General features: G+C 38.5%; 2 protein-coding genes and 1 pseudogene across 3 annotated transcripts; 1 reads left to right on the forward strand and 2 right to left on the reverse strand.

Annotated features, from left to right (window-relative positions):
- Positions 1-5: 5 nt before the first annotated feature.
- LOC146469818 (uncharacterized) lies at positions 6-814 on the reverse strand (the record flags this gene model as incomplete). The annotated part of the gene is made up of 1 exon (XM_085122793.1): positions 6-814. A coding segment is annotated over exon 1 (439 nt), but the record flags the coding sequence as incomplete, so codon positions are not given.
- A 4359-nt stretch (positions 815-5173) lies between these two features.
- On the forward strand, positions 5174-9863 carry LOC146469819 (dynein light chain roadblock-type 2 pseudogene; annotated as a pseudogene).
- Positions 9611-58044, reverse strand: LOC146469820 (disco-interacting protein 2 homolog A-like). Of its 2 annotated transcripts, none has more exons than XM_085122794.1 (42): positions 57954-58044; positions 52070-52177; positions 49883-49948; positions 46371-46427; positions 44045-44185; positions 42667-42960; positions 40919-40971; positions 39798-39858; positions 38988-39061; positions 38611-38734; positions 38122-38216; positions 37713-37823; positions 37040-37163; positions 36385-36488; positions 33453-33555; positions 32833-32897; positions 32261-32354; positions 31683-31802; positions 30466-30580; positions 30036-30175; positions 29378-29514; positions 28657-28746; positions 27800-27927; positions 25669-25753; positions 25244-25294; positions 24853-24900; positions 24212-24344; positions 23489-23601; positions 22746-22826; positions 22007-22130; positions 21531-21572; positions 20400-20701; positions 19607-19737; positions 17501-17592; positions 16511-16587; positions 16137-16307; positions 15966-16027; positions 14975-15032; positions 13675-13749; positions 13078-13258; positions 12443-12566; positions 9611-11392 (listed from the first exon to the last, which is right to left on the reverse strand). In XM_085122794.1, exons 1-42 carry the CDS (start codon positions 58027-58029, stop codon positions 11140-11142), a joined length of 4683 nt encoding a protein of 1560 aa, XP_084978920.1. In that variant the 5' UTR covers positions 58030-58044; the 3' UTR covers positions 9611-11139. The 2 variants fall into 2 exon arrangements, with proteins under 2 accessions (XP_084978920.1, XP_084978921.1); XM_085122795.1 differs by lacking the exon at positions 57954-58044 and adding an exon at positions 53413-53523.
- Positions 58045-64708: the final 6664 nt, after the last annotated feature.

A 64708-nucleotide genomic window follows, 5' to 3' on the forward strand; every position in this document is an offset into this window, starting at 1 on the left:
CAGGCAATTCTCCGAGTGAAACTGCGCTTTGTTTTGAAATTCTTGAAAGGATGGCAGCTCTTGGTTTGGGCCGAGGTTAAGCGTGGAAGTTTTGATGTACCTTGCGACCAAATCGAGCTGATTTAATCGGTGACAAGAATCTTGGATTTCCCGTTCTAGCGGGACTGAAGCGTCTTCGTTACCGCTAGAGTCTCCATATCCAAGCGACAACTTAATTCGCATTGCTTTCACCATGAAATAGAACGCTCGCATGTTCATGTTGTTTTGGAGGAAAGCGTTATTAGAAGATGCATTGCCTTTCGACGCTGGCATCAAATCTCTCACAGGCAAATCGATGAGTTTCATTGGGATTAAAACCGTACTATCCATGAGATCCACAGTTTGCAAAAAATGTTCCATCACAGCGAGGAAGGAGTGCTCGACAGAATTCAAACGCCTCTCCATTTCATTTGTTGTCAAATTCGCTGCGATGTAGCTCAATCTGACAGGTGCAAGACGGAAAGTTTTCTCGCTGTTCTCCGCTCAGGAAAGTCGTTTGACGTATAGACCCTTATCTTCCTTCTTTGCTTGCCTGAACGTAATGTTCAAAAATTGCTTTCACATTAAGCCTATATTTTCTTTGTTTTCGACGATATTTTGTGTGAACGTGACATCTCACTTGTGGCGTGAGGATGGTGGCCTTATGGCTGTACACGTGCTGTGCATGCAGACGCCATCATTGGCTCCACCACTCATTTCGTATGCCAACAAAATCTCGCCCGATTTGCGGTCGATTGGCGATCAACTTTCAGCGTTTTTGTTTCTCTGGTATTTTCCTCGCTAACCACCCGAATATCTATTAAAATCCACAAGATTTAATCGCGAAAAAATACAAAAAAATGGATGTTGTTTATTAGTGATTTTCCACGATTGTTATTGACAATGCGTGAAAGACAGACTGGTGCTCGGTCGTGATTGGTTTATAAGACAACAGTGGGGGGCGTTGGCAAGGCGTGAAGGTGGCGTGTTCTGTCACGCCATAACACCTGGTATGAGGAAATCGATTTCAACCGATATTTGACATTTTTTACCGGTAGCGCTTATACCTGAAATTTGATTTTTTTTTTCTAATTTGCTTTGCTGGGGAAGCGTTTTCTTCAGTGGACAGGACAAAACTTGGGAAAATTTGTGAACTCACAGCACTAAAAAAAGTTTCGCAATTGTTTTCATCGTTTCGTTGTCACCTGAGATTTTTGCACGTTCAGCGGCTGGGAAGAGGCGGAAGGTCTCTTTGTCGCGGTCAATATAACAGCTCGATCGAATAAAAGTAAAGCATTTCCCATTTGCTTTAGCAGCAAATACCTCTTCATCAAGATTGAAATGAATATTTGGTCTTAGACGAACATGTCCAGTTTTGAATTATAAATCACCGGCCGTTTCATGTTCACGTTCAACTTTTAAAATAATCTTGAGCTTTATATTAGTTGAGTCACCTATTTGCATAAATACAGACCTTCAAACTCGACAAAAAACACTTCTTTCGTGGAGGTAGGAGAAAAATAAAATTTTATGTTGTGTATTTCAAAATCGTCTAACTTAATTAAGCTTATTGCCAAACGCACAAACCGTATCCGAGCTTGCTTATACATCACTTTGTTATGCAGATTTTTTTGTGTATCAACGAGATTAGCATCGCATTATTCCGGGTATTTATTGTGGGCTTGGATTCATGAGACTGATTTAAAATTTTAATTAAGTTGTGAAATAGCTGATTGAAATTGCACCATCTTTGAGGTCTTTGAGAAGACACAATGCCATTAAGATTAGAACTCTTGTGAAATTTCACGTGGCAATGGCATTACTTCGCCTCGTCTCGGTCCAGTTTATGAACAAATCGAGTAACAAATTTCAAAGTACACTGAATAGGAATAAGCAAAATTTACTAAGAATAATAAACGAGGTTAAAATCTAGAGTTTGCTTACAGCACTCGGCAGTGGCGAAACAAGACTTCAAAACGAACTCGATTTGGAGCTTGTTTTTATATCTATATAACTGAGACTAATTTTTGGCGTTTTTCATGTCAGTTGAAGAAAGATAACTCAGCTTCAATCCACTTAGCTTCGCGTCTTGTAAGCTTTCTTGGCACTCATTCAAGGTTAAAAAGGCGTGATACTTCGGTATTTTGGCGTTGTGGTTAATGACTGATTACCCCGCAGGCTATAACCGGTTTATGTCACGCGGACTAAAAAAAAACACGACATGTAGCTACTTGCGTCTTCTTCCTCTACTCTATCTCTTTCTCCCTTCCTCCCCTTTACCGACTGTTACTTGTCATGGTATTGAAAGTCTTTTTCGTTTCTTGATCTGTAACAATTTATTTGTCCATGAAAACAGATCAAAACTGAAATAACATAAAGCAACTGATGGGGGAGGGGGGGGGGGGGAGTCAGAACAACTGCATCTCTTTGATTTAATGTGGTTGGTTCGAGATATGTTGAAAGGTTCTAATCCTTTTTTTATACTTTCTACTCTTGTAATCCCCGCCATTTTATATATACTCCAGCTTGCAAAATATATAATATAGACGGCAAACTGATCCAAACGGCGCAGGTGACGAAAAATAAAGCAAACTGACTGGGATAACTGAAATATATTCAGTAACTAGAAATAATTTGCTGATCCAGGTCTACAAGAGATTCGGCATCAGTCATCGGTTTATCACTGTGGTCTTTCATCTTTTAGTTGTATCTGGAAAATGTGCCCCTTCAGGAATGGACCTCCCGGTATACCAAATAATCTAAAACAAAAAGCCTTGATCTTTTTTTAGATTATTTGCTTTACAATGTTTTTGCTGATTAGATCCTTCACTACAGGATCCGGTACTTTTATTTTGTCGCGGTGGTCCTCGCAAACACAGTTTATCACTGGTTTCTACTCCCGGTATAGTCCATTATAGGACAAGGGGGGGGGGGGGGAACACCCCCTCCCCTCCCATTCAAGTTGTTTTGGTGTTCGTATGAACTGGTGAAACGTTTATCAGATAAATAATTACCGCGGTCCTTAGGTATAAGTTTGTTTTCTTCCACAATGTGGCATGTGATTGAAGAAAACGCCTCAGTGACTATGCCTGAAAAGTGGACTCCGGCCAAGACTATTTAGACAAAAATAAGAATAAAAAATAGAACAAAAAGTAGATCGGGAAGATTAGTGATTGTATTAGCTGTTAAGTCCACCATGATTGAGTACATTCTGTAAAAGGATTGCAAAGTTCATCGAATGTTATGAGTGAGTCCGAACCAAAGATTTGCAAATTAAAGTTTCAAGGGTCGGCATAGACATTCTCAAAGGTCAGCGAAAAACTGGCACGTGCTGCTATTTCTAAGCAGTGTACTTCAGCCGTTTTGGATGTCCCGGAAGTATTTATTTTTTATTGCTCTTAGGTTTAGAATTCGGCCCTTTTGAAACAAAGCGGCTTCTTCCCCGTGATCTGAAAACCGCGGAAATGAGTCTTTTAGAACCGCCCATCGAGGATATTTTTAGGAAATTTACATAGAAATTCTAGAACATAGAAATACCTGAATTAGTCAGTCCTTCACCCAGTGGTCCCGTGGAAAGGAAGGGGTGTGTGGGGGAGCTTTACTCCCACCCACATGAACGCTTAGGACAATTTTGTAAGGGCCGATTTTGAAAGGTGCCAGAGCGTGGAGTATCTAGTCGGCAAAAAATTTAGAAAATGCAGCTAGTAAGGCGAATTGTACAGTTGTTGAATTAAAATCTGCAAGACCGTGTGCAAAATATAGACTGCAGGCCAGACTAATCCCGACGGCAGAGGTGGCCACAAATTTACAAAATGGCTAGAATAACTGATATATATTAATAACAAATTACCCCGGTATTTCGGTTTGCAACACAAACCTTCCTCGGAAACTGAACGAAAAAAAAAATAAATAAGTAACATTTTAAATATAAAATACGTGGCAGTGATTGGTTGATTTTCTTTCGTCTTTTAGTTGTGTCTATGCCATATGTAGTCTTGCTGTAACAGACAATGGATGTGCACCCCACCAAGAGGGTTTGGATTTTTAAAACTTGACAAACTGATAGGCGGTCTTGTAGACGGATATATTGGAAATTTGTAGCCTATTTTCCACTACAATTTCAAGTTTTTCTTCAATCGAACTTGTACTGAACCTTACTCTTCTATTAGCCTGCAGAACAGGCGTTTTTTTTTTTTCAGGCGAGCGCGAGGCGCGAGCCTGGGGGCGCGAGTCACGCGCGCATAACTCGCGCTCCGCGCTCGCCTCGTCCTTGCTTCCGTTCGCCTGTTCAAAGTACTAGCTAGTAATGTACCCAGTCGGGTACAGAACTGAGTTTTGGTCGTCGAGTTTCTCTAGGAAAGAGATAAAAACTTGGATGACCATGAAGTGTTTTTCTGATACTATGAGTTCAAGTTCAAGATTCAAGTTTTATTAAGTTTTTCAAACGTTACTTACAAATGAACACCGCCTGCAAATAGCGAGCTAATCTAGGCAGGCGGTGTTAAGGACATATACATAAACGAATTACTATTTGAAGGCGTTAAAAAAGTCAGTTTTGAATACATTATTTGTCAAAAGAGTAAAAAGTAATGTAGAGTGAAGAAAAAAAATTATGATTTATGATTGAATTATAATTAAGATGACTTTTTTATATCAGAAATAAGAGCGCTCCTAAGAGTCTACTATGGCTTCGTGTTTTCATGACCATTTTCCATTAATTTAATAGTGTAATCTTTCCACAACAAGCATCGATTGCGAACGGGCCATTGTTCTAAAGCCGCCGTTACACGTTGAAACTTTTAGCTGAAACTTGTGTGCAACGGCGAACGAGACCAGTTTCACGAAGTGGTGTTACACGGTGAAACTCTTGTTTTTTCACCACTGCGACCGTTGCGAGCCGTTGCAGAAGTAGAAAGCGGTTCTACTTTTCGTGAAACTTGTCTCGCAACGGAAGTTCGAAAAAGTTTCACGAAACCGACCATGTTACACGGTGCAACGCCTGCTGAAACTTGTTTCGCAACGCCGTTGCACACAAGTTTCAGCTAAAAGTTTCAACGTGTAACGGCGGCTTAAGATAGCCAATAATCCCAGCGTTCTTTTGTCTCAAATTGGACGTAACATGAACAATTATTAACCCGCAAACAACATTCTACGAATGTCACAACAGGTAGGTCATCGATTAGACCCCATATTTCGGCGTTTATAGGACGTGAACTTATAAAGAAATATTGGCTTGCGACAAGAGTAAATACTTTGAGCAGGTTTATTCCACCGTTTCAAGAATCATTTGGCAAGGATTTCATTTTTTAGCTTTTATCAGAGGAAAGCGACCCAGTACAGTGTTTGCGCGTAAGTGTGTTTAAACTTTGGCCTATGCTGATTAATTCCGTTCATTCATAACAAACCACCGATCTATGTTTTGAGTCATGATATATAATTCCGAGTCCGGGCAACGCATTTCGTCTCAGTTCAAGTTTTCACTGCAAGAGATTTCGGTTTTGCTGGTTTTAACTCTTCGCCCGTATAGCAGTATCAGTTGTCCTTGTCTTGTTTAATACTCAGTCTACAGTGACAACGCCAATGTCAATATTTTCATGAAATTTTATAATGGTCACCATACATGCAATAAATCCCTGCTATTTATAGCGGTTAACTCTGTAATTATATCTTAAACGTCGTGAAAAGAGGATCGTGAATCGACATTCATATATTATAATCCATTTCATGGAAAAGGATATTGAAAGGCGATTGACACTACTGACTATATATATGTACTAGTGTAAGTTACGTTGAAAAATTCAAAATGCATCCTATATTTGACGAAGAGGCGGTTTTGGTCTCAGTCTGCATTTTATACCCAGGCTGCAGTCTGCATTTTATACTGACCGATAATCCATTTTAAAAATATTGGCTTAAATCACAGGAATCTCAATTAAATTCACGACATGCCACGGTCGTCACAAAAATTCAATTTATTCGTAGTAGACCATACGGCAATCGTTTTCCACATATTGTAGTTCCCATATAAAGGAAATGATTTTCGCAACGTGGTTGTGTAGTTTGGAAACTGATGGGTTAACATTAGCCGAATTTAACCATAGTGTAGTTTGCGTGACAGGCGTTCGAGAGGAATCGAGCCCTCGCGCGCGCGTGGCTTGCCTTCGCGCGTGGGACTGCACTGATCCTCCTCTTTTCTTCAATTCTACCAGTGTAATAATCAAATAGGGCTATGGACATTTAGCCTGCGCGCAGAAATATCATTTTTCAAAGGAAATAGGGGACTTCTGCTTGCAGGCTAGTGAACAGCCTCCTTCATAGAGGGAAGAGGATGAAATATCGGCGTGTTTAGCGAGCGATACTGGTTCTGGGCCCATTTCTCGAAAGTCCGGTAACTTACAGGGCCCGATAAGTGTCTATGGAGATAAATGTTTCTTAACAGAGGTCAATTTTTGTCAACTTTGAATAATAAATTTTAAAATCTTATAATTATATGAAAACATTGGTTAAGTACCATGTCTGTTGTAATCATTGTGTAATCGGCGAAAAAGACATTTAAAAATATACTTATCGGGCTGGGACCTTCGAGAAACGGGCCCCTGGACGGGGAAGAAGGGACATTGGGCAACCACTACTAAGGATTCCGATCACAGGCTAACATAAGTTTCAACCTGCAGAAGAGGTTAGGGGTAATTTTATTCAAATAAAAAGGGATAAAACTTAGATAACATATTTTTTGTAAATGTTTTTAGGGTCTCTAGTAAAAGCCGCCGACAAACACCCAAAAATTTCGAAGAGTACCTTCTCGGAATGGCATGAATGAGGAAGCAAATACCGAAACACTTGAGAGGACTCGATAGCACCGAAACGTGATGCAAGTCATTTTCTTTCAAATCCTTATTTCTTGTCGTGAATGTGCCTCCTGTAAAACTGAACTGAAACGGAAAACTTTAAGCATTAACCTGATTGACCTGCGGAGTTTCAGAGTAATGTTACCATACCTCCGGAGCTGGTCACGTCACTAGCGCGAACTTACGTCACAGAGTCACGCTACATTTCACATTGATAACGCACGCTAACTCGTGCTGGAACTAAAAAAAATTACCTCAAAGGAGTGTTGGGAACTTGTACAGAGGAGTAGTGTTTATAACGTCTTTGAGAAATCATTTTTCTAAAATTAATTTCGTTATTTGACGAGTCAGAAACATTAATTTTATTTCCCGCCATAGTGTACGGCTTACGCGCGATGATACCGCAGGCTTTAAGCGCTTCGTGCCTCTTTGGCTCGCGCTCCGTGTGACCGCCATGATAAGGGTCTCCCTCCGCGGATTCTAACTACTAAACGCGCAAGATGAGAAACATATGTCATTTTAATAAGATGACAGTATTTAGTTTTCCTCTTTTTAGGGAAAATATTGTAAAGGGAAAGTGACGGAACCTCCCCCGCAAGGAGAAGTGGAAGATACTCTAAAACGCATCCACTCACACCCAGGTGTCCTCGGTCTTCTGGTCCTTAACCCACAAGGCATTGCGATCAAGTCGACGATGGACAATGCGACAACGCAAATTTACGCGACCAACTTTCAGCACTTGACATACATGGCACGGAGTTGCGTTCGAGATCTTGATCCTCTGAATGATTTGAAGTTTCTTCGAGTACGATCTCGCAAATACGAGATTATGGTAGCGCCATCGGGGGAGTACACCTTGATTGTCATTCAAAACCCAAACCAGAAAGAGGTTTGAAACACTGTTGGTACCTCGTTGCATATTGGCTGACAAATTAAAGCTTTGCTGGTAGATATTATGGAACATTATTGGCGAACATACTGGATCGTAATAGGTCAGTTAAAACCTATTGAAGCAATATTGATACAATCGATTATCAACATAAAGAATTATTGATAAACATATTGGAACAGTATTGGCGAACATGTTGGAGCATATTATCGAAAGATTATTCCTGGTAATGGTAAATATATTGGAAAATTATTGACGAACAACTGAATCATAATAGGTTAGTTGAACTCATCGAAGCAACTGATTTTGACGAACAATTGACGATCATATCAAAACATGAACGATTATTAACCCAAAACATTATTGGTAAAGATATATTGGAGAACTGTTGGCGAACATGTTGGAGCATATTATTGAACCGTCATTCCTGATACTGATAAATATACTGGAACATTATTGGCAAACATGTTGGAGTGTATCGTTGAAAAAATGTTTTTTGAGCAAATCGTTACATAGTCGGCTAGCAAACTAAGTTAAACGCTCAAATACTGTTAAACGTACTGGAACATAATTGTTTAACATACCGGGGAATAATTGCCCTCATGAATTTTATCGGAGAACATCTCTCTGAAGACGAGCTCTAAATGCTGGAACAGTGTAAAAGAAACATGTGGAACATCATTAACACAGTACTGTCTAGAAAACTCGATCATCTCAAGTAAACGTACTAAAAATAGGGAACAGTGATCAAAATGAAACGTCAGTGATAAACATTCCATATTATTTTTTAAATTAAGATTTTAAAAGAAATATTATTACAAAGGTTATAAATTAGAAATTTAATATAAGCAAAGGTGAGTTAAATAGTTATAAACAAATATGGAACGTTTGCGCTTTCATTGCTAAAAAAACTGATTTATTGCTGTAATATTTGGAGAATTAAAATACCTGTTACTCCACACTCGTGTATTTCGGTTTATACATGGGGCATACCGCTGATGCTAAAACTCTCGAGACAGCAGTGGATTCATCCAATTTTCTTCAAATATTTGCTAGAGTGCTAGGAAGTGAATATGAATGTATGGAACAATACGAGCAAAAATATTCCTGTATTTGTAGGCGCCGCCCATAGATAACCCGAGTTTCTCAAGAGTGCGCACTTCTTTTTGCAAAGGATGAAATTTCACGAAACTTAATGTTCTGCTCACAACATTATCGGAGGGAATTTTGTGTTTGAAAATTGTTTGGGTTTGAAAACAAAAACAGCCAACCTCGTTCGCTAGGTCTTTCACCTCCCCAGCTTGTAACAGCAAGCTAACAGGTTATGCACGGGTGGGGCCTACAGTACTATTTGAAGGAGTTTAGCTGACAAGTCCCCAGTCGTCTATCATAATCTCGTACCGTCGAATGGAGACTAGGACGGCAACCTAACGAAGGGAACTTCCCGTCTTTTTCGAAGTTTTCGAAGATCATCACAAGCAGATTGCAGCAAGGAAGCAGAGGAGCAAATTCGGAGGCAACGATAAGTGAGTGTGCGGATGAGATTTATTCTGTACTTGCGCTTCAGGGATTCTAGCATATGAGATTCTGGAGGGCCTTGTATTAGTTTGCGGGACTTACGTGGAGAATTTTAGGGTATAAAACTGGCGGTAGTTACTCTCGGAGATATCAAAATTCCAGTACAAATATCCCTGTATCAGTAGGCACCACCCATAGGCACTACTGACGCAAAGGGCGCTGGAAGACCAAACACAACTGCACGCCTATAACACGGTTTCACAAGCAAGTGGTTATAAACAGCCTGAAAATCAAGTAGTCCTCGAAGATACGTAAAGCAGTATACATTTACAAACGATTACTATTCACGTCTTTATTATTTACACATAAAAATATAATAAGCAACTGCTCATTGCCTTTTTACATAATACTTAACAAATCTGACAACTAATTCTGTTCTGTGGGGCACAATATTCTACGAATAACCGGTAGATAAGTGCTGTATTACACGAGCTGTAAAAGATACAACCGACGCAAAATTGAAAAAAAAAGTGATCTAACGTTTTACTTTACGTATCCATTGAAACCGTCATTAATTAATATTTATAGTCTGAAAAATAAGACTACATAATTCATGCACGATTGGCCTTAAACCAAATTGTAAATAACGCGAAACGACTAAGTCAAGTACTAATTCAAATTGCCGCCCGCACAGTCAATAAGATACTTATTTCCCTGTGCGGAAGGTAGTCCAAAAATGCTTAATGTTTGCTATGAAACATGCTCGACTTGCAAGTGATGTAAGTCACGCAACGTCTCCGTAGAGTATTGCGTGACTTATCAACCACAGCTTAGGAGGAGCCTAACTTCTACCAAGGAAAAACGTTTACAAAAATGTACGCAGTTTTTGTTTTACCATCAACAAGAGACGATTACATTAAAGCTGATTCTACTGGGGATTCTGAGAACTACCACACGCCCCCAACCCCTCGGTCCCCCTCCCGGTACATGAGCCAATTTGGCGCGTAATGAATATATTTTACCTAGTAGTATTTTGCTGTAAAATAGGTTATATTTTGTGCACTGGCCTTATCTTGGATATCAGGCTTTATGTCGTTTTGGTTTCAAAAAGCAGAGGATTTCACGGGGCATGAAAAATCACACATTTTTGTGAAATAATATTTAACTGCACTCACAACAATAATACCTAAGGGTAACCCCCTCCCCTCCCCCACTACGCCTGCTGTATTTGCCTCTTTATTTCAAGTCATGAAGAGGACAACTCGCAATCAGCGTGAAACCTAAACAGTTCATGAGTAGATTCACTACGATGGATTCAGCAAAAATGGCAAAGATTTCACCTAGCAGTTAAGCACTTATTCAGGCTTTGAAAAACTCAAGACGTTTTCCTGTTTTTTTTTTCCAGACTTTATCGTCATTTTCCATACTTTTTCAAGAATTCCTGACGCTGTCCGAATCCTTTTCACAGAGATTGCCTACCTCAGTTTGACTAATTTATGGCGGGCGGGCTAAACCACTGTACGCACTCCGCCCCGCGAAAGTCACACTATTTTACTTGTCATACTTACTTGAGTTGGAAAGAAATCTCACGAACCTTCAAATTTTGGAAAAACGTAGCATTGTAAAACACTTCAGAACACGCTTTTTAACTTTGTCTTAAATTTTAAATATCACGCTGACCGCGAATTGTCTAATGATTGTTTCACTACTACTGTAGCTAAAGGTGTCTCGACACGAAATCGGGTGACTCACCAGGATCTCGCTATGAAATAGAACCTTCAGACAACTCGGAGTTTAGCCTAATATTTAGAAGTCTTAAAAAAAACAAGGCAATCAAGTAAGTGAAGGCTTAAACCAACGAACTACCTACATATTATAAGCTACGTAAATAGGGTCTAATTGATCCGCCAGGAATCCGTCCCTCAAGTGCATCCGTTGTTTCTCTCCACGGGAATTGATGGGTACCACGCCGGGGTCTACCACCACTACCACCCCCACGATCAAATGCTGCTCATCCAGCACGGATGACGTCACAAGTGGAACAACGTCAAGAGCTTCGCTTTCGTCCGCGTCAAGTTCGACCACTACCACCAGAAGGTTGGTCCACGTAAAGACCGCACTAGGGAGGGGAAGGGAAAGAACACAGTGTTAAGACCATTGAGAAGATCGCAGCGACGAGGGGACAGGAGAGAGAGGAGTTAAAGATCCACGCCCGGATGTCATCAGCGTAAGTTTACTTTAGAATGTTCAGTCCCCTGTTTTCTCGCGTAAACGCCGAATTTGAAAGAGCGAAGTCTTGGAAGAGCACAAGAGTACCGTGGGAGTGGAGCACGTTATCTACTCTACTCCCCAACTCCCTCAGTAGTTTTGTACCCTCACCATTCTTCGCTCTGCATGCTTTTAATTTACAAATGGCAAATCAATCAACCTGGCGACTAAACTTACCAACACGAGAGAAAATAGGGTATTACGAAAGAGCTAAGTTTAATATATGTACGATTTTTTCTCAATTTTTACGTTTAAGTTTCACTTATTCCAAATTTGAACCAAAATTAGAATCGAAAAAATGCTCTTGAATCTGAGAAACAAGAAGCTCGGTTAACATGTTCGGTAATATATTGTGATTGTTGAACGCCTTGAAAACAGTCAGCCATTGGTGAGCCTCGTTCAACCGATCACCGAAATTACAATACAAAATAATAATAATAAAAAAAAAAATGAAAATGAATGCTTGAAATGGAAGCCGTCTTATTTTCCTGAAATCCGCGTTTAGGATGATGCTTCTTAATACAAAGATTTTTTTTGCGCGGTTTATGACAACGAGGGAAAAGCAGATCTTAGCAAGGGCTATTGAAATCCGAAAAATAAATTGGGGAAACCACGCATTTTCAAGAGATGACAAAGCAACAATAATTCTAAGAAGCTTTAAACTACAAAACAATGTAAATATTGTTTTGGGTTCCAACAACCCTTGCTAAGATCTACTTTTCTCACATAGGCATATATCACGCTTAAAGTACCTTTGTATTGGTAGGCACCGCACTTAAGAAACCTGAGTGTTCCGGACCATTCGGCGATGCACAGAACGCAACATAGTCTCGTAAAATACGGGTTTGTTGAACATGAAATTTAATTCCTGTAAAGATTAGTTAAGAGTGAAATATCTTACCTCTCACATATTGACCTGTGACACCTCGTCACTGAGTTTTCAATGTCTACTGGGTGATAACGCATACCACGTAACACCATAGTCTCCTCTAGAGGACCAACCACGAATAACGCGTCATGTCGTGCTGTCAAGGAAAGGAAAACAATAATCAATATTTTAGGTAAGCGTTTATTAGATAAGAGGCACCGACGCTACAACATTTGTCCCACTTTTCTTCGTCAGAAGGCGCACTTCATGTATGACGTCACAGGACATTGCGACATGAATTACATGCACAGTAAGGATGCGCGAAAAACAGGTAGCGTCAACGTCCTTGGGCAAAAATTAGAGTTTGATTCCTGCCGCAAAGCAGTCCTAAGTGCAAAGACGCAAACAAACACCACAACAGATAAAACAAACAAAACTCAAACAAGCAAACAGGAGTGTTACTTGCAAAATGATTTGGTACAGACCTTTTTCATAAATGGGCGGCCGATTTCTTACACTTTCAATAAGCCCTACTAACATCATTTTAGAGTAAAAATTGAATTTTGTACATGCTAACCAGGCTAGTAAGGCTAATTTTCATGAAAGCAAAATAATTTTTTTATTGCCCGCCATTTATGAAAAAGGTCTATTACCAGAAGCAAACGTACCTCCGTCGGTTTGGGTAAAATCTGTTCTCTTGATGAATCCCAGACACCCCGTTCGGGCGTACTGTACTCCCATCTCCCCCGAGGGACCTGTGGTGAGTCTAGCGTTAAACCTGTCCTCAGTCTGAGTATCCTCGCCTGTCATGAAATACCCGCTACCATTGTGCGGGCTACTGACCCAGATCTGCAGAATATAAATAACATCGCATTAGCTCCGATCCCCGCACAGAACGTCACAATTTCAACGCGTTAACCCTTTAACCCCTAATATCAAAGAGTAAATTCTCCTATCTTGTCCCCATACTGTTCTTATACAATTACTGGGGAGAAGTTAGAAATCTAGAAAATTCACCTTCGGTGATCTTTTCCTTAATTCTCACGACCTCAGGGGTTAAAAAAGCATCGAAATTTCAACGAGAAATTTGATGCTTATCATTGTTAGGGCTTTTCATGCTTATTTCCCTGGCACTAAACTTGGTCCTGATTTTAAGTGCCAATTCTCTAATTCTTCTCTGTCATTTTGTTACAGCAGTTTCTTCACAACTACAAAGACATTTTCCTTCGTCTGAGATTTTCGTCCTTTTCGTGACAATAACGTACCTCTCCCAGATGTGAGTCTGCGCACATTCCTTTTGTTTCTGGATTGGCGATCACAACTTTCACACCTGGCAAAATCTGTTCACAGAAAAACAACGAATAATGATTGACACAAAAGACATTCTCATGGAAAACGTTATTATGCTCATGTAAGTGATGTTAATTGCTGAGCCTGTTAATGAAACATCCTTGTATGAGTGAACTTCTTGATGCACTCAATTACAAAAACGTTGACACCTAAAAGCATAAACCGTGAACAATGAGACCCAATGGCTTTATGGGTATAAGTGCACTAAAGTTATTTGCATAATATTCTATTCTCGTGCGACGGTTGATGACCAAAATTAGTTGCACGTGATGAATGATGGAAACTGTTGAAGCAAGTTGGCCAACAAGGACCAATTTGAGTGATACACAATTCGCTTTTTGCCTAAGTTCAAAACAGGCAATGAACTTAAGCAATATTTGGTAGAAAATTATTCGGAAGAATTAAGTCATCACTGTATTTTTTATTGCAAAGAAGGAGAATGGTAAATTATTGATTATGGAAATTAGGTTATTGTTCAAACACTACCAACAAATCTGTTGGGTCTCATCGTTCACGATTTATGCTTTTTAGGTGTCAACGTTTTTGCAACCGAGTGTATATCCAGCAAAACCTCGTACCTTCTTTCCACTACTATAGTTTTTTTCCACTGCTTGTTGTGGATATATCGAGAAAGGGCCACGTGTGACCATTTAAAATAAAGCACTCAAGTAGTAAGGACATGTTTACTATGCTGCGCAATTTCAATCTACGAATGATTCTGTGGATTAAATCCTAAGGTGTTACAATTCAGATGACAGCTACTGAGTAGTACTTCCATAATATTCTCCCCACCCACCCCCACGCAGGGGTTTATGATTCCGTGTATGAAATCATAAAGAGCGGCCTTTGAAAAGAAGCTACTGAACAATACTTTCCAATTGCACTAATATTATGGTTTTGAACGACTGATGAATAGTGAAACCAAGCAACCATGCGGCCTTCGCAACTGGCGACACATAGAAATAGAGAGATTAGAATTACGTTTACGGTAAACGGCAGAAATCAACATAGCTTCTTAGTGAAATTGAGTAGTTTTGTGTTAGCATCAAAGGCCAGAATTATTTTGCACTATTCTCATCTGTGTACCAATTTTTTTCAAGAAAACATAAACGCGAATCTCACGTTCACCGTTTGCTGTAAACGCGATTCTAAATCTCTCTGATATTTCGAGTAAAGAGAATATTCTCGCGGGAGTGGGCTAGCATGCACCCATACCTTGCCGGATTCCAAAAGACAAAGGCTGTTTGGACTTCCACGCTCCACAAGCGTCACTCTGTAATAAAACGAGTTCCATAAAATTATTGATATGTTTTAATCTTAGAACTCCGGCTTAAAGCCTGGTTTTCACCTGGACAAAAGCATAAGCATACACGCCCCTTAAGCAAGTGGAAACACCTGCAACGTAAGCATAAATATAAGCACACGATGCTTATATCGCAGTTTTCCCTAAGTACAACCACAAGGCAGTCAAACGCTCCGTCCGCCATCTTGCTCAACATCGAGGAGAGCTGGTATCGAGAATTCCGTCAAGAAATGGTTTTCCGAGCGTGCGTCTGTTCTTATGCTTACGTAGCTAGTGTTCTCACTTGCTTGTCTTTATGCTCATGCTTAAACGGGACTAAAAGATGGTAGGTCTGCACGTTTCTATCTTTAAAGAAAGCACAGCCACAATTTGCTCCCTTTGTATTATACATGTAATTTGTTCACAGAAGGTGACGCAAAAGTTACAAGTTAACATAACAACTCAAGACGTAGCACAACTCTATCTTGATTACTACATCTTTCTCTTCCACACTAGCTATTTGCTATTTTCTTTCATAAATATCATTATTGGTTCTCTGAGTCGCTAAGAGGTTTGGAGGAGCATGTTTTTGGAAGTTTTCAGCATTTTATCTTTATACTCTGTTCGAAGTTTTATAAGCAATACAAAAATGTCTCCATATGGTTTTAATGCGTGGCCCTATCAATCTTCAAGGATTTTTTTTTATGATGTTAGGATATTTATGAAGAAAAAAGGAGGGAGGGGATGAGCAATTGAGGTGATTGAAAATTAAAATTTGAGGTTAATAATTAATACAACATTTTTATCCATCACTTATTTTGTTTCTAAGCCACATGCTACTTCATAAAAATTCAACCAGAATGTCCCGTTAACATTGGGGGAAAAAATCTCACAATTAGATACAAAACTGTAATTTAATTTCACCTGTCGTTTCGCAGCGCTCTCGTATCCACGTAGACACTGGATGCCTCTGGAGTGGATGCACCCTAAAGTATAAACAGAAGATGTGTTGTGAGAAACACGATTGCGTATCTCTTAAACGTCTGCAACTGCTAAAGAGACATTGTCAATGGACGGAAAGGAGATCAGTTTAACCTGTGTGCAAATGGCGACGTTGGCTCTACACCCAAATGAAGTACTGACAGCGCGAGGCGATAGACCCAAGCCAGAGAACAGAGTCGAGAATGCTGTGGTGAGGTTTATTCTGGGCCTCTCTTCAGCCACTACCACACAGTTCCGGACACAAGTTAGGTTCACGCCCTTAGCCTGCAACAAAACAAAGACGAACAGAAATGTAAGATGGCGGAGAGTAAAGGAAACCTGAAAACTGACTGAATGAATTCGAACGCCTGGCTCACAAACCGTCAAATTAGCCTTAACCAAGATGGGAAATGTTTGTGGTATCTACTGCTTTCTCTGAAGCTCGTAGAAGTGTCACAAAGGAAGTACTCAGACTATACCCATCATACCTTGAGAGCAGGTATTGACTGTCCCAGGCCCTTGGTACATAAATCCATCACGGGGTAAGAACAGAACGTGTCACGAACTGGGAACGAAAAGCACAAGCAATTTATTACGTAATGTAGCCATGACTTTTTCTACAACATGTAATGAAATAAAATTAACTTGAACGTACTAAAAAATATATGTCGCTGGTGCATGCTTTCTGTCTTGTTTGGCGTGGAACAAGAACGGTTCTATTTAACAATTAGATTATGAGCTCGAGATTTCTATCGCGTGATAGTTGATGAGGGCGAAGCCCGAATCAACTATCACGCATAGAAATCGAGAGCGAATAATCTAATTGTTTTAGTATAAATCTACTAGTCGTTCAAAACTAAACAAGTAAATTATCTATTTCCTCATCGCAGACACTTCGAAAACGCAAAGAAGCGGGCGCCATTTTGTTGAAAATCGCTACTCACTATCTATCACAGAATAGATAGCGAGTAGCGTAGCCAATCAGAGAACGGCATTCGTGATAGAACACTAGTTGATTTATACTAATAGAGATTATACTAATAGAGATTCGCGTTTACGGTAAACGGCAAACGTAAGATTCGCGTTTGTGTTTGCTTGGAAAAATGAGAATATGCTGAGAATAGTGCAAAACCTTTAATGCGAATGTAAAATTTACTACTTGATTTACTGCGAAACTGAAAACAGCGAGCGGCAAATGAAGGATAAACATGGTCACGTGGTCATTTCTGCCGTTTGCCTTAAACGTATTGCACAAATCGGTTTTGTTTGTTTGTTTGTTTTCTCGAAAATCGTCGTTTAATAAACTCAATCTCCAGTAGAATTCTACCTAAGTTGATTTAATTTCTTTTCTCTTGTTCTGAAAATATTGCTTGTAACTACTGATCGCCTCGACCAGCTCTTGCTTACTGCGGGCACTGCATATTTCTTGAAAAATTAATGTCAAAATCAATAAACTGAAACTGAAGAATAACGTTCACCTTTATATTGACCAACTACTGATAACCACAAGGCAGGATTAGTCTCCAGATCCCCCGGGGGTATAAGAATTGTGTGATGGCCTGAGTAAACACTGAAACGAGAAAAAAAAGAAAATGGTGAATACAAGAGAATACAAAAAAAAATAAAGGAAAACCAAAGATACCTTGTGAGAAGATTGAAGGTAGTTTTCCCTTATTTGGGACCTTGATGAGCTAAGACGATCACGGCAAGGAGAACGACACAAAACGATACATTTAACCCTTAACCCCAGTATCAAAATGCACATTATAATAATTTCATCGGGCATTGCGGCGTATTTTGCGGGTTAAAATGAAGAATTCAGCGGGCTAAAATATATTTTAGCCCGCTGCTCCGAGCCAATAAGAAAGAAGAAAATAACGTACGTAGCCAGCCAATCAGAACTGGAAGCCATTCAACTGTTCGCGCCGTTTTCTTGCTTGTTTGACTGGAAGCGCTACCATTCACAAAGAAATTGTTTTGAACTACAAAATCGATGGAAGAGCTAACGAAGAAGCAAATTCTCAGTCGTGTGAGCTAGAGGACTTTAATACAGAAACTCGTGGGCGATGGTGGAAATTATGCCTGTAGTAGCTCCACGGCCGGAGGCGAGGTGAATGTAATTTGTCGTCTTTGAGTGAAACCCGCTCAGTTTAAGCAATTGCACAATTAGTTTAATTTTAACAGTCGTAGGTGACTATTTCTTCGCTGTTTTCAAATTTCTGTTATTTTCATTATGAAAACTTCGAAGCAAAGATTCTTTTTACAAATTTTGCGGTGTTCTGCCAAAGTTTTAAGTTTTTGTGACAACGAAAGCTTTTGTACAATAAAATGCCGACGCGATTCCGGCAGCGTTCACAGAAGATATCGCGATCGTTTACTGTACTGTCTTTGATTCCGTTTGGTGAATGCCCTCTGAAATTATTATAATAGCAATAGAGTTGATGTTCTTGGGCGTAAATATGTTTTTGGCCCTTCTCAGAACTCATTTTAGCCCTCGCCTACGGCTCGGGCTAAAATGAGCCTGAGTCGGGCCAAAAACATATTTACGCCCACGAACATCAACTCTATTGTTATATTCTACTCACTGAACTCAATACGTTCCTTATGCTATTAGTTGGATGAAATTGCTTTAACATCAAGGCATTTCATATTATTTCCGAACAAGGTTGACGAAGTAGCAAGATAGAAACGAGAAATTCGATGCTCGTCATTGTTGCAGTTTAAAGGGGTTTATTAACAAAACAACGCCACTGTACGTAAGTACTAAATTATGATTCATTAATTTGCCGTTCAGTCTGCAAAAGAACCAAGTGAACTGCAGAGTGACAAATTTACAAATATATACATGAATAACGAAAGGACACAAAGACGAATTGTTCATTCTCTTTCTCACCAGGAAAGCGCTTCCTGCCAATTCAGTTTCTGGATAGTTCGGCTATATTGTACAAGTTTAACAGTTCCACGGATTAGCTCAACTAACGTCAATTCAAATTTCGAAGTGACGTTTTCGTTGGCTTTGCCGTCGTGTTGCTAAAGGTTCCTAATTTTAATGTGCTGGCAGACGCAAATCATCCGTGAGCAAGGAAAATGAGAGACTTATAAAGGCTACTGTAGATAGACATAATTTTGAGTGAGTAAATAAATTAGAGTCAGTTCTTATAGCTTGCAGGAAAATACAGTGATTTCCAGGTTAAAAGGAGATTTTCCCAAAAAAAGATTTAAGACAATAGACTCTAGAAGCAGAACAAATAAACACAAGCACATCAAACAGAGACCTAACAAGATTGAAAACCATTACTTTGCGAGAGAAATAAAAACTTGTGGATGTGAGAACAAGTCTTGAATCATTCACAGAGTACAAAAAGCAACAAACATATTATGAGAATGGTGTATTATTGATTGATTGATTGACAGTGTATTATTCAATGAATGACACAGGCAAACGCTGAAAAAGGAAACCCGAGTGTTCTTATCGGGAGTCGAATCTAAGACCCTCCGATTACTAGTTACGCACACTAGCTTCTCGTAGAATTTGTGCTGTAAGACAGTTTGCGAGTAACAGTACTACGAATCCTTCCACCTACCCCGTCAAACACCAAAGCAAAAATCCCAGTCCACAGTAAGGATCGAGGCAAACAGCGATATCACGAGAAGGATAAAGCTCACAAGCGAGCTTCATGGACCGACAGAGTGCAGTAACAGCTGAATGAGACATCTGGAATAAAAACAGCAAAGGAAAAAAGTGACAATGTTATCTACACATGAGCAAGCAATACTGTTGTTATATCTTGATTCCAACGTTCTCACCTATTAATGTTTTTTAATAAAAAAAAAAAAAAGCCCTGAGCACTACTCTCGCTGTTTCGTTTCGCTGTTTTCGCGGCTATTGGGCAGTTCAAGGTAATCAAAACATTTCCGTTTGCGAATGAAATTCCGAAGTGTTACCATTCAAATAGACGCTAATAAGCAATATCACCCCCCACCGCCACCACCTCCCCTTGTGGTTTAATACACTCCACAAAGTGTTTCTAAACCAGGGTGAAGATAAGATCCTAAACTGTGACCATTCCAATTCGAGCTCTACGTTCTTGTAATGCTGTTTATTACGCTGTACAAGTTGGTTCTGACTTTTGAGTCTGTCGATGAAATCCTAAAGTGTGCTCATTCAAAATGACAGCCACTGGGCTGTACTTTCCTGTGGCACTGTTTATTTTGCTGTACAAGGCTGTTCGCACCTCATGAGTGTGACTAATCAAAGGTAAGCTACTCAGCTGTCCCTTCACACTCAGCATTTTATTCGCAATATTTTGCAGAATGAAATTTACCATTTTCTTCTGAATTTTTCACTTGGAAATCACAGTGAATGACGGGCCTCACCTTCACTCCAGACAGCATTCCAGTTGTAGAAACACTAAAATCAAGATAAGCAATCATCTCCGGTGTAGGGGCCCTGTAGGGATTCGTCAGCTTCTTCTTCGGAGCATCATCCACCTCCACAACTGTGGGCCAAGACTTTATGTCCACCACACCCACCGCCTCCTTGGATCTCAGCGCCTTCGCGATGTTATGAGTGGTCAGTACCGCACGTGACTTGCTGACGTCAATAACCATTTTGACAGTCGGGAGGGTGGTGCTGATGTTGTTGGCGTGAGGGGGACGGACGGGGACTGGAATTAGACCTGAGAGAACCAGCTTGATTAATTCAAAGCGGGATTGACTAAGTTGGTTTGTAATGTTTCCAGCACTTGTACACCGAGTCATCTGTCTCTTAAATTAATAGGCAGCACTCAAAGATGGGCATATCTGTGTCAAATCATTTAAATCCTTGCCACAGCTGATTCAAACATTGTACAGTAACTTAACTCTCTTCCAAACAGTCAACTTTCTAAAACTGACAGTTGATGCTGGTCCCGATGGTTTCTGTCTTAGAAAGTTGATTGAAGGGTAGCTGTGAGTTGGGCGATAAATCTAAACTCAACACTTCAATTAAGCATTCGTTCTTTCCATGACTGAAAGTGTTTCTCTGACATGGAATAGCAATGGAGGGCAGGAGTTCAACACAAAATTTTTTTAGGGGGTTAATTACGATTGGCAATGCAAACCCAAACTTGAATCAGAAGACCATAGCAAACAGAGTACGTATGTACAAGAAATACCTAATCAAGGCCAAACGAGCGAAAAGAAACTAATTAAGCGAATAGGCTCCTTTTGATATATCAAAATTCAGTCAGACAATGAGGCCAAGAGGGCAAAAACAAAGGAAATTAGTCATGCTTATTCATTTCTGCTGATTGCATTCTCAGGACCTCGATGGCAAGTTGAATTTCAATATTTCGAAAGGTTCTAAATGGTTTTGTAGTGCCAAACATTTTACGAGCTGGAGAGAACTCTTGCAAAGAAAAACTGGAATTCATCCAGTCCACTCTAAATTTTTTCGCAAAAAAAATAAATAAATAAATAAATAAATACTTTTAGCTTTAATAATATGGCAAGCCAAGTTAGCCTTACCAGCATAAAGACAAGCAAAGACCGCGACTATGAAATCCACACCTAAGAAAAAAGAATGAACAGTTCCACTTTTTACTAAATTTTTACACAGCTGGTCAAACGTACCTACGTACAGTTACCTGTTTTATACCAAACCGACAAGGACAAATACGTATAAGATTTTCCAAGTACACTGTAATCGTTCCCGATGTACAACATGCACACTTATCAAAGCTTTCTACTGTGCATTTTGTTTTCTTCCCCTAAACACAGGCACGCCTCTCTTAGAGATTTATGTACAACAATAGCGACGCTCCAAGCCACTTATATCACTGCACACAAAACTCAATTTCACAACTCAGCCACTACATTTTATACATGTTTACTCCATGTAGTGATATGCGACTTCAACGGATGGAAACGAAATATGTGTACGAACTCTAATGGTGAAAAAGACTTGTGAAGTTTGCTTTTTAAACTTGAAGACAGATACTTACCAGGTGTGAAAAGTAGCGCCACATTATCACCAGAGCTGAGGCGACCTTGTTCTACCGCCATCTGAGCAACTCGTTCTGCTCTCTTATGAAGTTGAGTTGTTGTCAACAGAGACGCTACAGTACCCTAAAATAACAAAAGAAGTTAAATTGATCATTGAGACATCAGTGTGCTATCTTCATATCCCTTAATTATTAAGGGAATGAAGGTAGCACATTTCACACTTGGAATTCGATACCCGTAGATATTAGACTATCACCCAGTCTCGCAGCTTTTAAGTCAGGAATGAAGAAGTTTTTAATGCTTTTATAATTTAATTTTTTTCTGACTATAATTATATATTTATTTCTTTAGGTTAGCTACTTGGTGATCTGTCTCGTATGCAGTGTTCTACTCTTTTACAGATTATCCTTATGGCTTTTTTTTCTTTCTTTTTTTTTTGTGTATATAGATTTACTGTGCCATTAAATTGTAATGTCTCAATGATCAATTTATTTTGGTGGCCTGTAACCCCCTTCCCCTCCCTCACCAGTCCGCTGTCTCTCAGTCTGACTGTCAGTCCGCCCTATCCAAACTATTCACTCAATATGGACACGTTTTCAGAAATATCTAGTCGGAGGAGAGGGGGGATAGTGGCTAGAAGTCCACCAAATCTGAACTATCTTAAAAGCACCCTAGGTTGGTTATCCCCCCAGCCCTTCAACTGTAGGCTTCTCGACTAACAAGGCTATGTTTTGTTACCTTTGAGTTCAGCAATGTAAACAGCGTGTGATCAGGCATGGTCTGTGCTCTCCACTTGAGAATCTCAGACAGAAATTGGTACTGTAAGGACAATATTTTAAAACTACAATAAGTACATCTACGAAATACTCCTTTGCTGTTGTTTGACTCGTAGCGATCACATATAACGGCCACCCGGAAACGCGCGTACGAAGGTCATGATTGTTTCTGGCCTTACCTCCGATTGGTTGTGAAAACAACAGAAAATATTTTAACCAATCACAGACTACAGGGAACATTCAACAATCGAATGAAATCCACTCTATTCTCAAGATGAAAGGTATGAGAAATGAAATGAAAAAATAAATGACAGCTTCAGTTATTAAAAAAAAAAAAAAACAGTTAACAGCACTTCACTGGATTTTGAACACCGTAAGAATGCATATCATGATTGCAAAATCCCTCATAAAAAGGTTTCTAGCGTAACAGAATAACAAACTTGCTTTTTGAATATCGCATGCCAGCAAACGTTTGCAGATACGTATACGTCTCCCAAAATTTGTCCTTACACGAAATCTAAAGAATATCCCGTTTTCTCTTATTCTGGAATACGGTCAATTGAACGCGACCTAAGTAACTGAGCTTACAGAGCCATGCTCAAGCAAGTGCACTGTATTCTCAAGTGGAATGACCACTTCCTCAGTATAATTTGCCTATTGTCATCAGACCGTATTCAGCTCAGAGAACCAAACAGGTTATTTTACCTTTCTTGCCATATCGCTGTCCTCTTCAATGTCTGCTATCTCCCTGCCGGCTGCTCCTCCTATTCTTGTACCCATCACAATGTTACCGACCATTGTAGCTGCTGGACCAGGCTCTAAACAACAAATTTATAAAGTCAGCATTACCATCATTCAGTTGATTTACCAGTTTGACTCTTTACGTTACCATTATAAATACATCTCCCTATTTCTGTCGTAAAATGTGTCGGAGAAGCTTATCGAAAGATTAACCTCTTACTAACGGAGTTCACGGTCCGTACTGTAAGTTATAGATGAGTTATTTCCCCTAAATCAACGGGGGAAAACGAGGATCCGAAACTTACAGTACGGACCGAGAAAACGAGGTTAGTAAGATTTTTATTATATCTCTGAGGTTAATCGGGCGCACGGGAAAAGGAACTAGTTGAAGTTCAAATTAAGCGGGCCGTACAGTAGTTTTTGAATTAATGTTTATGCATAAGCAATTTCATGAGTAATAATTTATACGCATTTAACAAAGTTGCAGCTGTCCCCAATTACCAGAGACCCCAAACAATGAAAATAAAGTGTCGTCGTCGTCATCATCATCATCACTACCACCACGAAACATCCACACTTAATCTTACACTTGACTTTTGTTTTTGATCTACATGTAAATGCCTCGATGCGATCCCGTATGTTCTATGTAAAATATGATACCATGGAAATCAAAGACCTTTTCCTTACCTGGATGCTTCTGTCTTGGTTGAGGAAGGTTCGTCACACAGGTATGCGGACACATCAATATGTTAGCTGGATGCAACGATCCATCTAAGAACTTCTGTCTCGTCTCGTGAATATGCACAGCACCACTGCTGGTCTACAACAACAGAAATAACTCAGGTCATCACTGTTGTCAGTCAACAGAAAATTAAAACATCACGCAACTCGTCAATTACTGAAGGACCGTACAAGCACCGAACTACTCATACCGAAATTGAATAGCTGTTTTTACAGTTGTCAAGGATTTAACAAACCAACATTTCACTCAGCATTGTATGGACCTTTATCTTCATTTGCAAGCCTTTTTAACCCTTTAAGTCCTAACAGTGATCAGCAACAAATTTCTCCTTGTAATATCAATGCTTATTCAACCCCCGAGGTCACGAGAATTAAGGATATGAGCACCTGAAGTGAATTTTCTTGATATTTTAATTATTTTTTCCCCAGTAAATTTATAAGAAAAGTATGGTGACAACATAGGAGAATTTGCTGACAAAGCCAATACATATCGCAGGAAATATGAATCCATAATTTTCATGTACCTTCAGTCCATAATCACTTGACACCTACAGATAAATTTAATATCAGTAATAATAAACACATACCTTTGGTAATCCACCAGGTGCCACGAGGCATAAGCAATAAATACCAACCTGAGAAGAAACGAAAACATATGGAGTTAGTGAAAAGAGGAAAGGGAATTTTAAAGGCTTAGGGCACGACGCAGCATTACACAAATTCCGTGGTAGAATAAAGCAAAGGCCTCTTTATAAAAAATGGACACACCAAGTATTCAAGCCTTTAAAACAGTTGAACAAATATTAATTTTATGACACACTGCAGCTTGGACAACGAAACGGGAACAGTTCACATGTAAGCCATACAGAGTACACCTGCGCCATAAAAAAATTGCTCCACTGGAATGACCCATGAATGAAGAGCACCAAAGATTATTAGGTCCAAATGATGGCGCAAATGGCAAATACAGGTACTTACGTTGTGAATGCTATCAACGGCAGGTAAAACATGACTCATCCATTGAAAGCTCTGTAGAAAAAAAGGTAGAAATTATGTCAGTTGAAGTCTTAAATGCTTACAGCCCCCATTCTCTCCATCCTCCCCCTAAAAACTACTGCGTGGGAGGCTACAGTTGAAGTTGTTGGAGTAAAAACAAAGCAAAACGTACAGCGATTCGCATGCATACTTTGAAGATCTTATAATGCCAATACAGGGAGTATTTTGCTGTATATGCATAAGGCTATTGTCCACTGCAGAATTACTCTAATGAATGACGGAAGGATGGAGAAAGGGAAGACAGAAAGGAATAACTAACGTATTGAACAATACCAATCTGTAGTCAAACAAGACCAATATTACATTTGTAGGATTGACAGAGAAAAGAGTTGCCATTTCAAACCCACCTCCTCTTCAGTGCACTGTGGTCTTTGTTCCGCCACAACAACAATTCTGTCATCTTTGAGAACAGTTACTGAAAATATGGCAATCCTACAACAAAGGAACAAATCAAAATTAAAATTACATGAATGCGAATTCATTCCAAAATAATAATAATAATAATAATAATAATAATAATAATAATAATAATAATAATAATAATAATAAGTAATGGTAATAGGACTGAGTGGAGTACAATTCTGGGAGTAATTGGGCGAGTAATTTCAAATCGGCCGAGCGCGTAGCGCGAGGCCGATTTGAAATTACGAGCCTGATTACCCCTGAATTGTACGACACGAAGTCCTATTACCAATTAATTGTGTCTGAATAAAAGTCACTGGACCAGTTAGTTTCCTCCATTTTTCTTTTCCAGTTGAAGCTGGACAGCTTACCTGGTCACAATGTTTTCATTGATTTTGATTGGTTATCATGTGCCATGTGGTGAAATTTCATTGGCTGGTGGCATTTACTACTTGATTTTCATTGGTTCTTTAACTGTCCGATTTGACATGTCCGATTACAAGCTTCTAGTAATCGGACAGGTCAAATCGGACAGTTTTGGAGTTACATAGCAAAATTAAGCTATAAATATGGGCTGTTAAGAACCAATCATATTCAAGCATTTTGTTATTGACACAATTATAATAATAATAATAATAATAATAAGTATTAATTATTAATTTTAAAGCTGTAATTAATTCTGGTCTGATACTAATCATTTCTCCATTTGAAAGGAGCACAAATTTTAAATAATAACATAATCTTCAATTATTTGTCTGTAGTTTTACCAAATTAAACCTCCCCATTACAGTTAACATTGTGCCACAACTTACAGTGTAAATGAGATGTCTTCGCTTGCATTTCATATGGTATGAAATGAAAAAGCATCTCCTTTATAGCACAGCTTCTATTTTTATTAAAGAAGGACATTGTACATGTAGAGATGACGTACATGTAGCTTCACCGCTCACTATATAACCACATACAATCTACAATTCCCTGATTTGTTCTGATGAAGGGCTAACGCTCTAAACGTCAGCAATTGAATCTCTTTACGGTGGCCAGTTTCCCTTTACTTATCAACTCTGTTGATAAACCAACATTTGTTTCTACTCCCCACGGACGCAGCACCACTAGCCTGAGTATCAGGCCTTCCTAAGGGGAGTGGGGAAGAGGAGGGGGAGGGGGAGGGGATGGGGGAGAAGAGGAAAGGAAGGCCTGACACAAAACCTTTCAGAAGTTTGTGTTGAACGTCCGAATTTTGGACGTTGGCGCTGATTGGACGAAACACAAAAGGTTACGTCACACCGCCGGAAACAAAAATTATCATGATAGACTAAACAATGCAACTGTCGCATGTTTTGTATTTCCATTTCCATTTTTTATTTGCCCCAATCTTTATACAATACAATATCTTTATACAATATCTTTATACAAAGGTCATTTCTGTCATTTCTGGGTTTATACGAGTGCTGCGTTTATCGCCTGTTAAGCAACCGTCGTTCTTATACCCGTTGAGGCATTTTATTTGGGTTTGGTACGTTTGGCTTGTTCCAGTGCGTCCGGTGACAGTACAGCCTCTCTAGTTAGAATTTGAACTGTTTAATAATCTTTATCCGGCCGCCTATTTGTTTTTGTAGCTGAGATCTTGTGTTTCTTATCACGGCTATTTGTCTTGTGATTAGTTACGGCTGCGTTTTTGTCATCACTTCTTGCCATCCTGAACTGTGAGATTTGCATTTTCCTCCTGTAATGAAGCTGTATTTAGTCGCGAATTCTGCTCAGTGGTGCTCAACAGAAAATATTTTGTTTGGAGAGTCTTTTGCAATGGTGCTGTCTGTGTAACTTCAATTCATATCTCTCACAGCGGTCATCGCTTACATGACAGTTGCATGACCGGAAGTCATTTGGATTGCCTACTATTTACGGCGAAGCGTCATGCTCATTGAGGGGGCGGAATACTCGTCTCAATGCTTTTGTGTCAGGCTTTTCTTCCCTTTTCCCCTTCCCCTTCCTTCCCCCCCCCCCCCGAAAAGCCTGATACTCAGGCTACAGCACCACAGTCCCCTTAACTCATGTTTTAGTTTCACCACTAACCTGCCTCTGTAGACAAATTTGATTGGATCAACAGCTAGAATGGTGGCCTTCAGGTCATCACAGTTGTGTCTTCTCCCACTGACTTTGATGATGCCATCTACTGTACCACACACAAATACAAGCCCTCCCTTGGAACAAACAAACAAAAATCCCTAATCTTAATCTTGAGTTAAATTAAAATTCATATATTTGTACTGCTCCCAGTTGGCTTGACAGCTCAGTTGGTAGGGCACTACACTTGCATCACAATTTTTTAGGTCATGGGTTCGAATCCTGTTCAAGCCTGAATTTTTTTTTAGACTTTATGTTTGCAGCTGTTTAAATTGAATACATACATGCACCTGCAATGGTCTCTTATTTATTACAATGTAATAATTTCATCTGCACTTCAAATATATGAATTTTAAATAGCTCAGTTCCATCTCTTCACCTCAACGGGTATATCACAAAATTCACACAATGACCAGCTCTCAAACAACTGAGCTATCAAGCTCAGTTGTTTGAGCACTACACCAGCATCGCAGAGGTCATGGGTTCGAATCCATTCATGCCTAATTTTTTTTCAGCCTCTCTTTTTTAGCTGCTTATACAATGCGTACATAATTGCGGTGGTCACTGTCATCAGCAGTTCAAGTTGTAATGGGACACTGCCTGCATCATATGTAACGTAGGAACGGAGAGGAATACACGTGGGTTTGAGCATGGACCGACCTGGCACAATGTCATGCTTTCTACTTGTGTGGATTAAAAATGTATAAACGGCCTTTGAGACCTTTACTGTCAGTTTGGAATTGGACTACAGCTCTACAAGAGAAAATTTGATTTCACTAAAAAGATCAAACAACAGAGAATCTTACTGGTCCTAAGAATCCCAGTAAACCAGTCCTCACAAAGTCACTGAGTGGATACTGCTCAAATGGCGCTCCATCATCTAATGTTGGTTGAACCTAAAATAACGAGACCACAAAGACACCTAAGTTTCTTATTTCCCACATAATCTGATTCCTCAAAAGTAAATACTAAATGTACCCACAAAATGACTACAGATAGGCAGGGCTTAACATGTAAAATCTCGCTGATTCCTTATATTATAGTAAATATTCCTGAATCCCTTTGTTGGCAGCTGTAGTGTACATGAACCACTTCTTTGCAAATGTAAATTTATGCAATACAGTGCTCTCACTTGAGCTCTAGTTTTCTTCAACCACTGCCTATCTCAAAAAAAAAAATTGTTTCCCCATGTAATTATTTTATCTCTGGCTAGCATGGAATCTCACTTTGTAACAGTGTATACATGTACAAATAACAGACCCTCCCTTTTTCTGTGAATTATTTTTGTTTACTTGAGTGATTTGTAAACACCAAATTTATTTGTAACTATTTAATTTAGTATAGACATACCTACTTGCCTCGATAAGCTTTAGCTATTTGCGGGTAGATATATAACCAATTTGTAACTGTCTGTTTTAATAAAGTGTGTTGTTGTGAATGAACAGGTCTCGGTTAAGCTCTTGGTATATGGGCCACCAATATGTACAGCTGTAGACCTGAAATGCAACTTTTTACAAACAAGTTTACCTTGAATGTGTGATTCGTTTTGCCAGCTAGTCCCCAGTATGCACTCCCTGTGGCTCCACTTGAAATGCACAGTTCCCCAACCTCATCACTTTTACACAAGTACGGAGAACCATCCATCTTCACCACAGCTATCTTGGCTGCAAACAGTATAACAAAGGAAAACACTTTAATCTCACAAGAAAATTAGAATTCAGGAGCGAATAAGGTATTGAAAACAGTCCAGTGGAAGAAGATTCTAGCAAATAATGATGACGGTGTGTATTGCAACATTTACAGACTTTTCTCAAGAAAAAAAAATCCTATACATGTAAGTCAAACTACAGCATGCCAGCATGAGCAAAACGTAATTGAAATGATAATTCAGTTTTTTCATCTAGAATTACCCTTTAGGACAAATCACATTGTTCCAACAATTCCAGCCAGCAGATCAAGTGAAACCTACAGTAATAATTAAAGGAGCACCTTTCTATAGAACTTTCTATCCAGATAAATTTGTATTAATTTAAGAATGAGTCTCCCAGGCAGCTACATGTACTTTAAGCAAGAAAATGAAATAATTTTAGAGTAAAAATTCCAATTTTTAATACTAATACATGCATTTTAATCAGAATTACAAGAATTTAAACACCCCATTTATGAGGGCGTGGCCACGCCGTACCTCCTGGTAAGACTGTCCCACAATCCTGCAGAGTCAGTGACGTTAGGGATCCTTCTTTGTCGACACGTACCACTCCATGACTCAGACCAGATAATGACAGCACTCCACGACCAGTGGCAGTTGTGCCTGGCTTTCCAGGTCTATAAGATAGTAATTAACCCACTTAGCATTAATCACCAACTGTTTTCCAGGTTTTCCAAGAATTCAACAAACTAGCAAATAAAATTGGTTATAAATAAACAACCCACTTACATGTAAATGGCAAAAAAACAACACCCTTTTGGTATAAAATTAATAGTTAGAACACTAAAATTGTAATAGAATAAAATACACTACATGTAATGGCCAATGAAAAAATTTTCCAAAAAAAAATTATTTTGCTGCTAATGAATGTACAGACCTTGGCTTATTTTTGTTAATCACCATTTACCTTCTTAATGCAATTGTCATTGTCTCTGTTGAACTTGCACATGGGCACAGAGCCTTGGGCTTCAGACCTTTAGACTCAAAAGCACTGAGAAATGAGTCACAAGCTGACAGGGACCCTGGAAAGAAGATGAGATTGTGTAAAACACAAGTAGGAAGACATCTTTTTAACTACAGTATACAAGATCTTTGGAAATATAATTCTTTATGCAAATAGAGTTCTTGTTCCTCGTTGTTGCCCTCGTCCCCCAGGGGGGATACTCGGATATAAACGTGGGTCTGACATATTTTTTTGGGTCTAAAATTTTCAACTCCTGTATTTTTTTGGGTTCAAATTTCCGCTAGGCTAATGGTTACGATATGTAAACCACAAAAAAATATTTCCTCATTCTATGTTCCAGACCTGGTCAACCTTGACCACGAAACTTTGTTTCTTTTTCAGCAGGAAGGCAGTATGTATACTGTTCTTAAAATTGCATTTTTAGGGTATAAAAGTCATGTATTTTTTTAGGTCTAAAATTTCCAGTCTTGTATTTTTTTGGGGTGCAAAATATTAGGCTCCACCCCCCCCCCCCCCCCGTCGCGTTTATACCCTTGTATCCCCCCTGGGCCTCGTCCACTCTCATTTTGTAAGAGATGAATAAGGGGCAGTTCATAATTCAAATGGATTACTGGACAAGTAAATAGAAGCTTCAGATAAGACTACAATTTTAATTATAAAACTGCTCAGAAGTGAAAATTACCTCTCTAGCCTAGATAACATACTTAACCCAATAACTATAAAAATTCACAATCAACAATAATTGATGACAATCGACGATAATCTAAAACAATCAAAGGCAATTAAAAACACAACTTTTTTGGCCATCGATTGGTCGTCAATTTCCGATATCAATTGATATTTTTTTTTAATTGATTGAAAACATTACTTACAAATACAAAATAAAGCCTGCTAACTTATGAGATACATATATACAAGTTAAGTTACAAGATAATGCTTAAAGCTTAACCTGGTTACATGCTGACTTTCAGACACTATACAGAGTTAACACATACACACACTTACATATAAATACACACTGCACGTGAAGTTTGAAACTAAAATTATTATCAATTGATAACTATTGTTACCGATTGTCATTGATTATCAGTTTCAATAACTGATTACGCCAGGTCAGGAATAAACAGTCATGCTGATCACTAAAATCAATTAGCACTTACATGGATTTGCCCTATCAGCCAGTAACAACATTCTAATAGTGCCAAGGTTGATATCTTTGACATCTTTGCTGGCGTGTAATGACCAGTGAAGGTCCCTGGAGCTCACCATTGCACATGTAGCTGAAAAAAAAAATATAGAAAAAGAAGTTAAATTTAAGTAAAATGAGCATCCAATTAAGTTCAGGGTTCTTAATGTACAAATGTAAGTAGTGAAGTTTGTATAATGTTTAGATAACTATAGAAAGTACATTGTACTTCTTGACGCATTGTTGTGTTGCTCCTTTAGACAAGAAACTACACTGTCTCTTTCACCCAAGTGTATAAAATAATGGATACCAGTAATACATTGTATACTGCTGGGGTACCCTATCATGGACAATCATCCCATGGGGGGGGGGGGGGTGGGTAGCAATACTCCCAGCTACTTCATGTTACAGAAACCAGGTTAAGCTCCGGTCATGTGGACCATTTACCCTGTAGGCTTGACTGCATCTTCACTACCTTTTTCTACCATCATTCTAGCCAGTAACATAGTTTACTATGTTTCTTTGTCAAATTAATGGTTCATTAATACATACCTCTGTGTTTTGTTACCATCTGGAGCCACATCGCTGGTGAATTCTTCAGCACTGATGGCGGCACGTATATTACATGCATGCCATTCATTACACTCTAAAAATAAACAGAAAGGCTTCATTTATGTGCAGCTTTTCAGCCAGAATTATTGAAAAAAAAAATTGCTGCCCAAGAACAAGTTGTACTGTTGTGTACTGTAAGTTTCAAATTATTTTGAAACCAAGACAAATTGTATTCAGTCAGCATCGCTCCATTTACTTATTAAAGACCTGTCACTTTGATGCCAGTTTCAAGTTTTTCTGGGTATATTTTACCACTGGAGTTTGTTGACATTATGCTAATAAAGTCTATTTTTTTTGGATGACAACAAGTAATCCTCAAGTTTTGGTTGGTGTTCAAGTTGATGACGATGTTATTGGTCAGGATTGATTTTCAGGGCATAAGGGGTCGACTTATATACACCAGAAAATATTGTAACTTCAGCACATGATTAGTACAGACTTGACACAGCTCTTCCACATTAATTGTTTATTAATTTAGTACATTGAATATCTCAACTGCTATATATACTTACAGTTAAAATTGAATGCCATAATCCTACTTCTCGTTTTGGATCAAGAACACTTATCATTATTTCACCTTGACAAACAAGAAAGGTCAAAATATTAACAATGAAGGTCCGAGAACTTCACCACGTGTCACTTCTCCAGACATTTTTAAGAAACTGTTAAAAAAACTATTAAGCCAAACTTTGCTGATACTCAGACTTAACAGTAACATGATCACATTTTAATCCTTTAAAACATGTGAGCAAGCAATTTCTCTACATTAAGTGTAGTTCACTAATGAAAACTCAGGTTGCTTTCACATCTTAGCTGACTAAGGTTTCACCAAACAGGTTCCCCCCCCCCCCCCCCCGCCTCCACTCCCCGACAGGTGTATGTCAAAGAAACTAAAACCTCAAGAGTGGAACAATTATATTTTCCATTAACCATTCTTTTCACAGTGTAAAATATTTAAACAATTTTGTGGTCAGAAAAATCAACAAAATTAATTTGCTCATTAAACCCTAGCACTCCTAACAGGTGCAGGATTTCAAGATAACTTCAAAGCAAACATAACAGATTTGCAACAATCAACTGAAAGCTTGGCTGAAAATGTAAATGGTTAATAATTTTATATAAAAATTTATACCTTCAGTGTAGGAACATGCTTGACTAAGGACTTGGGTATGAAGATTCATACTCATCCGCGTAACAGTAACACCCATCACTGCACCATCCTTACCAACTGTGGACTGACAACAAAGATGCAGAATCGTTAGGGTAGCATCATAATCATGATAATTACTACTGTACATGACTTGTATTTCATGTGGTGGCATGCATGGCAACCATAGGGATGAGAGGCGGGGTGGGGGGCAGAGGAAGGAGGGGGTGGCAATGGGGTTCTTCTTTAGGATAGGATAGGATAGGATAGGATAGGATAGGATAGGATAGGATAGGATAGGATAACTTTATTTATACACGGTTTTTCCATCAGCTACTTAGATTATCATTATCAACTAACTATCTATCTACCTAACTAGGATTATAAAAGTTAAAAATAATAAACCAAAGCTAAACAATACAGTAAATACTGCTTTTCTTGGAGGCCATGTTTAAAAATCTTACTTATAACTGTGGCGTCTCAATTTAGTCTTAAAATCATTCAAGGAGGTTGCTTGCCGTAATTCTATTGGCAAACTGTTCCACAACTGAGCTCCACTGTATGAGAAACTTTTCTTTAAATAATCAGTGCGCGGTTGTGGAAGTAGCGTGTTTTCAGTATTCCTTAAATGATAAGAATTCAAATTATCCCGAAAAACAAAGTTTGATCTTAAATATTGAGAGTTATTACAGTACCGCTCGAAACTATGGGACAATTTGCAGCGAATTTGCCTCGGTCGATTCGCGGTTTTGATCTGCGGTTTCACCCAGGCAAAACCTCGTCTAACCGCAATAAAAACCTCGGTTTCACCTAGGTTTTTTTCGAATGACTTGAGCCGCGGTGAAAGGCAGGATGCGGTTGGGTTTGAATAGGCTATTGTTCGCTTTGTTTTCATGTTCTTCGAGGACAATAAGCGAACTGTCGGGTTTTAGGTGTGATAAATTTCACAGAAGCGCACTCGCTCTCAAGGGAAATAATCAAAGCGCTCTGTGAGCGAACTCGTGAATTGAACTGGTAAATGTAATAATATATCGGATTATGCCAAAAATTATTTGCTTAACGTGCAAAACAATTCATTAAACTTCACTCGCACAATTCCTTTCGATACGCGAAGCAACGCAAAGGTCAGTGAAAGCTCGAATGCTAGTCGACGAAAGAAGAGAGCGCTTCCAGGTCTTTTTGAAGAAATTACAATGGAACTAGTTGGGCATAAGTGAAAAGGCACTACTACTCCCGTTGTGGCTGAATAACAAACTGCAAGCGTCCAGGTTTGCTACCAAGGATCGCCGTAAATTAACTTACTATAATTTTTTTTCCGCGTTGTGTTGTTGCAGAATGAAACTTGATACACGTGAAGGAATTTGGTTGTCTAGCACGTGACTGAAATCTTCCCGGTGTTTTCATCATGGCACGGTCCTTTCTACGTCCAAACGACGGCTTCTCTCAACGTTTTAAAACATCGGAAGGGGCTTTTCACTTTTGCTAAAGTTGCTGCTTTCGTTTTATCCAAAGTAAATATTAATAGAAATACGTTAAGTGTTGCGGTAATTTTCCGCGTTTGTGTTTGCTCCAAGTGAATCGATCTTATCGCTCACACTCAATACCGAATCAAATCTATTACGAAGTTTTAGTTTTTCGAATCCGGATTCCATTGGCAATACATTTGGAGGGATTTTCACTTTGTTTTTCTCCGCGTCCGTACTGAAATCCGATTGCATATTTAGAATTCAGCGTCGCTATTTCGATTGAACTTTGTTGCGCACTTAACATCAGTAGGAAGGGTTATCAGGAGGTTTATCAAACGAATAGAATATCTTTCTTGACTGTGTGGCGTAAACAGCAAGAATTAAACTGAAACTATGTCTTTTGCTCTGTGATTATTGCCTGTAGCGTGACAAAAACTGAACATGTCCCAAATGCAGAAAAAAAAAACTTTCGTCAGTGACTGCCAAACGAATTGTTATCGGTCGTTCGGTTTCCGATTCGGTGAGTCTTTACCAATTGTGTGAGGGCTTCTTTTGGATGAAAGGTGAGATAATGTTTGACAATACCCTGACAATAGTAATTAGTCATTATTGTATTTTTACCGAGGCATTGCCGCGTCTAATTCCCCGCGGCTTTCGGTTGCTTTCGTCTTTGCCGCGGTTGCGGTTTTCGTCCCACCACGGTGAATTCGCGGCAATCACGTTCGGCAAAGACGAGGTTTTACCGCGTGCAAATGGTCCCGTAGTTTCAAGCGGTACTGTAGACTGAGAGGAAGTTATTAGAGAGACATAAAATTACATAATTTAACATGTACTGTATGGCAAACAGTAAATGGCAGAAATGACCATGTGACCATGTTTATCCTGCATTTGCCCTTTGCTGTTTTCATTTTCTTAGCAAAATTCAGTAGTTTTGTACATGTATTAACATCAAAGGCCAGAATTATTTAATTTGCACTATTCTCATCTACAGTATGTACCAATTTTTTCTCAAGAAAACGCTAATGTAAATCTCATGTTAGCCATAAAATTAATGTGATTGTACATGTAAATCTCTCTATTATTTGCCACTTTCCCTTAAAATTGACTTCTTGAGGAAGGTGTTGGGGGTAGGGTGTCTATTGTGGAAATTGTAAGCAATTTCAATTTTAAGGCAAAAATGTCACCTGCCGGGGTGTCTCTTGAACAAAACCCTTCAATTATTCTATGTATTTCTACATTGTATCAACACTTGTAGCATAGTTATCTACTGTACCAGATCACAGCTGACATACCTTTGAGTAATCATTTGAGTTCAATACACCATAGTTTGTGTAACTACTGTATGCAAAGCATATCCCCACAGTAGCACATGTACATGCAGTTATTTCAATTCATCATAAGCCTCAATTAAGGTACATGTACATTATTATATTTGTATTTTTGTAGCAAACCTCAATGTATGCAGGTGAACTTCTGTCCAAGTTGGAAGGTGGTTGCCAATCTTTTGGGTGTCTGTTGAGATTTGCTGTTACAAACCACTGTAACTTGGGCCAGCCTAGTGTGAGAAAAAAATTAAAAAAAAAAAAAAGGAAAATGAATGTTTTGGTAATGTATTTAAACACCACACATATATCACATAGTCTCATCGCAGTTTACAAATCTTCTCTGGGGTGAGATCGGATGTCAACATGTAAAGGCACCACTGGCAGCTGCTATCAGTCCATATCTTGATCTCACCCACCCACCCAACCCGCAGATGAATGTGACAGACTAATGAAATCAGAGATAGAGATAGACTACCACACAAGGGACAATGTCCCCTATATAAAATTATACTCTTTTCAAACAGTGTGTGGGTTCTTTTGCATCCCACAGATTATAGTTTATAGTTTAGTTTTGATGGATTGTAGATTATAGATTATAGTTTAGTTTTGATGGTGCAATGCCTAAGTACACCTGTACTGCATTGTAAAGACTTTTAAGAATGTTTCTTGGACTCGTTTGCTTGGACATGTACAAAGAAGGGTGCAAATTACTAGTTGTACAAGTGTAAAGTCTGCTTTATTAAATTAGCCCCAGATTTACACACTACTCCTTTGCGTGTACCTTTGAATGTACAAACATGCCCTGTGTCATCTTTAGGCAGACTTTTTAAACAAGCGTCTGATGTGAGTGCCCAGGATACTCCACAGCTACCAAGAAGAAATCCAATTTGCTGACAGCCGGGGTACTGTAAAAAAAGCCTTGTAAATTACATGTATAATTGTTCAGACTGAAATTCTGTCAGCAAAAAAAGAAAGAAAGAAATTAAAATATCTCCAGAGTTCAGGATGGCATTTCTGAAACTTTCTTTCAAACCAACACATGCATAAAAATGTATTAGTTACTACAGTGTAATTAAGGACAGTGCCTACTAATACGGAAGTATTTTGGTACAGTTTATGACTACAGGTGTAGATCTTAGCAAGGGCTATGGAAATCCAAAAAGAAAATTGGGGGTAACCATGCATTTTCAGAGATAATTTAGCAACAATTATTCCAAAAAGCAGTAAAATACAAAGCAATGTATGGCACTTTTTTTTTCTTCAAAATATAAGCTTTATTATCACTGAGAAATGCATGGTTATACATTTCCCCCAATTTTCTTTGTGGATACCAAAAGCACTTGCTAAGTTCCGCTTTTCACGAGATGCGTAGTAGGCGGCACTGTCCTTAAACAATGCTGTAAAGTTAAATGATTTATCTCTCACTGTAATAAATATAGTGAGGACATACTTACATCTTTACTTGCAGGTGGTTCAATGGGTACAGGAATTATTCCAGCAATAAGACAACCATAGAAACTTGTCATAAAATTGATGGGATCATCGACTTGATAAACTAAGGCAACCTGCAGACAAACACATGAGGCACAGGTTTAAAAATCCATGTACACTTCCAGTACATTACAATTATAATTATATCAAGATTATTGCGTTTGACATACGTACAAATAAAGAAAGAACGCACTCCCAAATACGTGGGACACGTATCTGGCACCCCTCGCAGATTTTGCAGCTCGGTGGATGACATCATCACCAACTTGGCAAAGGAGAGAGAGCCTGGGATCAAGATCATCACACACACTCTCTAATCTTTGATTATTACTAGACAAGTATTAATTTATCACTTAAATTACAACAACTCACTCTGTCTCCTGTCATGATTGAAGTTCCCTCTTTATGGCTGCCAACCTTATTTAGTAAAGCATATGCCAGCTTCATTGATCTTGACAAAAGTTTACCTACAGAATTGGAATGAAAACAAAAACAAACTTAGTCTACTACAGCCACTAAATCAAGACTGTTCAAGTACATGTAGAAACTCTATTTTACTGTGACAGTCCCAAGTTTGGCAAATATGCATTGGCCCATTACAGTACATGCATTGAATCGGTACCTACAAATTCATACATACTGTGTATAATGTGATGTGTTGTTACAAAATACACTGTATGCATGTATTAATTTTTCAATGAAACTTGGCCTGTGAGACTTTTCTGGAACTGAAAAAATCACCCAGTGTACATACAGAGAACCAATTGGAATCAAACAATGTGTTACAGACATGACCAACAATGTAACACTACACATAAGCACCTGATGAATCCTTTATCAATTTTTGGAGTGAAGACTTACCATATGTAAGGGTGACATTAGTTTTACCATGGCTGTCCACAACAGAAAAGCAGGAAACCTTTGCAGACTTGGAAGCAAACCTACTAACTGATTCTTCTAAATTTTTTGGCAGCTCCTCTGCAACCTAAAATGGATTTAAGAAGATAGCTGACAAGTCCGATCTTGCCCTGCAACTCAAAGTGTAATTTCTGAGTTACTACAGGTATGTTTGTGAGCCAAATGAAATGCCTGTTTTTGCATTTTGCTTCAACTACATACAGCACATACATTTATATATGCATATGTACAGCACTTCACATGACGACAAGTGTGACATTGAACTTTAGTGAATAAGAGAATAATTTTACATGATGAGAGAAATTGACTCATGTAATCACCTCCAAGGCCTCTCCAGTGACTGGTCTTAACGTTTGTCCCTCAGGCCGTGGGGCATTTGGATCAGGTTTGGTGGCTACAATGAAACAAGTGTACATAACACATAAGATCAGTTCTATTCTTTTAATTATCAACAAAATAATGTAAAAGAATTTATTTAACTGAAATTAATTAATTTAATCAATAACACTCAAATTTAATCCAATTACACTGTTAGTAGCTAACCCTTTGATTGCCGAGGATGTACAGTGTATGTATGTACACTGTACATGTACATCCTTAAACGCTGCATTCAAAGGCTTAGGATGTACATTATATATATTTCACGATTTGGACTGCTTTCTTATTCTTGGGTTTACCCCGATTTCTCCTGCGGTCATTTCAAAGTTATCTGAGAAACAGCAATCTGCTTACCAAGAGTTTAGTGGTGATTGCTAGGGTTCCACTTCAATTGGCATTCAAAGGGTTACAGTAAGTAGGCACTCTGCCAGCTGTGTTTCAGACCAATGACAGTAATTGTAAAAGGGTGTCAGGTAACCAACTATCACCTGATCTCAGTGCAATATGCTGGCACGACATATGGATGCTCAAATCTTGGCAGTATTTTTATGCATTTTATCCCTTCCCCCTCTGGTTATCATTGCAAATTAAACTTAAAATATTACTTTGTGCAGCTCATGGCTGGGTACAGGTTGAGAGTAGTTACAAGTCTTGAGGACTAGTCCATCTAGAGGATGGCTAGCCACAGGTACCCAGGCACCCTTTGTCTGGACATACAACTGTAATGTAAAACAAGCGTGCCAAATTGTTACCTTCAATGAGCTCATCATCATCTTCCGTGTAAAACTGTTCTAATGGTTTTCGCTTAGGTCTCTGCAAAATTCATGAAATAAGGCATTTATAATGACACTTAAAATACCTCAGTATGAATCTGAACAAGTGTACTGTTTACTGTCAAGGCAGGAAGGGTGGGGAGAAAAGAAGGGCAAGAGGAGAGGAGAGAAAAGAGTAATAGTACGAGTAGAGTATGACAGCCCTGGAGGGATGAAAGAAGAGCCGAGAGGAGGAAGGGAGGAAAGCAGAAGAATGGTAAGGGGGTGGAGGGAGGGGTGAAAAAGGGGAGGGTGAATAAAGAGATGGAAAGTTGGAGGAAGGAGGAAGGAGATGAATGGAGGAGGGTGAAATGTGGAGAAGGAAGGGAGGAAAACTGGATAAAGAAGGGTAAGAGAGTGGGGAGGGAGGAGAGAGGCAATGAAGAGGAGGGGTAACTATAGAGAAAGGGCAGGGAGGAATGAGAAGAACAAGGCTGCGGTGCATTGTAAAGGAAGGCTGAGAGGGGTGGATGGAATGAAATACATGGGCGGAGGGAGGGACAGAAGGAAGCAAAAATGATCAATCTGGATTTGCTAGAAACTTTTAAGTCAAAAACCCTTCATACAGCTGTACATTAATTTTGGTTTAACTCTAATGCAGTGTTCAAATGTAATCCTGTCAAAATAGAATAGATTGATACCCATGCAACCATGAACAGAGAAACCAGTGAAGTGGATTGAAATTCACCAATCACAGACAAACAATGACTTTGCACCCAGGCTAAGCTACAGGTGAAACTGTTGACATCTACAAAAACTCAACTTGGTGTGAAAGGGGAGTGTGTGAAAGAATATGGAAACCCGCACTACAGTGTAACTGTAGACTTCAATCATGACAGGAGACAGAGTGAGTTGTTGTAATTTAAGTGATAAATTAATACTTTAAAAACAAAATTATAATTATTATACAAAATATTCATTCTTTTAATTTATACTATACTAAAAGTATGTAACTGGCTTTGAAAGATACAGTGAAAAGAACAAGAAATTCACAAGAAAACACTGAAACTTGTATTTTTAATCAGAATAAAGTTGTACTGTACATGTATGTTATGACTTGCCTTTAATGTGTTTAGAAGTTGTTGAATTTTGGTTGATACTCGACTGCTTGCCACTGCAAAAGACAGGAAAGCAAACAATTATTTTTTTTTTCTTAATTTAAGTACAGTACCACTGTAACCACAATGGCATGGAAGCAAAATGGGTAAGTACACTGAATCCTACAGCACTCAAAAACTTATTGATACATGTAATTCATAAGCCCATTGACCTATCAAATGGTATCAGTGACTTGATATTGATAAACCTCCTCCTTATTAGAAGACGACCGGTTTTATCAGCTGATAAAACACTCCTCATTAGTATGCTGTGTTTTTCTCGTATAAATTTCCAACATTCACAAAAGCATCATTGTTATGAGCTCTTTTGACCCATGCTTTTCCAGGAATGTTTTTGAAGCCGTTCAAAAAAACTTACAGCACATGTTTTATCAGGTCTAAAACCACGAGGCGTACCTTGTGGTTTTAAATCCTGATAAAACACTCCTGCTCGTTTTTTAAACATAAGTTCAAACTACTGTACATGTATTTGCAGGGGTTTCATTAACATTTTGAACAGGTGGCCAAAAGGTTAAAGTACACCTGGGCAGGATAGTTAACTTGGATAAGTTCTTTTATGGAAAAAGTCAGATGAGATGTTAAAAGCAGCTGGGCAAAGTCATGTTCACAGATGGTCAACATGCCCAGTGCTTGGCCCTTAATGAAACTCCTGATTTGTACAGTTTTGTCAATTACATACAGTACTGCAATAATAATATTTATACTAGTTACACTAAAGGACAAGATCCATGGAAATAGATTTCAACAGGGAAAAAATGACCACCGGTTTTACAATGTACAGTGTAAGTCCTGTCAATATTAAATTTCCATTCCAGAAAAAGGAATGTACAGTGTTTGTACAAATTCAAATGACTGTTTGATGACAACATCCAATATTTTATTACCCAATAGTCCAGTTTCGAATTCACAAAGACCGCTGGATAAAAAGACAGAAGATGCATTTACATGCATACAGGGCTAACCTCAACCTGAAGCAAAATATTCACAATTGCTAGCGGGAAAGTGCTGAATCCTAAAATAAGACAATTTACACAGAGTTGTGAAAAGTTCATCTTCTCACTGACCAGTATCTGTGAATATTTTGCTTCAGGTTAAGGTTAACCCAGCCTGTACAAATACGTCTTTTGTCTGTTTTTATCCAGCACTCTTGGTGAATTAAAAACTTCATTGATCAGCATTCTGGTCATGCTCAGATGAAAGTACCATTACAGGGATGCTACTGCTGTACTTCCAAAAGTAATTACATTGTATATTAATTACTTTTGGAATGTTACTGAATTCAATATTTGCATCAAGTTTTATTGAATTTATTTTTTAGGGATTGCCAAGCTACATTTAATTTTTTGGGATCCTATGAGTAACCCCAAAAACACTATGCATGAGAATAATTATATTGTACATGCCTATAATATGTGTACATACATGTACATGTAAAGCCTAAATCAATAAAATTCAGGAACCTTGTTATTGTACAAAAATATTAAGTTTTTAGTCACATATTGCACCAAGCTTCACATCCATTACAGTACAATCTTGCTGCTTTGTGTGTACAATGAACCTACAACAGCCAGGATCACCTGTAACATCAAGCTTCTTTCAAGAGTATTCAGCAAGAACAGGTGTAATGGCTTACAGCCCTTAATGACAACTGTGAGATGTACAAAATAATGAACATTATCTAGAATACTGACCTGAAACTTGTCCATCATCATCATCCTCTATTGTTCTTACTGACGACAAATGCATCACTCTACTTCCTTTGGAATCAGCAAGGCTAGGAGCCTGTCTTGTTAAGTCTGGGGGAGGGGTGACAGGGGGGAAACTGCTAGAGCTGTGCCGATGTTGGAAAACCATGCTGTCAGGAGGAGGAGCAGGGAATTCCTCGGAACCCGCTCGAGGAATGGAATTGCGAGAGTCAATGGATCCTGGTGGAGTATAGTCACTTGGGGGAATGTTTCCAATTGAATCTTGTGAGGAGACAGACCCTAAACAAAATGCATGAGTTAGATAATTAATTATAGCTATATACAGCAACTGAGAGGCAATTATTGCATATAAATTATATTATTTTAATACAACAATAATGGTCAAATTAGAGACTGATTACATGAGTCGGGTTAGCTCAGTTTACTACTCAAGATGAGTTTCTGCCCAGTATTGCATGAGGTGAGCCAGCCCGACTCAGGTACAGGGAAAATTCTCAGCCTGGGATACCGGCTAGCCACACTGGTCCAGTTCTCATGTAATCACATCATTATATTAATGTAGATTTTTATGCAGTTAAATGCAATTTAACGGAGTTAACAACAAGGAGTGCCTGTTCCATCCCGCTGGCCAGCGGCGTTTGCAAGATGCGCATGTACCAAGACCCGTTATGCTCTGGGACCAGCATGCATCTTAGCGGTCTAGTACATTTAGTACTTTTTAGCATGCTTTTCAGCGTGGGCGTTTCACAAACATTGTAACTCAGTTTATAGCGGTTTCTTCCCTCCCCCTTCCCTCCCCCTTTTCCACTGAAGTTCTCAGTGTGACGGGTGCCTGCTTTCTTCCCTGCCGCGTGGGGGCTCATGGCTGGGTTGCCAGGATTTCCCAGCCATGGGAGCGGTCTCCTTCTAGGAGCTGGCTGCCAATAGTGGAAGCTCCTAGGTATCACAGGCACCCAGCCTCCACTTAGCAACGCAGTTGTTAAGTTGTGTTTAAAAGATATACCGAGATCTCAGCAAACTTAGTCAGCCCAGCTATAAAACAAGGCCAGCCTGGTTCATGATATTATTGTCCCCTAAATTGGGTGGGATTAAGGTGAGGTTCTATCTGTCATCAGTCCTACGTCACTACGGAGTACCATGAGAAGCACGCGCGCTTGCTTATTGTCCCATAAATTGGGTGGGATTAAGGTGAGGTTCTAACTGTACTTCATGATTTTTTTTATTATGAGTAGAAAATGGCATTTGCAAAAGCACTGTTCACTGTACTTTATTAAACTTGCTGCAGGTGACTCGGCAACAGAGACATTGACGCTTTTCTATAGATATAATTATTATGTGATGTAGACTTGAAAGTATGTAATACCTCGTTGAAGTTGCTGTTGTGTTCCATTTTCAACAGGTTTCCGTCTCATAAGTGACTGCCTCTTGAAAGGTGCAGGTAAATCAGGATCTTGCGCTGTGAATCTTTTGGCTAAAGCAGCCTGAAGTTGCTCTGACCTTTGAACTTAACACAATGAAAAGAATAACAGTTAGTTATTTTGCCAGTATTGTGGGTATAAAAAGACCTTCATTAAGACTTTCACTGCTATCAATCAGTGCAGTGGACCTCTTAGAAAACAAGGATGTTTGGCTCAATGGGGCCGAAAGGTCACAGTCACATTTTTTTTATGCTGTGATTGACGGATTTCGATCCACTTTGCTGGTTTCTTTATTTTTGCGGCCATCAGGTGTTTGCCACAATAATTATGATTGACGGCAGAAAAACATGCATCGTTAGTTGGGTTTTGAAGTTCAGAGTTTGCATGTTATTGAAAGGGGCAGTAAATGCCATCAGCTGATTAACAAAATTGGCCATTTGGGATTTGGGTGTAAACCTGTATATATAATTATAAATACCCATTCTCTGGACATCTCAGTTTCCTTAACAGTACTTCAAATTCCTACAGTGTAGCCTCCTGAGAACTGTGAAACAGAATCCTGTTTATACTTATAATAATTGCACTGTGGTACACAAGAGTTCCCCTGGGGGAAATTCCCAAAAGGGAAAACAAAACATGAAATATTACATGTAGCTGGTCACCTTTTACTAATAAAACATTTCGGGTACACATGTACATGTACTCCACAGAAAAACTATTCTAAAATTTTGGACAGGGCCAAAGTTTGTTTGAATTTAGAAGATCTTGTTATTGTGGTTTGAAATCAACTGACACACACTGTAGACTGTAGATGAATTACGTATTAAGACATACAGTGTAAATGTACTGTAAATATCACATTTTTAGGTACAGTATCTTGTATATGCAAAAGGATTATATGCCTTGACTAAAACATCTAAGCTAACTAGCAGTTCTGCAAAATATCAACTTGAAATAAAAGTTTAGAAGGAATGAGTTGTCCTTCTTGGCAAGGAAAAATGTTTTCAACTCTAGATCACACTTGTAATGTTAGGGAAACATAAAACGTAACTACTACAACGCAAAACGTACATTCATGTATTTTTAAATGTGTTACCTACAATTGTATTCATTTACATGTAATTACATGTAGTACATGTATGCATTTGGAATCTACGAGGTTAATTAGAACTATGCTAAAATAACATTGCTAACATTGAACTACAAAAATAATGTAGTAATAATGTAGCTGTATTCAAGTGTTGGTGGGGGCTTTTCCGTGGGGCACAACAATCTTGACTACTGTAAACACTACACCTTGATCTGTACACAATGTATGTCCTCGTCTCTCAATCACAATCATGTACAAATGTATATATGTGTGTACCTTTGATAAACTTTACTTGCAGAAACAAAATTACTGTTATACACAGAATAACACTTAAGCAGTTGGTATTACTAAGGGTAAATATTACTGCAATGCAGTTTTAGTTATTAGAGGCTTAAAGACCTTGATTCTTTAAAATTTATAATTTCATCCAGAATTTCATCTTACTCTAACAGTGATTGAGATACATGTACACAATGATGGCATTCTTGAACAAGTCGTATACATGTACATAAAAAGTCATGTAGCTGTACATCTTAAAACTATTCTCGACTTGACTGTTTACAACAACAACTTTGAATTATTGTGGAACACAGTCTGAAATAAAATGCACCACAATTACAGAAGGTCATTCATGACTAACATGCAAGATTATTCTTGATTTTCTGGGGCAGAAAAGATTAAAATACGCCAGAATTAAATGTATTTAGACAGTTTTTGTTTCTATAATTTTTTCCCTCTGCAAGTCACAATCCAGTCTTAATATTATTCAAACTTTGCTTTCCAATATCAGGGCTAAAAATGGCAAGTCATGTGTCGCAGTCCATGTGAATGTATTAGGCATAAATGTTTTATAACTTGTAGATGGCATGCATGTCAAAATGTGTACAAGGAAACTTAACCATGCTGTCTTGACACTACACACAACATTGAACAAACATCTATTCCCTTTTAAAGATCGACACATAGTAAAATACAAGTTGAGCATTCTAGAGTAGGGTGAATCGATGTCAATGATCACTGATTAATAAGCAACAGTGTTAGTCAGAATATTATACTAACGCAAATCCCTGTCATGAAACGTCTCAATCTGATCTTGAAGGTTTAATAGACCCTTCCTTTGGTAAGACTGTCTGTTGTTTTGCACATTTCCCATGTTTTCAGATTCAAGTTTATCGACTTACCAGCGCTGTAGTGATCACTGCTCATGTTTGGACTGCCTGGAGAAGCAACATTAGAATCTAAAAAAGGAAAGACAATATTATTTAAACCAATGTTATTACCATAACTACGGAGAGCAAGATGATATTCCAAAACTGTATATTGTATTCCAAGAACTTTTAAAAAGAGACTGTATTTACTCTTTCACTCAGGATTATCAAGCTCAAAATAATACTAAGTACAGGAGTAAACTCTTTTTTAAGATGCAAATGAAATGCAAAACAAACAACACCAATGTGAACAACTACTCAGTAGCTTTCAATACGAATGGTTAATTTTTTTAATTTTCACATAAACAAGCTCAAAAGTTGTAGAACCACCAAGGTTGTGTAGGATCAAATCAACAGCACCACAGGAACATAGAGCTGAACACTCAATATTAGCTTTCATTTAGAATGGTCAAAATGTTAGGATTTTAATTATTTAATTCACAGACTCAAACGTTACAGCCACCTTATACATGCAGCATAGCAAAAGGACTGCAACAGCTTCAAACTAAAAAACCATGGACTTAAAAAAAAAAAAACAATAAACAGCATTGCTATAGCTGCAAAACTTAATTCACAATAAATTTTAAAATAAATACTCAAATATTCCTAAAGTACTGACTACAAAGCACGTAAATAAAGAAATTCAATACATTGTAAATTCCACCAAAAACTTTGAGACAACAAATTCAAGTTACACTGTAAGTAAAACTGGTGGTTGTTGGAACTGAAGACACATTATTTTATATTATAAAGGAACATCATTGTAAATTAATTTTGCAATTATTTCTTACATGTACCTGCACTGTTGACTAGCAGCCTTGTGTGCCAAAGTAACAGCAATATAATTTTCTGTTAAATATTGCTCATTAATTTATAAGATGATTAATATTGTTTCATTGAAGTTATGAGGAGCAATATCAGATAAATTGAACAATACTTTCATTGGCTGTCCAATCAATTCACAATATCACATCACATAATTGCATGCAACTTACAAATCAAGTCATAAAATATGTCTGTGCTACAGTGTACCAAGAATAATGGCACTGCACTAATTTCTTTCTGACAAAGAGATCCTGTATATGAAATTAAAATGTTACCTCAAGTGGAGGAATTCTTCTCTCAGGGGACAGAACTTCAAAAGTGAGTATTAACATTGTTTTTTGCCCTGTACATGTACTTGGGAATATTAATTTCAGCACCTTAATGTAAGTCAACAATGGAGTACAAAAAAATCATTTTGCCTTGCACTTCAACGGTGAACTTGTGGTTTTTATAATTTCACTCTTATTGCAGTTATTGACATTCCTCATTACAAGCAAATATAGACGAAATTGAATGACTGTCAAAGTAACCTACAAAATCACTGGCACAACATTATACAGAGCATAAATAATATTATTACAGCTTAAACATTCATTCGACAGTATCATAATTGATTAGTACAATTCACTTGAGCAGCTAAAATGCCACTGTCATGCATGACTTGAAGTGTTTTGAATTCACAGAATAACACTTGTTCTAATCAGCAGTTTTCCAAGAGGTTGAACAAACACATACAGCTGTACCTGTAGCATATTTAAGACAATCATTAAGCTTAGATAAGGGCTTAGATAAGATAAGGGAATTGGTACATTTGTAGCTGCCAGCTGGCCATTATGCCCAGCAATCAAATACAGTGAAGACAGCCACCTAATACTTAACGTCTACTTGGAGTCTGAAATGACTTAAAGACGGCAACTGAAGGCTTCTTCTGTTCTTAACTGGTTACAAGTAGTTTCCTTAATGGAGCCAGAGCTTTCTAAAGCTTAGTTAGCAGCTCTAAGCTACAATATTTATTACACTTAAAAAGTTAAAATTCTTTTGGGGTTTACATGTCTGATGAACCAGTATTGGTTCTTGAAGACTCTTAATGTGTCCCAGACTCCTAAATTACAGACTTCAGGCTAGGTTGCTCAACTAACTCAAATTCTAAAGAAATATTAACCCCTATACTGAAAAAATTAAAAAGGTTGTTATAGCTGGAAAAAGGTACATGTATTAAGTTAATGACCCCTTAAGGGGACACATTAGGGTTTTGCTTGCTAAATAATGAAAGGTTACAAAAAAAATCACATCCGATCATGTGGGCCGACTATAAATAAGTTCAAAGTTGTACATTGTACATGTAACTACACATGTTGTCAGCTGCAGTGTAAATTGGAGATGATAATTATATAATGAATAGTAATATTATTATTATTCCTTGCTTTGCTTGTACTGTACGTGTGATAATGCTTGCATCCTCCTAGTATACACCAGTTGTGTAACAATTCGATCATAACTTGGGCAAGCATAATAAATATGATGCAGCAATGTACAGTGTTATCTGTTAGACTTTCAGGCAGACTTTTATACGTAGTTGGAAGATCGGTGGATTGTCATGTTGTTTTCTTAGACAAAAACTTTGCTGCTCCACATTGTCTCTCTTCACCCAGGTGCATAAATGGATACCGGCAACATACTGCTTGGGGTGGACATGCAATAACACTAACATCCCATCCAGGGGGGGGGGGGGGGGGATAGAAGCAATATTCACAGTGGCTTCACGCTACAGAAACCGGGTTAAGTTCCAACCATGTGGGCCACTTACATGCAGTTAGGCTCATAGCACAAGTTTGCAGCTTTACCTTACCTTACATGTACATGTACCCCAGAAGAAAAAGGGAAAGATATAGTATGCTTTTCTTGTGCTCACAATGTAAGCTCATGCTTGTCTTGCTTCAGTTTACAAAATCCATCGTTCTTATGAATATGCTTGTGTCACAAATACTGTAAACCTGCCTACGATGTTAATATAACATTTTCTGCTGAAAATGGCTTAATTCTTCACAAATACCTGAGGCCCAGTGTACAACAACTACACGCATGAAATTGCTCCTTTCCAGGAATAAATAATATTTACTAACTAAAGGTACAAAACACTGTCAGCAATAATCACTCTTTTAATTTAATTCTGTCTTTTCATTATATTTAAGCCTAAGTGCAGTGCACAGTAGCTGACTATCTTCGCTGCAAGATGGATCAGAGAATTAACTCTGCATTGTACATACACTGTACATGTACACTGTATGTTGTTGTGCTAAGTGAACCTATGAATTTCTCACTGAGCATTAGCCCTAGTAAGGAGAATTGGGAGCTCACACAAGGCTAAGAAAAAAATATTTTATCTCAGTGGGAATCAAACCCTGACCTCCGGAGTTGAACACTGTTGCTCTACCAACTAACAAACAACGACAAATAGGAGCAAGTCATGGGTGACGGTAGAACCTATGTAACTACTCTCACTGTAGTGCCCCTGGAGGCAAAACAGTACGATACAAGCAACCAATGACAGGCCTGGCTAAGGCAAAGTTGAGTGGCAGACCTGCAAATATCAGCTGCAAAGGAATGGTGACTTTATGGCTCATTTTAGCAACTCTGCCACTACGTTTATAAAGACTCACCTCTTGACAGGTAAGGGCCCAATAATTTTGCCCTTTTCTTTTCATATCCCTTTTGAGTAATATCACCTGCAAAGAAGGTAAAATGAAGCAATTTTATTCACTTACCATTGAAACACCTCTTAGTAAGTAAGCAAAAAAAACTTTGTAAGGGTAGGGCTGGTGATAGAATGCAATGCACTGGAGATGATGGTGATCTTATATTTAATAGCATTGTGGGCAACTAATAGACTTGTCAATAGACCTTCAAATACCCAGTTCAATTCTAAGCTCAAGCAACTGAATTCCATCAAGCCAAACCCAATTCAACATGTGAAACTACCCTATATTGCTTTTGTCTGACAGTTATGAATTAATTTATTTGTTGGAATACACAGGTAGAAGTGTACCACACTTCAGTGTATTGTGCCAACAAATCAAATCTTAAATTGTGTTTGTTGGTCAGAGAATTAACTATGCAGTGTATGTTAAGCTAATTAAAAGTGAACCATGAATTTCATACAGAGCAATTTAGCCCTAGTAAGGAAATGGGAGATCACACCGGGCAAAGAAAAAAATCTTTGAACTCGGCGGGAATCAAACTCACGATCTCCGGATTTGATTGTCCGTTGCTCTACTGACTAAGCTACAAGGCCAGACAGGAGCAAGTTGTGTTTGATTGACAAGTTTCCTTGTGAGTATGTACAGTCATACGTATGCATACATTACCAACTGTTATTTCCAGCACCGTGTGTACGTTCGCTATTGAACCCAATTGAAAGCTTAGTGTTCAATTGAGTTCAAATACATGTACCGTAGGTGTTCAAGTTTGATTACCCAACATTTGATTTGAACACTACATGTATAAACAAAGTTTATTGATCAAAAATTAAAAGGCATGAACTTGGCGGCAAAGAATGCGGTATTGTTATAAAACTGTGCACCCTGCTGTTGGCAACTGATCATGGAAGATTATTTTAATCATATTACATACCAACTATAAAAATGAATATGATTCAGGTTAGCACTGTATACTTAATTTTCTTATTCTTGACAAACTTTTTCCTTTGAAAATATTTCTCACCACAAGTATAATTTATGCCGTTACTAGCAGTGTTAAAAAATGTCAACATAGTATACATGTAAATGTACATGTACATGTAAAGGGCTTACACAATATTACACAGGCAATTTGTGACATAATTTACCAGTTTCCGTCCTTTCAAATATTCATGAGGTAAGCTAACGTGTATCGGTGTAAGACTTACATGTATAAGCGACAAGAAATGGTGTTTTCAGGAAACAGAAGCACCTACATGTACTGAAAGTTTTACGTATCATCATTTAAATTAGGGGACCTCTTAATTACCATATATTGATTATTTTGCATCAACATTAATTTATTGCAGCAAACAAAGTAATTTTCTTAAAATGGAAGAATGTGCTGAATGACTATGAACAAATTTCACACAGTCACAAATAAATAACTTAATAAGCTTAAACAAACTGAACATAGATACAAGAAAACCTAGAAATAACTGTAACGCCTTCCCGTCTGAAAACAACGGGCTCGTCATTTTCAACTTGTCAAATTTGCAGCTAACCGGCTTTAAGTTGAACTTGTCCCTAAAACTTGCAAGTCTTCTTTCGCATTGTTCGGCCGATTTTTTAAAATACCTAGCATGTGGTGTTCCCAACAGGACACACCAGATATTTAAAAATTACAAAACATCAGCCTGCATCTTATGAATGACAAGTAAGCTTCTGTACTCGACGAAATAACTTTACTATGGCAGTACAGCTTTAATTTCGCAATGTGCCTCTTCAATTTCAGTCCTTAAGATTGTCCAATTTTAACGTTTTCATGGTGACAGAGTCCTTCAGCGGACTATGATCTCACTGAGGCCAGACCTCTTTATATACAGTATTCATGACTTTGTATTTTCATTCCCTGATTATAAAGGGAATGAGTTGCGATGACACAACAAGCCAATTTCCTTGAACAATCATCCGAGTTCACCACGCTGGACAACATGGATTCCCAGACAACTGTTTCAACGACCGACAATATCACAACCAAACTAAGATATCTTGATACCCTAGCAACTAATCTAGCCAAACACTCGAAAATTCGTGAATATATTTCAACGACTTCAACAATTCAACGCTCTCTTACCAAAAATGGGAAAGTTTGATCGCGAAGTCACTCACCTTCGGCAAGCTCAGTGTTCAATTCACGGAGTTTTTCGAGAATCGCTGGCGGCAAAGAGGACTCAGGAGGTTCCGCCATACTTCTTGGTCGTGAATGCAGCAGTGGCTCTGCGAAAAAAAGAAGGAATTTTCCGGCATGAAGTGGGCGAGGCAAAATTCGCTCCACTAATGTTTACGTGCACCGCTCTCGCAAGGACGAGGGAAGTACGGTAAGTCAAATAGTCACGTGACAGGGCCGCTGAACCTTACCCAGCGTACAACAGGATCACTCATGGAAATTCCCTCGAACGCCTTTCCATGAAAAAATAAGTAAGTAAAATTTTATAACTGCACAAGAAAGTCCAGTTAGTTCAAGTAAAAAATTGCGAAACTCTCCGAATTTGTTTTTGCGATACCAAGAAAAGAAAAAGGCGATCAACGCACTGAGGTGTCTTGCGTGACTATTGAGTGTCACGCACGTGACGGGAAATTTCGTGGAAACTAACTTTCCTGTACGTCACTCTTTACAGGAAAACTAGACATTTTTTAACCGTACACGGTAAACGCATGAGTCTCCCTATACATATATTTTTAAAATTTACAACGAAGTCGAGGATTTACTCGAAACCAAAATACACACAAACTCATGCGATCACTGACTCGCATATTTCATTTTATTCATTTTATTTTCTAAGTGAAATTCGTGGATTTTTCCCACCCGATCGGTACACACATTTAGCTAAATTTTTCTTTATTTTTCTAGACATAAATTTTCTAGACGTTAATTTATTCGCTAAGTCAGCATGACAAAAAAAACTACAATTGACAGGTGCAATGGTTTTGTATCGGACCTAGAATACCACAAAATATGAACATGCATATTATTGGCCTCTGAAAAAATTAAGTTGATTCAAGATGTTTGTTTAGACAAAACTCAAGTTATTGCGAATTGAACTTTATGGCCTCTGCAGTTTTGAATTTATTTATATTTCTCTGAGCTGGGAGACTGGTGATGGAATTAAAATTTAAGAGGATAGAGTTTCCTTTTACTGAAATTTTATATTCCTTCACGTCTACCTTCAAAATCCAGTAGACAGCTATTTTCGTTCTAACGGCTACGCTCATACGCAAATAAAGTTTTACCTATATACGCTAAATTAAAATTTAAACAAGGAGTTTAAACATGAAAACTTCGCGGATCTGTGATGAGCTAGTGACACACTGTATCTCCGTGTTATTTACGACATGTCGCGTGGTTTTATTTACCGCGGCAAGTTTCGATATAAAGGCTCGTCTCTGTGGGATATCGATGCCCTTAATCTTCACCTTAACTTTTCACAAAGGAAGTTGTTCGACTGCCTTACCGTTGAAGTGGACATTTCGTGGATAAGACCAGCGCTTGTACTCCGTCATTTCCAATGGTACAGCGTACGTGCGACTCAATGCTGGTTATCTGAGTTTGCTTGTGACAAGGCGAAGAAGCGTAATTGTTTTCGAAAAATACCGTTTTGCTGTGACGTCATTTAGCTTGTTTAGATTATCATAAAATACACTTTAGCTTCACACGGAAATAAAGCGACTCGGATGTATAATAATACTAATACGTATCTCGTGGTTCTTGTTTTTTATTATTTTTTCGCACTTTCTTTAGTCAATGCTAAAGGGCGATTTTCTTTCAGCTTCAATTCCCTGATAATTCGTCAGTTGTCTAAAAGAAGTAATTGAAAATGGTCTCATGGTTTGTTATCGAATACTGAATATAATTCAAACGGAACTTCCGTTTGAATTATATTCAGTATTCGATAACCTTAAGTTAAGGTATCTACTTTTGAACGAGTTGACGACAACGAAGAATTTCTCTCACCCTGATAACGGTCATTTACATTTTGGGAGCTTGAATTAATTGAACAATTGTGAATGTTTATTCTTTTCGCCTTATAAATATATAAATGTTATTTCGAAGAGTAAGTTGACGCCAACGAATAATTTTTTTCCCCTGATAATGAATCATCTACATTTTTGGAGCTTGAATTCAACAATTGCAAATATTCATAATTTTGCCTTATAAATATTTTATGATACTTTCAAGGTCAAATAGCTAGTTTTCATTCTTTTCATTGTTTAGTTTTGTTTTTCATGGTTATTATTTTTTCTTTAACGTGTGAATGCCAGAAGCAAAGGAAAAGGTTATAGCCCGCAGACAACTGCAAATAGTAGGGAAGATAATGAATCCGGCACGATCGCTCCGCTACAAGAGACTATGAGGTAGTCTCTTGTCCGCTTAATTCTGAGTCAAAACGCATTCCCTTCCAATAGACCTGCAACTTTGAAAAGCTCTATTTTCACTGGACCCTGATAACCTGCAGCTACATTGTTTTTAAGGGCTGGGAGCATTGTACTGTTGTTCGTTCTTTTGTCCTCTCGACCAACCATGTGAGACGCGCGTTGCAAACGGTGCATCTGGACGAACGCAACGTAACGACGTTAGTTCCGCTGACCAGTGAATAAACCCATTACTCGGCTACCTCTTCAAAGAGTCTCCATTTGTTACAAACCTCAGTGCAAAATGTCATTTCCAACTTACAGGCCCGGGCTCGGTTGTTCGAAAGGCGATTAACGCTAATCCCCGATTAAAAGTTAATCAAACATAAAAAAATTAAAATTAAAATTAACGTATACTATATACTTATATATTTGCTGTTAACACTTTTTCCCTTACTGTTGTAGTATTTTCCTAACCCAAGTCTAATTTAACTAGCAGACCTCTTCAACCAGTATTATAAATTCTTCTTCCCCCTATTTAATTTAACTGCACAGAGGTAGTGGCCAACACGAAAGCTTTGCTCCTTTGGCCAATACGCACTTCTTCCGTAGAAAGTAAAATCATTAAGTAAAGATTGCTCTGTACGTTTAATTTTTTTCTTTCTGTAAAATATATTGTATTTCGTTGTAATAAGTGTAAATAAATTGAATTGAATTGAATTGAGGTTTTCATCTTGCTCGATAAAAGTGTTTCACTTTTGTGTGGTCACATTTACATGTCTCTCAAAACGTTGCAAGCAAGGATTCTCTTGGTTCAAAGACGTTTTCCTTCCTTAAACGGACCACTGCTAGTAAAGAGATCTTATATTTCCCAAGTTTCCGTAAAAAGTGGAAGCCCATGTATTCGTACCAGATGGTCCACCCTAAGTATAGAAACGACAACTCTATAATTCCAAAACACTGTTTCGTTGGCTAATTAACGCTGAAGCAGTCTCAAATCAGAACCAGCCTGTAGTGCAGTCATATTTTTAATACTTGGGCGCCATCTTGGGCTTGCAAAAACATAGAAGAGTCAGTACGAATTACCTTAATTTTTTTCCAGTTCTCGTTCGCCAACTGAAGAACGTCCGGTACAACAGGCTGTTTGGGATTTAGCCCTTTCAGCACTGATACTGATCAAAATGTGAATTGTTGTTACTGTCCTCCATATGTTTCTTATCGCATTGAAATGGAGAATTTGCGGAAGAGGTCAAAGCTACTATACTCGAAAAGGACCCACCAACGCCACAAAATAGATGGTGGTCCCTCCCCTGCACTCCTCCATCCAGTAGTATAAAATGATAGTGAGATTCAAACCTCACTTAGTTGTTTATCTAGCAATTTTGACTATTCTAGCTGAATATTTCTGTGTTAACTCAAATTTAAAGCCAATAAAATTTTGAGAATGATGTATTAATCACTGAGTAGTAAATGACACAGGCATACTCAGAAAAAAATCCGAGTGCTCCTCGGCAGGAGTCGAACCTGAGTCGAACCTAAGAACTTCCGATGACTAGTTCGGATGCTCTACCACTGAGCTACAGGAGACTCCAGTAGGAGCTAAGGCCATAAAACTAGGTTCATGGGACAAACATGCATCCTGCATACTGCTAGGATTGGAATGTCAATGAGTGGCATATGCGCAATGGAAATAATGTGATGAAATATGTCAAGCCTGGTGAATAAATGGGAATGATGTATTAATCAGTAAATGACACAGGCAATACATAAAATTTTGTCGGTAATGTTCATGAGACAGGTGGTGTCTTCGATAACCCCGCTAGCCCAGACAAGGTGGGTCCTCTTAGTTCACTTGCTTTGGTTATGTACTGACATTGTAAGGAGAAATTATAGCTGGCCAATATTAGAGCCTTAAAGCTGACTTCATTGTTTGACGTTTTCTTTTTTAATTTCTCCCGTTTTTTAAGAATGAACATCAGCACTTTCAAGACATTATACCGGAATTAAGCCAACTGTATCCTGAGCAAACAGATCGACTGCTTCGCGGTGCTGCTACTGGTCTCCCCACGAATGCGGCGTCTGCGTTACGACTGCAGAGATTCCTACTGAAAATCAGACCACAACCTTACGAAACGATAGACGCCATCTCTTGGAACGAGAAGACTACGAGAAGCAGAGTCTTAAATTTCTTTCTTTATTCTCAAATTACGTCATCGGTACAGAGCCCCAGATTATACATCCTCGTTCCCAGGGTCCTCTCTAAAAGACCCTGGGAACAAGGATGCAGATGTTAAACCCTGGGCATATGGTTCGTCTCTCACTCCGGCTCTCCTTGCGCGACTTTACCGTGTGCATTATCCATAATCAACAAGAAAGGCTAGGTATAAAGGCTACCAATCACTGTGAATGTGGGTTGACTTTTCCAGTTTATAGGTATACATTTATAAAAACTGGATCATTGGATTATTCATTTCTAGAGTTTTGATTGGCTTAGCGATCATGGGATATCAACCATTATACCACGCGTGAGAAATAGCGATCATTAAATCGGCTCTTGGTCTTTCGAAATAAAATCAGCAAGATCAAGTAATGTTTCTTGGTTGTTTGTAAATAGAACAAGTTTTCTACTAGCGTTTGTTGGACATGAGACTATAGCAAACTCGGCGCTGCGTGCCTCGTTGGCTATCCGCTATAAACTCATATCCAAAGTGCGCTCGTGAAATAATTGGTAAAAGTGTAATAATTAAATACAATAGCTCCACTTTGTCTGTATATACATAGACGCATGAAGGTACAAAAGAATTCTTGTATTCTTCTGGTAGTTGAACACTTCAGATAAATTTCTGCAAGAGCCAATCGGACAATACAAGGTGCCAGATTCTGTCGGATCTCGTTTCAGAAAATTTAAGAAAATGCTGCAGTAACCTCAAATGAGGAAAGGCTGATTATGCAGCTGCGATTGAGAAGGAATATTTTCAAGGCCAGAAAATTTGAAAATTATGTATGTAATCCCGGATGTACAGTCAGCCTTTCTGCCTTGGTCGGTTATCTCGACTAAGCACACAGTGAGGCCACGTCGTGACCTGGTGGGAAAGGGGGGGGGGTGGGGTGGGGGGAAGGTTTCTCTACTACCATATATAAGCTATGCCGCTATGAAGGGTATGGTTTTCAAACAATGGGGACGTCGTGAAACCTGCAAGCTTCTTGAATAACGGCATACAGTTAAATTTCAGTTCAATGATAAATCGGCTTATTAAGACTAGCTTTCGGCACTTTTTGTACAACTATGATTGGTAAAAGATAGACTGGCGACATTGTACACAATTCAGATCACAGATAAGTTTGCATTCGGCGAAGAATGCCAAGAATTTGTATCGTTGATGCACCGCTCACACATCGATGAACATTGTGTACATGGTGCGATTTTAAGAGAGCATTTAAATATCTTATGGGCTTTTTGAATATATCTCAGGTCACTTACTAGCAACGTGCTTCCCCAACTAATGAAACAAAATTGGGTGTGTTAAAATAATTATTCAACTCGCTATTTTATAGCATATTAGGTTTTAGCTGGTTGTAATACACAGGTACACTAAGCTACTGGAACTCAATCCAAAAAATTGCTTCAAATTGACATACGCACCTGTATCCTTAGCATTTCCGGACGCCGTAGAATCGTAGAATGAATATCTAAATAGCGTGCTAAAAATCCACGCCATTTGGAACGCTGTACTTCGCCCCAAGACGTACGCTACCCAAAGTGCAAACTTGGAAGAGATTTGTAAAGTAAAACAACGGATTTGTACAGCATTTATATGAAGGTGGGCAATTTGTATAGTCTACATTTGTTATACCGCTGCCAAGTCTAGTAAGCAGCCACCGGTAATATAAACACTAAACAAGGAATCTGATTGGTTAATTTTGAAAGAGCGACCAGTCCGTCTTCTCACGCATGGCATTACGTTTGTAAACATGTCAATATATACGCGATATATCATATATTGATAGGTATACGGTAATTTGTAAATGTAAGCCTCAGAAATTGAGTTTTTAGCCCATTTAATTGCAGTTAAACAAGTCTCCAGCTAAAAGAAGAGTTGACGAGAGTTAGTGTCTTTGGAAACGCAAAGGAATCGATGACAAGGCACGAAAATTTGCTTTGAAACTAGTGCGCAAGTTTTAAAGAATTCCCATTGATTCAACTTAAACAGAATTCAAACGGATTCAAACTGAACTGATGTGTCAGGCGATGTTGTCGACTGGCTCGCAGTTCCTGTTCATTTAGACGTCACCACAGTGAGTGTTAAAGCGGCTAAAGTGAACCCATGAAATTCCCAATGAAAGTAAGAAAATGGGAGATCGCACGAGGCAATGCAAAGGAAAAATGTTCCACCTCGGCGGAAATCGAACCTACCACCTCCGGATTTGATTGTCCGTTGCTCTACCAACTGAGCTAGAGGCCAGATGGGGGCGATTCCCGCGGAGGTCGATTTTTTTTGTTTTTACCTCGTGTGATCTGGGAAATTGGGTTCACTTTAGCACTATAACATACAATGCGGAGTTCATTCTCTGATCGATCATTTGTGTTCTTAGAGCAAGCGGAACAATATTCAGCCGTCCATTCAGCAGCAAATAAGGCTCGTTCCCAGTTAGCCCGCCTATAAAGCGATTCCTTGGGGGTCTTTAGCACGTAGGGTGGGGTCACTTTTTACGCAAGAATGTTGTTCCTCTGAAAAGCTAACTAATCTTTTTTTAGTCTAACTATGTGGTATACGTAATATTTTGGAAGTCTTGTAACCGAGTTTTCTTTACTCACTTTAACCTCAAATCAACAGGGCAAATCACCAAAAGAAAACGCAGTTTATTTGCAACGAGATTGTGGATCTTGTTTTAAAACAATGTCAAACGAAAGTGAGCGACAAAAGCGGATAACTCCATGTCAAACGTAGTCTAAGATAAAGTACAAGAATTATTATTTACATAGCAAGTATCTTGAAAGGTAAGAAGAACGATAAACGCCTTCTAGCAAATTGAAATGAAACAACAACTCGTTAACTAAGAACATGAAAACGATATAACTTTACTTTGTTTTCTACGTTTATTCCGTTGATTCGCGGCTCAATTGCCGAGTGTATTATTAATGCCTGATGTATTTACCGTGTTTTTAATTAAAGATGATGAAAAAAAAAAACAAAAAAAAAAAAAACAAAGCTCGCGTAGCAGGCGTGATCGGGGAGGGGGAGGGGGAGCGAGAGAAAAATTGTCCTCCGTCCTCCCTTTCTTCTCTCACTTTCTCTCGCTCCCCTTTCCCCTCCCCGTTTATGCCTGCTCCGCAGGGTATTAAGTGTATTGGGGCAGTTTTGCAAACTTGAAATTATTTCTAAGGGAGTCAAGGGAAGAAGCAAGCCAGAGACGGTCAATTTTAAAGTCCGACGCACTGCGGCAACTTGCACAGTTCGACGATAAATACCAACAGAGAGATTTTAACTATGGCTACCGGCTATAGAGATATTTTGACGCTTAACCCTATGTACTGACCGGGGTGATGGTGGGGGTGGGGGCGGGAGGGGGGTTTTGGGCGGGTTGTGCCCGCAGCGACTTTGAATGTAAATAACTTTTTAACTATTTGAGCAAACGCGCTGAAACTTTAGGACTTTTTCAGAAATTCAACTGGGAAAAATTTTGATGTGATCGATTGGGGCGCGTGTTCGTACACTTTGATGTTACCATGGCAAACAATTTTTGACAGGCATTTTTTTTTTCAGAAAATCGAAAATCCCGTTTTAAAATGAAGGGAAATCACTATTGTTCCCATAATCTTTTATATGTTTTTAGCTCATAATAGAGTTCCTGTGTTGGTTTTAAGGTTACCCGGGACCTTCAGAGGTGTCTTCAGAGGTGTCTCGCGTCCAAGCGATGTAGCGCGTCCGGTTTAAACTGTAGATACCTGAACCCTTATATCAAATTAAAGCTGATAGGTGGTTTTCACCTCACACATCGTCACGCAAGTGAAAAAATAAAATCCTTAACTATTCGATAGATAAATTCAAGAAATTGATATGTTGTAGAAGAGTGATACATAAACAACGTGTGAAAGCCACAGGCCTGTGCGATAAAATGAACGAGAAAATGTACCACGGAAAATTACAGAGTTTAGTATGGGACGCCATGTTGGTGCCCCGTCTGATGGGCACCAACATGGCGGCTGGAAACCTGCAAAAACATCTGGAGTTTACCTTGGCTATTTCAAAGCCTTTCTTCTCTCTGCTGAACTTTCACACATTGACATTAACGCTTCTATTACATGTTAGCTGATCAGACCTAAAAAAAACACGAGGCGAATCGATGTTTTCATGTACGTGACATGTTTAGAGCAGCAATCCTTCTGTCACGCACTGCGCAAAAATCGAAAATTCAAACTGCCCTTTTTTCAAAACAAGCAAGCCGACAATCTCGTACCCAGAGTCCTCAGGCTTTTTGGTCAGCGGGGCGGCGCCAGGAGAGACTCTGGGATAATGGAATTTCTTATCCCAGAAAACGTGGGATTCCGGTCTTTGTGCGCATGCTTAAGATTAAAACGGAAGTCAAATGCCCCAAAATGGCAGTCGTGTTGATGTTTTCGGGCCTGAAGGTTTTATCGGGCCTTGAAAGTGTTCGAGAAAGCCAAAGTTGGTTCTTACACGCGATCAAAGGAACTGGATTTTTTCCCGTAAGAGCGGATCAAAGCAACTGGATTTTTTATCCTGTAAGAGCGAGCGAACGGTGGACTTGATTCGACATCTCATTGCTACAACACATACAGACAAGTAAATAACAATTATTTCTTTATTATTTTTTATACTTACAAATAAAAAGGAACCATCACTTCTCCTCTCACAGAACTGTGCAGCTGACTGTGTGTTGAATTTATGTTTAAATTACCTTCGCCCTTCCCTTTACAGTTTATTTCCAAATGGGATTTGTTTAAGTTATGTCTGTTTATTAGTTATTGCTTCAATGAACACATAGTGTAAGTTATCGTTTGACAATTTAAATCACCTCTTGATATTTACTGTTTTTGCCTCTTTTTAATTGCGATAGAATGAATTGTGTGCACGCTTTTCTTAAAGTGAATATAATTAGAATGTTTTATCTGTTCAATTGCAAGCTAGTACAATTTAAACATCAGCACATTTTTATACATCTGTCCTGAATGACATGTCATGAGCAGCTTTGAAGTTTTTCTTTCTGAATAGACATTCCTTTTGCCAAGCTTCTGATAGTCTGAAATGTCAGCCGTCTCCTCTCCCTAACCCACTGGGGACGCACTCCCTGTGGGTTAGGAAGAGGAGACGGCTGACATTTCAGACTAAACTTCTGACGAATCTGATAGAGAGTGCTCACATCTTGCATGGTTTTAGTGCTGTAGAGTTGCTCCCAGGTATACTATATATCTAGAAATAAAATGAAGTAGTAATAATTTTTTAACAGTGTTTTAAATGCATAATTTCCAGTGCATGTTGGGTTTATTCAATTCAAATCCCAATACTACCTAGTACCAAACTTTTTCCTGGCACAGGCTATGAAATTAAGGACAGTGAGTTGTGTTGAGGTTTGTTAACTTTTCTGCCTAACCACAGAGTATTTACATGAGAACTGTGTAGAGAGTGGTCATCACCTCTCATCAGTAAATTAGTTATAATGTGGTTGTTGAGAGACTGTTGATATCCTGACTATGATATTTCACTTAGTCAATTTCTATACCATGTATATAATCTCCTCAGTCTGTCCTTGTATATTTAATCAAGGTAAAATTAAAACTATCTTATGTGAGTTCTCATATTTTTGGGTGTGTACTATAGGAAGCACAGGGAAGGGGTTAATAGATTGGGGAATTTGTGTTTATATTATTAATTTACATAAATTGGTGGGGCCCAACTTCATTTGGTTGTGGAGTGTACTCTTTAACTAAGAGCTGAGTCAGATAGCTCAGGTACTGACACACATTACCAAATTTATTTTGATTAAAGGGTACAACTGGTAAATTGATAATTTCTGAAGGATTTGCCATTTCTTTCCAGTACTGGATGGTGATCTGATTTGGTATCACACTTTTAATTATTGACTTCAGGCAAGGGAAGTACTCAACCAACACTCTGCTGAATAGTATAATATAATCTCTTCTCTGATCTTGCTGCTCTCGTGTTGACAACAGATAATTATTATTGTCAAACTCCCCAATATCCTGAATGATTGGCACAGTGTTGTTGAGACCTTTGCTGGACACCCTGTCAAAAGTAATGAACTGTGTAAATTATCCAGTGCTTGTGGGAATTTGTTGTCCCTTGACAATAATGTTAGCTAAGACCTAAAAATAAAACAACTATTGACTCTTAGTTCAAGCCCTTCCTGGACTCTAATGGTCTATCATGCCACAATCTAGGTCATCCAGCATATTGCATAATGTTTGGTGGGACTGGGCCAAGTCTAGTGAGCTGCATTGACCAAAGATCTGCAGCAGCTCTGTTTAGGGCATTAGAGGCGTCAACAAGAAGAACAGCGTCTGTTTCATTGGCGTCAAAAATATTGTGCATTGCATGAATAACAGCCTCACTCCCACTTTTATGGCCTGCGCACACCTGCAGTGAGCCGCTTGCTTTGACGGCATTTGGTTTTGTTACTCTCATCACCCATTTCCCAATTATCCTCCATATTACTTCACCAACCCCAATCAGCCGGACCGCGCTCTCTCCTTAATAATAATAATAATAATAATAATAATAATAATAATAATAATAATAATAATAATAATGATTGTTATTATTATCATCATTGTGGAAAATATTTAATATTTTTGCTGTTTAAATGAGTAATATTAAAAGAGAAACGTTTTTAAGGTGGGTAATTGATTTTAGTGTCCTTTGTGTTAAACTTGTTTTAATAATAACATGAAGAAATGATAGGAAGGGTTGCCAAAATAATTACGTTAGTTAATCTCCCCATTATAAGTGGAGTGTTTGATACCAAGGATATATGATGAAAGTGGTCACTTTCTGTACAAGGCTGTGCAAACATCATCTGGTCGCATATCACACAAACGGGGGGTACTTGGCTCCCATGTTCATGTACAACAGGTACACTTGCAGTAGAATGAAATCGAGCAGAGACCTTCTCCTGTATCTCCTCAATAATAATTGTGTCCCAATTGAACCCTTCAAGGGAAGACTTGGTGTTCTTCCTTATGACATATAACACAGAAGGTCACAGCACTGCTCATCTATTTTTTTCCAACAACTGGTACTTTAGGCATGATTTCACACTTTGCAATAGCATAATTGCTTTGGAAATCTCAACAGGAATATTTGTCTGCAAGGGAACCCACAGTTTCCTTGTCTCATCCTTCTTCAATGGAGTTTTTGCATGTTCGTGATCAGAAGTAACATTTTAAAAAAGTTAAATCATTTTTACTTACATATTAATATACAGCCTTTAACAGAGTACAATTAAACCATCGTTACCTTTAAATTTTTGCCATCTTAATTTTAAACTCAGTGTGCATTATATGTTTGGTTATATAAAAACTCCAAGCAATATTATAACTTTTGTATTTTAAGATTGAGGAGACTTAATATTCATAAGCCCCATGGTTTCTTAGCCTCCTCTCCACTTATGCTTTTCTTTTATTTGTTTGTCTCTGTACGTTGGGAAATAAATAAATGTAAATATTTTTAAAGTATATCTGCATTTGGAAGACCAGCTTTCTTCAGTATTATCTACACCTGTTCTTTGACAGGTCAAGTTGGGTGGCTACTTCACTGTCACAATGTGTTGACTTTCTTGCAGAGAAGATGGTTGTAAGTAGCAGACTCACAACAAGTCTTTATTCTCAACTGCCCCTCTACTGTAAATCTGTATGTACTGGCTATTACATTTGAGATTTAACTTTCATCTTAAGGTAACCTATAAAACAACGGCCTTTTACACTTTTAAACGTTTACACTCAAAACAAAATCTCTCAACATTTGAGAAAATGTTCCACACGCCATTATACTGCTGAAAATAAAATAGATTACCTCCGCCTCTAAAAGGGATTTTTTTTCTGAGTGGTTAGCTAGCTTTGGCAAGATGGGCCGTGACTGAAAAAAGTGAAACGTTTGCTCTCGTGTGCGGCGTTTGATCATCGTGGAGATGTGTTCAGCGTTTCCCTTGTGGCAAAACCGAAGGGGAAACGGCAACCTGAGATGGACTTCGCTCCACAACAGATCTCTTCATCTCCAAATTTTCATCCACAACAAGGTAAGTAGCTGCTTGCATTTTGCCGTGTTTTACCATCGTATGGCAGTAGTGCAACTTCCCACGCTAAAACGACTGATGTTTCGTCGGCTAGAAATTGTTGCACTGACAATGACATAATTCAAA

This window comes from Pavona decussata, unplaced genomic scaffold (genome assembly GCF_977016875.1).
Source record: "Pavona decussata unplaced genomic scaffold, jaPavDecu1.1 SCAFFOLD_116, whole genome shotgun sequence".
Lineage (NCBI taxonomy): Eukaryota > Metazoa > Cnidaria > Anthozoa > Scleractinia > Agariciidae > Pavona > Pavona decussata.

Excerpts from the sequence above, each read along its gene's own strand:
- LOC146469820 (XM_085122794.1), bottom strand. The coding sequence starts at position 58,029 with ATGGCGTGGATTTTTAGCACGCTATTTAGATATTCATTCTACGATTCT. Across the intron at positions 38,735-38,987 it reads TCACTGGAGAGGCCTTGGAG|GTTGCAGAGGAGCTGCCAAA; the intron begins GTGATTACATGA and ends AATCCATTTTAG. Across the intron at positions 28,747-29,377 it reads AAACGAATCACACATTCAAG|GTTCAACCAACATTAGATGA; the intron begins GTAAACTTGTTT and ends TCGTTATTTTAG.